Below are 56,837 nucleotides of genomic sequence, written 5' to 3' on the forward strand. Positions count from 1 at the left end.
TATAAACATGATTAACTGACTGTAATATTCTTGAAATTGAAAAGTCTAATGAAAGTATCAAAACTGTCAGTAGTATAAAAACTTTAAATCTTAACATAAAATAATAGAGAAATTTATCCTCCTACAAAACAACAGTAACACATTTCCTTTGTTTTCACTGTAATTCATATTTTTCTGTATATGTTTTATACTATATACTGTTACTTCACAGCTGTACAACTGTATCATTTGCTATTGATGTATTTGATTGTAAACCTTTTTATCAGCATGTTTTTTTTTCAGAATATAGCATATATAACCTATATATATATATATAAGTACGTTTAAACAAGTGACAACTCTACAACAGATCCATCCGTTGGATCAATAGTGAAGGTGATACACAGCTGAATTCATAATTACTCTAAATATCAAGACAACAATGTTAAATCTGCAAATCTTTGGAAGCAAATTTGTGTTCTTCCCCTGTTGGGATTCGAACTCGTGCTATTGGGATATCAACACTGCCATCACTGTATCTAACGCTCTAGACTGCTCAGCCATATATATATACATATTATAGACAAACAGCAATCTATGGTGGTATTATATTTTAATCTTGATGATTTGTGCATCCTAGGCGAAATGGATTTAAATCCAAAACATCAGATTGTTTTTGTTCAGTAAAATGAAGATAGAAATTGAAAATAAGAAACAAACCAACTATACCAACAATAAATTCTGTGGCTTTGTGGTGATTACTGATCGTTTTCTCTAGTTTACTTCAGTATCCTCAGACAATACTATTCCAATGTTTATCTTGAACAATAATTTATTGGCATTAAATCTTTTTATTTAAGATTTATATATGCAATATATATATATGCAAAGGAGAAATGGTGGAGCGGTGAATAATTAATTTGAATTTTTATTTTGGATATTGACAATATTCACATTAAAATGTGCTATTACAGGTACAAAGTCCTTTTATACCCAAAGACACCAGACAAAGTATACTATTAAATAATTTTACATATTTTTATTTAATTAGGAACAATTTTGAAAGTTCGACTAATACTTAAAATGTTTCTAACAAGTACAAGAAATTCAGGAAATCAAAATTTAAGGAAGATGTGCCTGTCATGTTATTTATTTAAATTTAGGTGTTTTCACTATTAATACACAAACTTGCTTTCACTAAAAGAAGAATCATGGTTTAGCTAGGTTGAATATACACTTTTACTAGGAAAATAATTATGTTTTTACAATAATTTTGTATTTGATTTCCATATGATTAAATGTATTAACTGTCTTTTACATTTTTGTTATTCATTCATCCTACCAGCATGCTCTTTTGCAAATGGCAAGAACAATTTTTTTGTATGTCCCTGTCATAGCAAAAGGGGCACTAAGTTTTACCCTTGTCTGTCTGCATGTCCGCACATCCCATAATTTGTTTCCGGTCTCTTACTTTAGTTACCTCAAACAAATAATATGAAACTTATACACAATACTTATTACCAGAAAAAACAGATCGAGATTGAATTTTGATGGTGTCACTTTATCCATTCTATGGTTATGCCCCTTTACAAATTGAAAAATTACTAATTTTTTGGATTCCTTTCTTTAACTTTAGTTTGCCATACCAAATGTTATGAAACTTATACACAATGCTTATTATCTTAAAACACAGACCAAGTTTGAAATTTGGTGGCGTCACTTTTATGGTTCTAGAGTCATGCCCATTTACAAATGGAAATATTGCTGAGTTTTTCGTTTAGGTTCTAATAACTTAAGTTTGCCTGAACCAAATGGTATGAAATCCATACACAATGCTTATAACCACAATACACAGATCAATTTTGAATTTTGGTGCGTCATGTTTACCTTTCTAAAGTAATGCAGCTTTACAAATGGAAATATTGCTGAATTATTTGTTTCCCTCAACCAAATGTTATGAAACTTATACACAATGCTAATTACCACCAAAAACAGGTTAAGTTCGAATTTTGGCGTCACTTTCATTGTTCAAGAGTTATGCTCTTTTTCAAATGGAGAAATTGCTAAATTTTTCGTTTCCGTTCTCTAATTTAAGTTTGCCTCAACTAAGTGTTATGAAACGTAAACACAATGCTTATTACCACAAAAATTTGATCAAGTACATATATTGGTATTGTCACTTTTACCGATCTTGAGTTATCTCCCTTTAACAGGGGGCATCATCTGTGTCCCATGAACACATTCCCCATTTATTATTTCATCTTTTGATTCTGTGAATGTTAACATAGCTAGAAATATTTTTACTGTCAATTATGGTTATACCCTTAAGGAAAGGTCAAATATCTTTGGGCTAAATATTACAAAGTTGAGCCTTAATGATCCACCATTTTCCACTTCCAGACTTCTGAAACTATCACAATTTATTATATGATCCAGTCAAAAATTAACATCCTGTATATTTAACTCTAGGTTTTGTCTATCCATTATGATTCAGGTAAATGTTCTTATTTGGGCAGAAAACTAAGCAACAAACTTATAGTCGTAGAATGCATTTAAAAGCTCGCAAACACGCATAAAACCGTTAAAATATGACAAAAAGAACAAATTCGCTTTTTAGGACATGACCTTGACTATTGACCTTGTGACCTTTATAAGGTCATTGGTCCACGATGTCATTATAAAAGATCCCATGGGTCTAGGACCTTTGGTTCAAGAGTTAAAGCTAATTTTGTCTTTTCAGAAACCCTTAACGGGGGTTATGCCCATTAAGGGTATGTCAAAGCTCTTCGGTCAAAATGTAAAAAAGTTGCGCCTTAGTCAACTCAACATTTTCCACTATTTACTATTTCTGTAAGTATAATCGTTTTTAAGATATCCAATAAAAAGTTGAAAGGTCAAATGTCAAGGTCAACCTTAAAAACCTTGAAAACGCACTAAAAATCCTATATATAAGGTTAAAAACACTAAATTCGCCATCTGGGACATGACCTTGACCTTTGACCTTTTGACCTTTGTCAAGGTCATTCGTCCACAATGTCATTGCTGAAGACCCCATGGGTCTAGGACCTTTGGTCATGTAGTAAAAGCTGATTTTCTCTTTTCAGAAACCTAAAACAGGGATTATGCCCCTTACAGAAAGGTCAAATCTCTTCGGTCAAAATGTAACAAAGTTGCGCCGTAATGACCCAAACATTTTCCACTATTTAAAACTTCTGTAAGTATAATGGTTTCTGAGATTATCTCATAACAAGGTGTTAGGTCAAAGGTCAAGGTCAACATACAAACTTGACCTTGAGGTATTTTACAAAGATACATTGAATTGATGATGAATGGTGAAGATCCTAGGTGTCTACGACTTACGGTTTCTGAGTTTTGGTGGTCAACCGACACCGGTTAATTTTCATAGGGGCATAACCCTACCAATGAGTTGTTGAATCTTTTGGATCCAAATGTAACGAAGAACCGGGGTCTGGTCCTGAACAAATTTCACCCTTTGTTTTTTTTCTACCTTTTACGGTTACGGTGTTTGAACGATAACAAGGTTTTTGGGTTTCGGAGGGATAACTCCGAACCGACAAAATATTTCGACTAACAGGGTGAGTTCCAGATAGGTATTCATGACACCGATACAAAGTGTGAACATGAAAGCGACACGTCTTACGGTTAACGCGGCTAAATTTGTCAAAGTTTGGCGGAAAAAGAATAATAATTAAACTGTCAATTGTTCTTGAACAATTGAGAGGTCTTTCCTTTTGTAATGTAAAATACATGTTCAAACAGACGTAAAATGTATTGAAAAGGTCAAAGTCAACCTTAAAAAGCTCGAAAAAACACTAACAATCCTTTATATAAGGTTAAAAACACTAAATTCGCTATCTGGGACATGACCTTGACCTTTGACCTTTTGACCTTTGTCAAGGTCATGAGTCCCCAATGCCATTACTGAAAATCCCAAGGGTCTAGGACCTTTGGTTATATAGTAAAACCTGATTTTGTCTTTTCAGAAACCTAAAACAGGGGTTATGCCCCTTAAAAAAAGGTCAAATCTTTTTAGTCAAAATGTAACAAAGTTGCGCCATAATGACCCAAACATTTTCCACTATTTAAAACTTCTGTAAGTATAATCGTTCCTGAGATTATCCCATAACAAGGTGTTAGGTCAAAGGTCAAGGTCAAGATACAAATATGGCCTTGAGGTATTTTACAAAGATACATGAATTGATGATGATTGGTGAAGATCCTAGGTGTCTACGACTTACGGTTTCTGAGTTTTGGTGGTCAACCGACACCGGTTAATTTTCATAGGGGCATAACCCTACCAATGAGTCGTTGAATCTTTTCGATCCAAATGTAACGAAGAACCGAGGTCTGGTCCTGAACAAATTTCACCCTTTGTTTTTTTTCTACCTATTACGGTTACAGTGTTGGAACGATAACAAGGTTTTTGGGTTTCGGAGGGATTACTCCGAACCGACAAAATATTTCGACTAACAGGGTGAGTTCCAGATAGGTATTCATGACACCGATACAAAGTGTGAACGTGAAAGCGACACGTCTTACGGTTAACGCGGCTAAATTTGTCAAAGTTTGGCGGAAAAAGAATAATAATAATAATAATAATAATAATAATAATAATAATAATTAAACTGTCAATTGTTCTTGAACAATTGAGAGGTCTTTCCTTTTGTAATGTAAAATACATGTTCCAACAGACGTAGAATGTATTGAAAAGGTCAACGTCACCCTTAAAACGCTCGAAAACACACTAAAAATCCTTTATATAAGGTTAAAAACACTAAATTCGCTATCTGGGACATGACCTTGACCTTTGACCTTTTGACCTTTGTCAAGGTCATTAGTCCCCAATGCCATTACAGAAGACCCCAAGGGTCTAGGACCTTTGGTTATATAGTAAAAGCTGATTTTGTCTTTTCAGAAATCTAAAACAGGGGTTATGCCCCTTATAGAAAGGTCAAATCTCTTCGGTCAAAATGTAACAAAGTTGCGCCGTAATGACCCAAACATTTTCCACTATTTAAAACTTCTGTAAGTATAATGGTTTCTGAGATTATCCCATAACAAGGTGTTAGGTCAAAGGTCAAGGTCAACATACAAATTTGACCTTGAGGTATTTTTCAAAGATGCATGAATTGATGATGATTGGTGAAGATCCTAGGTGTCTACGACTTACGGTTTCTGAGTTTTGGTGACCAACCGACATCGGTTAATTTTCATAGGGGCATAACCCTACCAATGAGTCGTTGAATCTTTTCGATCCAAATGTAACGAAGAACCGGGGTCTGGTCCTTAACAGATTTCACCCTTTGTTTTTTTTTCTACCTATTACGGTTACGGTGTTGGAACGATAACAAGGTTTTTGGGTTTCGGAGGAATTACTCCGAACCGACAAAATATTTCGACTCACAGGGTGAGTTCCGGATAGGTATTCATGACACCGATACAAAGTGTGAATATGAAAGCGACACGTCTTACGGTTAACGCGGCTAAATTTGTCAAAGTTTGGCGGAAAAAGAATAATAATAATAATAATAATTAAAATGTCAATTGTTCTTGAACAATTGAGAGGTCTTTCCTTTTGTAATGTAAAATACATGTTCCAATAGACTTAGAATGTATTAAAAAGGTCAAGGTCAACCTTAAAACGCTCGAAAACACACTAAAAATCCTTTATATAAGCTTAAAAACACTAAATTCGCTATCTGAGACATGACCTTGACCTTTGACCTTTTGACCTTTGTCAAGGTCATTAGTCCCCAATGCCATTACAGAAGACCCCAAGGGTCTAGGACCTTTAGTTATATAGTAAAAGCTGATTTTGTCTTTTCAGAAACCTAAAACAGGGGTTATGCCCCTTATAGAAAGGTCAAATCTCTTCGGTCAAAATGTAACAAAGTTGCCCCGTAATGACCCAAACATTTTCCACTATTTAAAACTTCTGTAAGTATAATGGTTTCTGAGATTATCCCATAACAAGGTGTTAGGTCAAAGGTCAAGGTCAACATACAAATTTGACCTTGAGGTATTTTTCAAAGATGCATGAATTGATGATGATTGGTGAAGATCCTAGGTGTCTACGACTTACGGTTTCTGAGTTTTGGTGACCAACCGACATCGGTTAATTTTTATAGGGGCATAACCCTACCAATGAGTCGTTGAATCTTTTCGATCCAAACGTAACGAAGAACCGGGGTCTGGTCCTTAACAGATTTCACCCTTTGTTTTTTTTCTACCTATTACGGTTACGGTGTTGGAACGATAACAAGGTTTTTGGGTTTCGGAGGGATTACTCCGAACCGACAAAATATTTTGACTCACAGGGTGAGTTCCGGATAGGTATTTATGACACCGATACAAAGTGTGAATATGAAAGCGACACGTCTTACGGTTAACGCGGCTAAATTTGTCAAAGTTTGGCGGAAAAAGAATAATAATAATAATAATAATAATAATAATAAACAGAAGAAATACAGTAAGGTCTTTCCCTTTTGTAAAAGGAAAGACCTTAATAAACAGAAGAAATACAGTAAGGTCTTTCCCTTTTGTAAAAGGAAAGACCTTAATAATAATAATAATAATAATAATTAAAATGTCAATTGTTCTTGAACAATTGAGAGGTCTTTCCTTTTCGAAATGTAAAGTACATGTTGCAATAGGCGTAGAATGCATTGAAAAGCTCTCAAACACACATAAAACCGCTATGAAATGACAAAAACAATAAATTCGATAATTTGGACATGACCTTGACTTTTGGCCTTGTGACCTTTGTGAAGGTCATTGGTCCACAATGTCATTGTAAAAGACCCTATGGGTCTAGGACTTTTCGTTCAAGAGTTAAAGCTAATTTTACCTTTTCAGAAACCGTTAACGGCGGTTATGCCCCTTAAGAATATGTCAAATCCTTTCGGTCAAAATGTAAAAAAGTTGTGCCTCAGTCACCTTAACATTTTTCACTGTTTACTATTTCTGTAAGATTAACCGTTTTTGAGATATCGACTAAAAAGTTGAAAGGTCAAAGGTCAAGGTCAACCTTAAAAACACTTAAAACACACTCAAAATGCTTAAAATAAGGTCAAAAACACATAATTCGCTATCTGGGACATGACCTTGACCTTTGACCTTGTGACCTTTGTCAAGGTCATTAGTCCCCAATGTCATTGGTGAAGACCCCACGGGTCTAGGACCTTTGGTTATATAGTAAAAGCTGATTTTGTCTTTTCAGAAACCTAAATCAGGGGTTATGCTCCTTACAGAAAGGTCAAATCTCTTCGGTCAAAATGTAACAAAGCTGCGCCATAATGACCCAAACATTTTCCACTATTTAAAACTTCTGTAAGTATAATGGTTTCTGAGATTATCCCATAACAAGGTGTTAGGTCAAAGGTCAAGGTCAACATACAAATTTGACCTTGAGGTATTTTTCAAAGATACATGAATTGATGATGAATGGTGAAGATCCTAGGTGTCTACGACTTACGGTTTCTGAGTTTTGGTGGCCAACCGACACCGGTTAATTTTCAGAGGGGCATAACCCTACCAATGAGTCGTTGAATCTTTTCGATCCAAATGTAACGAAGAACCGGGGTCTGGTCCTGAACAAATTTCACCCTTTGTTTTTTTTCTACCTATTACGGTTACGGTGTTGGAACGATAACAAGGTTTTTGGGTTTCGGAGGGATAACTCCGAACCGACAAAATATTTCGACTAACAGGGTGAGTTCAAGATAGGTATTCATGACACCGATACAAAGTGTGAACATGAAAGCGACACGTCTGACGGTTAACGCGGCTAAATTTGTCAAAGTTTGGCGGAAAAAGAATAATAATAATTAAACTGTCAATTGTTCTTGAACAATTTAGAGGTCTTTCCTTTTTTAATGTAAAATACATGTTCCAACAGACGTAGAATGTATTGAAAAGGTCAAGGTCAACCTTAAAAAGCTCGAAAACACACTAAAAATCCTTTAAATAAGGTTAAAAACACTAAATTCGCTATCTTGGACATGACCTTGACCTTTGACCTTTTGACCTTTGTCAAGGTCATTGGTCCCCAATGCCATTAATGAAGACCTTAAGGGTCTAGGACCTTTGGTTATATAGTAAAAGCTGATTTTGTCTTTTCAAAAACCTAAAACAGGGGTTATGCCCCTTATAGAAAGGTCAAATCTCTTTGGTCAAAATGTAACAAAGTTGCGCCATAATGACCCAAACATTTTCCACCATTTAAAACTTCTGTAAGTATAATGGTTTCTGAGATTATCCCATAACAAGGTGTTAGGTCAAAGGTCAAGGTCAACATACAAATTTGACCTTGAGGTATTTTTTAAAGATACATGAAATGAAGATGATTGGTGAAGATCCTATGTGTCTACGACTTACGGTTTCTGAGTTTTGGTGGCCAACCGACACCGATTAATTTTCATAGGGGCATAACCCTACCAATGAGTCGTTGAATCTTTTCGATCCAAATGTAACGAAGAACCGGGGTCTGGTCCTGAACAAATTTCACCCTTCATTTTTTTTCTACCTATTACGGTTACGGTGTTGGAACGATAACAAGGTTTTTGGGTTTCGGAGGGATTACTCCGAACCGACAAAATATTTCGACTCACAGGGTGAGTTCCGGATAGGTATTCATGACACCGATACAAAGTGTGAACATGAAAGCGACACGTCTTACGGTTACGGAGGGAAATTTTGTCAAAGTTTGGCGGAACAAGAAGAATAATAATTAAACTGTCAATTGTTCTTGAACAATTGAGAGGTCTTTCCTTTTATAATGTAAAATACATGTTTCAATAGACGTAAAATGTATTGAAAAGCTTTAAAACACACTGAAAATCCTTTAAATAAGGTCAAAAACCCTTAATTTGCTATATGGGACATGACCTTGACCTTTGACCTTTTGACCTTTGTCAAGGTCATCAGTCCCCAATGTCATTGCTGAAGACCCCTTAGGTCTAGGACCTTTGGTTATATAGTAAAAGCTGCTTTTGTCTTTTCAGAAACCTAAAACAGGCTTTATGCCCCTTAAAAAAAGGTCAAATCTCTTCGGTCAAAATGTAACAAAGTTGCGCCGTACTGACCCAAACATTTTCCACTATTTAAAATTTCTGTAAGTATAATGGTTTCTGAGTTGTACTGATAACAAGGTGTTAGGTCAAAGGTCAAGGTCAACATACACATTTGACCTTGAGGTATTTTTGAAAGTCTCATGAATTGTTGATGAATGGTGAAGATCCAAGGTCTCTACGATTTACGGTTTCTGAGTTTTGGTGGTCCACCGACACCGGTTACTTTTCATAGGGGCATAACCCTACCAATGAGTCGTTGAATCTTTTCGATTCAAATGTAACGATGAACCGGGGTCTGGTCTTGAACAAATTTCACCCTTCGGTTTTTTTCTATCTATTACGGTTACGGTGTTGGAACGATAACAAGGTTTTTTGGTTTCGGAGGGATTACTCCGAACCGACAAAATATTTCGACTAACAGGGTGAGTTCCGAATAGGTATTCATGACACCGATACAAAGTGAGAACATGAAAGCGACACGTCTTACGGTTTAGGCTGCTAACTTCGTCAAAGTTTGGCGGAAAAAGAATAATAAACAGAAGAAATACAGTAAGGTCTTTCCCTTTTGTAAAAGGAAAGACCTTAATAATTAAAATGTCAATTGTTCTTGAACAATTGAGAGGTCTTTCCTTTTGTAATGTAAAATACATGTTCCAATAGACGTAAAATGTATTGAAAAGCTTTATTACACACTAAAAAAACCCTTTAAATAAGATCAAAAACACATAATCCGCTATTTGGGACATGATCTTGACCTTTGACCTGTTGACCTTCATCAAGGTCAATAGTTTCCAATGTCCTGAACATTTTGCACTATTTACTATTTCTGTAAGTATAATAGTTTTTGAGATATCCAATAAAAAGTGAAAGGTCAAAGGTCAAGGTCAACCTTAAAAAGCTTGAAAACACACTAAAAATCCTTTATATAAGGTTAAAAACACTAAATTCGCTATCTGGGACATGACCTTGACCTTTGACCTTGTGACCTTTGTCAAGGTCATTAGTCCCCAATGTCATTGCTGAAGACCCCATGGGTCTAGGACCTTTAGTTATATAGAAAAAGCTGATTTTGTCTTTTCAGAAACCTAAAACAGGCTTTATGCCCCTTAAAAAAAGGTCAAATCTCTTCGGTCAAAATATAACAAAGTTGCGCCTTAATGACCCAAACATTTTCCACTATTCAAAACTTCTGTAAGTACAATGGTTTCTGAGATTATCCCATAACAAGGTGTTAGGTCAAAGGTCAAGGTCAACATACACATTTGACCTTGAGGTATTTTTCAAAGATACATGAATTGATGATGATTGGTGAAGATCCTAGGTGTCTACGACTTACGGTTTCTGAGTTTTGGTGGCCAACCGACACCGGTTAATTTTCAAAGGGGCATAACCCTACCAATGAGTCGTTGAATCTTTTCGATCCAAATGTAACGAAGAACCGGGGTCTGGTCCTGAACAAATTTCACCCTTTGTTTTTTTTCTACCTATTACGGTTATGGTGTTGGAACGATAACAAGGTTTTTGGGTTTCGGAGGGATTACTCCGAACCGACAAAATATTTCGACTCACAGGGTGAGTTCCAGATAGGTATTCATGACGTCTATACAAAGTGTGAATATGAAAGCGACACGTCTTACGGTTAACGCGGCTAAATTTGTCAAAGTTTAACGGAAGAATAATAATAATAATAATAATAATAATAATAATAATAAACAGAAGAAATACAGTAAGGTCTTTCCCTTTTGTAAAAGGAAAGACCTTAATAATAATAATAATAATAAACAGAAGAAATACAGTAAGGTCTTTCCCTTTTGTAAAAGGAAAGACCTTAATAAACAGAAGAAATACAGTAAGGTCTTTCCCTTTAGTAAAAGGAAAGACCTTAATAAGAACTGAGCAAAAACAATAAGTCTCCAAACTTTGTTTGGGAGACTTAATAAGAAAAAAAGAACGGAACAATAACAATATGTCACCCCAACTCCGTTGAGGGTGCCATAATAAGAACTGACCAAAAACAATAAGTCTCCAAACTTTGTTTGGGAGACTTAATTATAAGTACCTCTGAACCAGTGACAACTCTACGACATATTTTATCCATCGGATCACCATTGACGAGGGTTGTCCTAATTGATGGTGATACAAGTCTGAAAACCTCTTCTGTATATATAATTCGTCTAAATCACAGCCCAACAATGTAAGATATGCAAATTTGCTGAAACATTTTTTTGTGTGTTCTTCCCTGGCCGGGTTTGAGCTCGTGCTACAGAGATATCGTGGCATCTATGAATATTGTCATCTAATTTGTTTTTAGACACTTTTGTCCATCTGTTTTAAGAACAACATGAAAGTTAACATTTCCATTTCATATAGTTTCCGACATGATGGCATCCGAATTCAAGTGGCGTTTTCATGATTTTCCATCATAAGGACCCGGAAAGAGTTTGTTTTAATCAAAGTGGTGAAAACTTCTCATGGAAAGATTGGAATAGTTGTTTGAATAATTTTTTGGTAGATAAATTAAGCCAACAGTGAATCAAGTTGAATTATAGCGTGTTACTTAACTTCATTTATATTTTGACATGAGCGTCACTGATGAGTCTTTTGTAGACGAAACGCGCGTCTGGCGTACTAAATTATAATCCTGGTACCTTTGATAACTATTTACACCACTGGGTCGATGCCACTGCTGGACGTGTCGTCCCCGAGGGTATCACCAGCCCAGTAGTCAACACTTTGCTGTTGACATGAATATTAATAATGTGGTCATTTTTATAAATTTCCTGTTTACCGAACTTTGAATTTTTCGAAAAACTAAGGATTTTCTTATCCCAAGCATAGATTACCTTAGCCGTATTTGACACAACTTTTTGGAGTTTTGGATCCTCAATGCTCTTCAACTTTGTACTTGTTTGGCTTTATAAATATTTTGATATGAGCGTCACTGATGAGTCTTTTGTAGACGAAACGCGCGTCTGGCGTACTAAATTACAATCCTACTACCTTTGATACCTATTTACACCACTTGGTCGATGCCACTGCTGGTGGACGTTTCGTCCCCGAGGGTATCGCCAGTCCAGTAGTCAACACTTCGCTGTTGACATGAATATCAATAATGTGGTCATTTTTATAAATTGCCTGTTTACCGAACTTTGAATTTTTCGAAAAACTAAGGATTTTCTTATCCCAGGCATAGATTACCTTAGCCGTGCTCTTCAACTTTTTACTTGTTTGGCTTTATAAATATTTTGATATGAGCGTCACTGATGAGTCTTTTGTAGACGAAACGCGCGTTTTGCGTACTAAATTATAATCCTGGTACCTTTGATAACTATTAACTTGCCCAACAATTTCATTTAAATTGCAGTGTACTAGTATGTCTTAACCCCCAAAAAAAAAATGCGTTCTACATGTTTCACCTTTTATCTTTTGAGACAAATGAAATAACCAAACAAAGATTATTGTAATGAAGTGTCTCAATCGTCCTTGTATGACATAGGACCAACAGATAGACTTGAACCTTAGAACTTTATTATGTCAAATATTAAATCTATAAATAGGTTGTTTTTGGGGCATTTTGTAAGTTGAATCATAGGTATACTATTTTTCTCCTTTGAGAATTGCTTATTTCAAATAATTGTTTTTGAAAACAAATTCAATTATCATGATCGTATGACAACACTGAAGATAAAAAGTTGAAGAATGTACCATATATATTTTAATACAATTCTAATATCTAAATTACTAAGATTGTTAACAGACATTTGATGGGAATCAAAATTGGTTTGTTCTAAATTAAGAGTTTTAAAATTTTACTAACTGTTTCAAGCCGATCACTGATACGTGAACTAACCTACATTATTGATAACTACAGATGATTATTGGAGATTTTTCAGTAAATTATAGGTCATACTTGAATACCTTAAACATATTAACCCAGCTGAAGGACGCCTCCAGTTGCGGGAATTTCTCGCTACATTGAAGACCTGTTGGTGACCTTCTGCTGTTGTCTGTTCTATGGTCGGGTTGTTGTCTCTTTGACACATTCCCTCTTTGACATATTCCCCATTTCCATTCTCAATTTCATCATATTTAGATTATATTTTTTTCTTGAAAAAATAATTCATTTCTCCTGAATTAATCATTTTATTTATGTTTATCTTTCAAACAAAATTAACAAACTCACTGTAATGTAGCATAGATCAAAAGTAATAGACAATGAATAAATCGATCATCTCTTACATGTTTTGTAAAAGTTATCATTTTGTACAAAAATTGCTTTCAAAAACTGGTATTCAGGGGTTTCTTTCATGTAAATGCAAAGGGGTGCAGTAAATTTAGTCAAATATTGTACACATTGTAATTGTGCAAGTTACAATTTGTACAAGTCAAAATACAAATTATAATTAACACGTTTAATATTTTGTGCAAATTATAATTTATACAAAATGATAACTTGCATATACTAGGTACTTTTGGTTTTCGTTTAGCAACTGCAAATGAATGTGAATATTTAATGTCATATCGCATTGTATAACATATTGGTGTTGATGACAGATCGTTGTTTTTTTTTTTTTTTCATTTATTCACAACTTTTATAGATTTCCACTCTAAGTGCCATGTTCACTTAAATTTCAGAACCATTGCCACAGATCTTTTATGGTCCCGTAACTGAACTGCTGCAAGGCCAAATTTCTGCTAGTCTAAAAATGCCCTTTTTCCAGTGTGCTAAAAATCTAACCTTAATCTTGATCAAACTATGCAGAACAGATTAGTGTTCCTTTGCTTTCATTCTAAATATGTATGAAATATTTGTCACTGGACATTCAACAATCAATAAAAATATTAAGATCAACATTTTAGGAGAAATACTTCCAAACCAGGTTGTCACGATTTTACTCCAATACAGCTTGTTGTGCTAAACCCTTTTTAAAATTTACACCTTTTGCCTAGCTCCTTTTTAGCTCACCTGGCCCGAAGGGCCAAGTGAGCTTTTCTCATCACTTGGCGTCCGTCGTCGTCGTCCGTCGTCGTTAACTTTTTACATTTTGAACTTCTTCTAGAGAACCACTGAATGGAATGAAACAAATCATGGCATGAATGTTCCTTATGAGGTGCTGACCAAGTGTTGTTACTTTGAAGCCGATCCATCATCCAAGATGGCCGCCAGCGGGGGACTTAGTTTAACATAGGACCCTATGGGAAATGCATACAAATTACTTCTTCTAGAGAACCACTGAATGGAATGAAACCAAACATGGCATGAATGTTACTTATGAGGTGCTGACCAATGGTTGTTACTTTGAAGCCGATCCATCATCCAAGATGGCCGCCAGCGGGGGACTTAGTTTAACATAGGACCCTATGGGAAATACATACAAATGATTTCTTTTAGAGAACCACTGAATGGGATGAAACCAAACATTGCATGAATGTTCCTTATGATGTGCTGACCAAGTGTTGTTACTTTGTAGCCGTTCCATCTTCCAAGATGGCCGCCAGCAGGGGACTTAGTTTAACATAGGACCCTATGGGAAATGCATACAAATGACTTCTTCTAGAGAACCACTGAATGGAATGAAACCAAACATGGCATGAATGTTACTTATGAGGTGCTGACCAAGTGTTGCTACTTTGAAGCCGATCCATCATCCAAGATGGCCGCCAGCGGGGGACTTAGTTTAACATAGGACCCTATGGGAAATTCATACAAATGACTTCTTCTAGAGAACCACTGAATGTAATGAAACCAAACATGGCATGAATGTTCCTTATGAGGTGCTGACCAAGTGTTGTTACTTTGTAGCCGATCTTTCATCCAAGATGGCCGCCAGCGGGGGAATTAGTTTAACATAGGACCCTATGGGAAATGCATACAAAAGACTTCTTCTAGAGAACCGCTGAATGGAATGAAACCAAACATGGCATGAATGTTCCTTATGAGGTGCTGACCAAGTGTTGTTACTTTGTAGCCGATCCATCATCCAAGATGGCCGCCAGCAGGGGACTTAGTTTAACATAGGACCTTATGGGAAATGCATACAAATGACTTCTTCTAGAGAACCACTGAATGGAATGAAACCAAACATAGCATGAATGTTCCTTATGAGGTGCTGACCAAGTGTTGTTACTTTGTAGCCGATCCATAATCCAAGATGGCCGCCAGCGGGGGACTTAGTTTAACATAGGACCATATATGGGAAATTCATACAAATGACTTCTTTTAGAGAACCACTGAATGGAATGAAACCAAATATGGCATGAATGTTACTTATGAGGTGCTGACCAATGGTTGTTACTTTGAAGCCGATCCATCATCCAAGATGGCCGCCAGCGGGGGACTTAGTTTAACATAGGACCCTATGGGAAATACATACAAATGATTTCTTTTAGAGAACCACTGAATGGGATGAAACCAAACATGGCATGAATGTTCCTTATGATGTGCTGACCAAGTGTTGTTACTTTGTAGCCGTTCCATCTTCCAAGATGGCCGCCAGCAGGGGACTTAGTTTAACATAGGACCCTATGGGAAATGCATACAAATGACTTCTTCTAGAGAACCACTGAATGGAATGAAACCAAACATGGCATGAATGTTACTTATGAGGTGCTGACCAAGTGTTGTTACTTTGAAGCCGATCCATCTTCCAAGATGGCCGCCAGCGGGGGACTTAGTTTAACATAGGACCCTATGGGAAATTCATACAAATGACTTCTTCTAGAGAACCACTGAATGTAATGAAACCAAACATGGCATGAATGTTCCTTATGAGGTGCTGACCAAGTGTTGTTACTTTGTAGCCGATCTTTCATCCAAGATGGCCGCCAGCGGGGGAATTATTTTAACATAGGACCCTATGGGAAATGCATACAAAAGACTTCTTCTAGAGAACCGCTGAATGGAATGAAACCAAACATGGCATGAATGTTCCTTATGAGGTGCTGACCAAGTGTTGTTACTTTGTAGCCGATCCATCATCCAAGATGGCCGCCAGCGGGGACTTAGTTTAACATAGGACCCTATGGGAAATGCATACAAATGACTTCTTCTAGAGAACCACTGAATGGAATGAAACCAAACATAGCATGAATGTTCCTTATGAGGTGCTGACCAAGTGTTGTTACTTTGTAGCCGATCCATAATCCAAGATGGCCGCCAGCGGGGGACTTAGTTTAACATAGGACCATATATGGGAAATTCATACAAATGACTTCTTTTAGAGAACCACTGAATGGAATGAAACCAAACATGGCATAAATGTTCCTTATGAGGTGCTGACCAAGTGTTGTTACTTTGTAGCTGATCCATCATCCAAGATGGCCGCCAGTGGCGGGACTTAGTTTAACATAGGACCCTATGGAAAATGCATAAAAATGACATCTTTTAGAGAACCACTGAATGGAATGAAACCAAACATAGCATGAATGTTCCTTATGAGATTCTGACCAAGTGTTGTTACTTTGTCTCCGATCTATCATCCAAGATGGCTGCCAGCGGGGGGCTTAGTTTAACATAGGACCCTATGGGAAATGCATACAAACGTCTTCTTCTAGAGAACCAAGGAATTGAATGAAATCAAACATAGCATGAATAGTCCTTTCCTTATGAGGTGCTGGCCAAGTGTTGTTACTTTGTAGTCAAATTTTATCTGTTTCTATATGATTTCAAAAACCCAAGTAGAGTCAGGTGAGCGATACAGGCTCTTGAGAGCCTCTAGTTTTTATTAGAATAACAGCGAAGAAACAATTGAAGAAGAAATGACTCCAAATCATTTCTAGGTGAACATTGTAACATAGCTCCATAGTCTTTATAATAATAGCTAGCAAGTGGTTTTCCCTAAAATTTCCATGGTGAATAAGACTTGTTGTACAACCATTTTCATCATGTCACTTTCTCTCTAATTTTTTTCTTAGAGATTTGTTTTTCAAAACTATATGTAGTTTGACCTCATTGTTTATTTCAGCCCAGTCATACCTGCCAACAATTCAAAATGATCATGGGGGTTTAATGTGCATGATGGCTTTCATAATCCTACAAAACCTTTAAAGAGACCTTCAAATTTATTCTTATGTTGTTTAATTGCTTCATCATACTTTTAGAATCCTTTAACCATTGACCATGGTCAAATTGATTGTTTTGTTTTAAATTGTTGACAAAAATGCTCTTTCAAAATTTCCATTTTGGAGCACCTATTGGGGAAATCCCTAGCAATTAGTGACAGTTGGCATGGTATGAGCCATACTGGTTATGAAAAACTTATGTAAAGATGGACGAACAAATGCAAAATGATGACAAAAGGTCACATGGCCAAAAAATACATCTATAGAGCAAAAGATTGGACAACAATCCCAAACAGAAAGTGGTACTGAACCAAGGATCTGGTAAAAAAATCAGATAGTCCAGAAAAGAAGAAAATATTTTGGCTCCAAGTCATAATATTGGTCCTGTTAATCCTGCTATGAAAAAGATAAGGTATCAAAATAATCAACCTATAGTGGAAAACATCATGTCTTTATTTATGTAAATATTTAACATGAAAAAAATGATTATGATACCGGTATTACAAGTTATGAGATAAAGATAATAAAAAGTATATAATCAATCATGCTACTGCTGGTTCCTGTGGTGAATACTGTCTTTTACTAACATAAATCTTCTGATTTGATACTGTTATAACATACATATAACTTTCCCAAACAACTGTAAAAAAAAATTACATTCTTACTAAATAGATTATGCAGCAAACATAAATAAGCATAATTTTGATAGTATTTTAAATTTTAGCTTGACATATTTTGTAAACACTGTAAAATAACACTTTATAAGCTGACCTCTAGAATGTCTCCATTGGTTTTCTTGTGTTGTTGGATTGCTGTTTTTTGTATTCCTATTGCAAAAAATTATATAAAACATATGACAATAAACAGCTGTATCTAACACACTTGCTTCACCATTATTGGGATGATTGAAATTAGATATTTGATTTGATTTTTTTTGTGTTTTTAATGCCACTTTTTAGCAGCTCTTTTAGGGCTATTTCGTGTTGACCAGTTTTAATTGGTGGAGGAAGCCAGAGTGCCTGGAGAAAACCATGACCTTTAATAGAAAACTAAGAATACTAGTAAATTAAGATTGGAGTCATGTGCACCAACACCAGCAGGGTTGAAACTCACAATCTCAGTGTTAGCTATTGAGAAGGCATATAATGATTAATCAGAAGCAAACATAATGGCTTTGTAGAAAAACAAGAGGATACCCTTACACATACAAATATTGTGTTAAAAATGACTGTTTAAGGTAGCACAATACAAAGATTTTTCATCCCCAATCAGACATCTTTAAACTAATGTTATTCCACTCATCTTTCTTTAAATTTTATAAATGAGGTACCAAAAGAAAGATCGAAGAAGGATTAATCTTTCAAATTGTGATAATTTCATCATGACACAATTATTACATAATTAATTGTTATGTAATGAGTTGCCATATTGTGATGTCCATACTTAAATGAATTTAGCTTTTTTGTTATTCATAGCATCCCAAAATATTTTATAGATTCTTGCACAACACAGTTTGACCTCCAAAACTGTGTCTCAGGTTTTACCTATTGTATTTCATTCTCTCATAAATCTTCAATGAATCTTTTTCATTCATTTGACAGACAAAGTTCCCAAACTCAAGAATGACATATGATGTCAAATATCCAGATAAAAAAACAATAATTGAACATTGTGATATATTCACCAATTTCAACAATTCCAAAAAATGTAAAAAGTTTGTAGATAATGGACGACAGATACCAAGTAATGGCAGTATTTTACAGTGGAACTTTATGCCTTCATTACATACATAATACAATAAATTTATTACTGAGTGTATGATAAATCTAAACTAGCTTTTAAGCATTATATACCTGAAATTCTTTTAAAAGTATCTCTCTTGTCTGAAGTAACTTGAATTCTGTTTGCAGTATGAACTAACTTCAAAACTTTTTCAGCTATAGATTCTGCATTTTGTAAGTCTCCTCCTGACTAAAATTGATAAAATAATATTACTTTGAAATGTTAAAATGATTGATTGATTGTTATACATCCACAGGCAAATATTTCAGGCATATTAATGGAAAGTGAATCAACTGTCATCCCCCTCCCAAAACAAAATAATAAAACTAGAGGCTCTAAAGAGCCTGTGTCGCTCACCTTGGTCTATGTGAATATTAAACAAAGGAAGCAGATGGATTCATGACAAAATTGTGTTTTGGTGATGGTGATGTGTTTGTACATCTTACTTTACTAAACAGTCTTGCTGCTTACAATTATCTCTATCTATAATGAACTTGGCCCAGTAGTTTCAGTGGAAAATGTTAATAAAAATTTACAAATTTTATGAAAATTGTTAAAAGTTGACTATAAAGGACAATAACTCCTTAGGGGGTCAATTGACCATTTCAGTCATGTTGACTTATTTGTAAATCTTACTTTGCTGAACAGTATTGCTGTTTACAGTTTATCTCTATCTATGATAATATTCAAGATAATAACCAAAAACAGCAAAATTTCCTTAAAATTATCGATTCAGGGGCAGCAACCCAACAACGAGTTGTCCGATTCATCTGAAAATTTCAGGGCAGATAGATCTTGACCTGATAAACAATTTTATCCATTTTCAGATTTGCTCTAAATGCTTTGGTTTTTGAGTTATAAGCCAAAAACTGCATTTTACCCCCTATGTTCTATTTTTAGCCGTGGCGGCCATCTTGATTTGATGGCCGGGTCACCGGACACATTTTTTAAACTAGATACCCCAAAGATGATTGTGGCCAAGTTTGGATTAATTTGGCCCAGTAGTTTCAGAGAAGAAGATTTTTGTAAAAGATTACTAAGATTTACGAAAAATGGTTAAAAATTGACTATAAAGGGCAATAACTCCTAAAGGGGTCAACTGACCATTTCGGTCATGTTGACTTATTTGTAAATCTTACTTTGCTGAACATTATTGCTGTTTACAGTTTATCTCTATCTATAATAATATTCAAGATAATAACCAAAAACAGTAAAAATTCCTTAAAATTACCAATTCATCTGAAAATTTTAGGGCAGATAGATCTTGACCTGATAAACAATTTTACCCCATGTCAGATTTGCTCTAAATGCTTTGGTTTTTGAGTTATAAGCCAAAAACTGCATTTTACCCCTATGTTCTATTTTTAGCCTTGGCGGCCATCTTGGTTGATTGGCCGGGTCACCGGACACAATTTTTAAATTAGATACCCCAATGATGATTGTGGCCAAGTGTGGTTAAATTTGGCCCTGTAGTTTCAGAGGAGAAGATTTTTGTAAAAGTTAACGACGACAGACGCCAAGTGATGGGAAAAGCTCACATGGCCCTATGGGCCAGGTGAGCTAAAAACTAACAAAAAACAACTAGAATAAAAAACTGGTCAGTCTTAAATGGCCAGGTTGCAATATTAGTGACTAACCAAAGTAGAATATAAACAACTTTTAGGTGTAATACCTGATGGTTGTTAATTTTGATGCAAGTAAGTATGGAAAAATAAGAAAACATTCCTCCCACAATTCCATAATAGCAGGTACACGTCATGTCACTTCAATATACATTTGTATTTAATCTTTGATAAATTTTGCTGAAAAATTACTTAGTTCTAAGTATTAGTTGACAACTTAAATTAAGTACCCACATTTCTTCACCTGACATCCTCATACTTCTGTGGATTCATTAAAATTTGATGGTGTCAATTTTTCGTGGATTGAGGATTACTCACATTTTGATGAATATTAGATTTTGTGGTTTTGTATACAAGCCTATAGAAAATTTATAATTTGTTGAATATTTTAATTTGTGGTTCATCTGCACCAAAAAAATTAACGAAAATTAGTATCCCACAAATAATAATGAATACATAGTCCAACCCAGTCAATAAAGCAAAAACAAACCAACCCTATTCCTAAAGAATTCAGTTGTATACACGACAAATGAGTATTTATGAAAAAGAAGCATTCTATCATTCCTTTTGCAATATTTCATTAAAAATCTATTTAATCATGTTAATCAATAATAAAAATAACATATGCAAAATATCATTTATCTGATTCTTCAGTGCAGTGTCCACTGCTTCTACAAAAATATATATATATATATATATATATATTGAAAAGTTGAAATTAAAATGAGGGAAGATTTTAATTGGTTTACTAACCGAAATGCAATGTATTTTTTATTCTTTTCCTTTATTAGAAGTTTGATTTTTTTCCTACAAAAGCAAAACAAGTATCTATGAATTTGTACCAATATGCAACAAGAAAAACTCACACTTAGAACAGCTCCATCATCAGTCAGCACCAGGTAACCATGAGAGTCTTGAATCTTGTCTATCCCTTGTGCAGTGGTCATTTTCTATTTTGTGATCTGAATTAATATGATGTGATATGATTAATTGTCACTTAAGTAGTGGTCATTATACAAAGAGATCAAAACTATTTAAGGAGGGCCCTGTTTCATGTGCTACTTCTAACCAAGTTGTAGAAAAATATCAGTTACTGATAAGACTGTGTCCTTAATTAAGCTAAAAGTAATAGTTTGTTATCCTAATTTATCACTTATTTGATTGGATTACAACTTTTGGTTCATTTATATGTTTCGGAGATTAGTGTGATGTCCATTGTGTTGAACTAGTATATATGTAGGACTCAGAGATGATGGGGACGCTGAAGTGCGATTGTCCGCGCCGAAGTATGATGGTCCTTTCGCTGAATTGCGATGGTTTGGCATGATGTTTGCATATTGTGACGTTTTCAAATACAACATTAGATCAAATAGAACAGGGATTCACAGGTAGCAGAATAATACTATGTAGATGAAAGTTTCATGCAAACAAAGGAAAGGAAAAAGAAAGGAACGAATGATTCAAGTCCACAGAATTCAAATATTTTTGACTCCACACTATCATGACTATACTGCGTACTAATCAGGGATGGGGTCGATTACTTTAAAATGTAATAGATTAAATTACAATTACTTTGCTTATAAAATGTAATCGATTACATGACAATTACACCTTATTTCAAATGTAATTGATTACATTAGATTACTTTTCTTTAAAGTAATCATGATTAATTGTGATTACTTATGATTACATTGTATATTGCAATATTAAAGAATTTCTATAACTTTTTATATTTAAGAAAAAGCTAACTTTGGTGATTTTTTTTAAACCCATAATTTATTAATCTTATTTAAAAAATTCGTAAGGGTTCCACGGAACCCAGTGTCTCGCCTACTTTTGCTGTTAATCGCAGACTCAACAAAAATGAGGAAAAACATCAATAAAAATTTCCCTCTCGATACTGTCTTTTGATTGAAAGAAGCTTCCAAGTTTGGTAAAAAAAATCCAGGATAGTTTATGAATCTTATAAATGTTTTATAGACTTTAACTGAAGACTGTATGTAATGTTAACTGGAAGAAAAACTAAGTCCATTTATAAGTAAAATATGGAAAAAGTGATTTTTTTTTTTACAAAATTTACTTCTGAATAATATCTTATGATCAGAAACAAGCTTTTGTCTAAGTTTGGTAGAAATCCAGGATAGCTTAAGAACATTATAAAAATTTTAAAAACTTAAACCACAGAGTGAATGTTTTGTTTCTGGCAAAAAAACTAAGTCCATTTAGAAGTAAAATACGGAAAAATGGAAATCTATTTTTACAAAATTTTATTCTTGATACTATCTTATGATCATAAACAAGCTTCTGTCCAAGTTTGGTACAAATCAAGGATAGTTTATGAAAGTTATTAAAATTTTAAAAACTTTAACCACAGAGTGAATGTCATGTTTCCTCACAGAAAAACTAAGTCCATTTATAATTAAAATACGGAAAAAATAGAATTTTATTTTTACAAAATTTACTTCTGGATACTTTCTTATGATCATAAACAAGCTTCTGTCCAAGTTTGGTAGAAATTCAGTAAAGTTTAAGAAAGTTATTAAAATTTCAAAAACTTTAACCACAGAGTGAATATTTGTGGACGCCGCCGCCGACGACGACGACGGAATGTAGGATCGCTTAGTCTCGCTTTTTCGACTAAAGTCGAAGGCTCGACAAAAATCTATACAAGTACAGTGTAACATGTGTAACTTGAGAAAATAGCTATAGACAAGTGTCCTTTCTCTGTGTAAAAGATATACACATGATATAACTTTGTTTTTTCTACACATTTTAACCAACTGCCCAATTCACAAAAAACCTGAACAAGTAATGAAAAATCAATTAAATATACAATGTAGTTTCATTGTCTGTGAGGACATAATTGACACATCCATAAATGTTTTTACAGGTGTTAATCACTACTTCCATTTTTTAACAAACAATAGGTGAGCTTGGGTATTAAAATTTTATTGTCTTAATAACAATATCAATAAAGTTATAAGTGGTTAATTGTTATAATTTGTTTGAAAATTTTGAATGCATATATTTATTTCATAATATTTATGGAAAACAAAATTTATTAAAATTGTCAAAAATGAAATATGATTTTAAATTCCATATTGAATTAAAAGGGCTCATGCAGTTATGTATGTCGACCTCAAAGTCAAATTGGAACTTAATGTTTTCTGCTTTTGAATTTCATTGTAGCTTTATAAAAATGTTGGGCATACTTATATGAAATTGGAGTTAATATTAGAAGTGTTCAATCAATGAACATAAATGCTTTCAAGACATACTCTTATATCATAAGAGCTCAATCTCACAAACACTGGAAAGCAAATTCCTTTAGTAAACTGTTAACAAAATAAAACACTTGGTTATACAAAACTTGTTATATAGATGATACTATTTATCACATTAAACAAAGTCCCATCATAGTGAATACTAGTTTCATGATTTTTTTTATTCATGCTCTACATTTTCATATTGTCTATCAAAAACTATTTTCCTATATACTAGTACCAGTATACACAATTTGTAATCAGTAAGTAATCATATGAATGTAATCTTAAAGTAATCTAAAAGTAATCATGATTACACCTGTTTTTGGCAATGTAATCGATTATTCTGATTACTTGTAATCAGAAATGGCATGATTACTGATTACATAGAATTACACTGCAAAATGTAATCAATTACAGCTGATTATGATTACCGATTACGATTACCCCATGCCTGGTACTAATCTGAAAATTGGCAAATTCAAAATCAGATTAAAATATATTAAAATTTTCAAAGGGGAGGATAGCAGCTACTTTTGTCCAATCTTAATAGCCGTATTTCATTTAAAAAGTGAATGTACATCTTGCTTAATACTCAACATGTTCAATGTCACACACAGATAGACCATTGCACTTCGGCATAACCACCATCGCACTTCGGCACAGTCATCAACAAGAAAGCGTAACAATGTCACCATCACACTTCAGCTTGTTAACCAACGCACTTCAGCTTGACTATCTCAATGTGGAGAACCATCACGGTTCCAAGATAAGTGTGATGTCCTTTGTGTTGAACTAGTTAATACAAAAATGTTTATCATTGTTTAGAGGCCAGCAATGGCCTTTTACAGGCGCAGTATTTTTTTCGCTGCATTGCAATTAGCCATTAAGGGCCCTAGGCTGTTTTCAGCTTGGTTGGGTTAATGTCTATTTATCGCATTTCCTGTTTCCATTCTCAATTCTATTCAATGGGATGTAGAAACATCAGAGTGACCACTAATTTTAATCTGTTATGTAGTTTTCTGATTTAGCCATCCTTACCCTTGCTTTAAACACAGAATCCCAAAATGGATTAAGTGTATTTATAAAGATAGCATTTACTTTGTTTGAAGAAGACATTCATCAGTGGTTCAGCTTTTTATATTTTTTTTCCTTAATAGCAACCACTGTCTAGAGCTTTCCAGGACTTGAGAATTATTTGTTCTAAAAACTCTTTACTTTTAGATTTTCAAAGTGAGACTTTTATGTTGAATATATTGCATTAATTACCATGATTACTGCCAATACTGATGAAGAAAATTATTGATATCATATATCTGCACACCTTAGACTTATGACGTCACTTTATTAACAGATAAATCCAATAATCGGGTAATATTGTGTGAACAAATTTTATATCATACTTTATTTCATAAAATCTTCTGTCATGTCTGTATTGAAGATTTTTTGTAATGTCTGTTGTGTGTCCAAAATTAGGGAAACCCCTGTTATGAGAGTTCTTCCCATGTCCGGTGAGTTCGTGCATGCCTTCTCAAAATGGCTTATTTTAAATACAGGAATGATTTTAAACGATAAAATATAGTTGAATTTGAACCAAACAGACTATAAACATGATAAATAGCAAACAAAAAAATTTATTTCAATCAGATATAATCTGACTAAAATGAAACAAATTTTATTTGATAATGTACTATTTCTATTTGAAATTGGCTAAATATGGTTAATTGTTGGATTACAGTCTGCACGGTTAGCCACTAGTCCAATGCCCAAGACTAGTAAAATTTCATTCGGACTTGTAAGTGTTTGCCAAATTTTGTTTGGCCCAATAAGAAAAATGTCAGAATATTGATAATAAATACTGACATGAACTTATTGATTTTTAATTGGTGATTTGATGTTTTTAAGTTCGAACTGAAGGTGTGCCCATATTGACAGAACATTTACATTTATAAAACATATATATGATCCTCTATAAGTATATGACTATGGTAGTATGGGGGTTCATGACACTAAATAAAATTGGACAAATTTACTACAATTTCAATTACAAATCATATTTTCAAAACTTGAGTTCTTCATCTTTTAAGTTGTACATTACTCAATAGTCAACTGATCGCTGAATAAAAGATATATGACTGTTTCTCATAACAATATATTTACTTTTAAAAAATAATGATGTTATAGTTCATTGTTGTATCAAACAATATAACTTTGGTCAACTTTGGGCACCTGCTGTCTGCTTATTAAATTTCCGGTAGATAATTTATTCGATCACATGATCTGTAGTCTCGTCTTCGGGACCGAAAAGTCTTCAGCTATTTGTATATTTGATTGTTTTGATTTCTTTTCCAATTAAGTAAGACATCAAGGGTTCCTTAACAGTATTATTTGGCCATAAATTTGTACAAGCAATCTTCAATTTAGCGAAATCGATGGGAGAACATTGGGTCACATGATCAAAATCGAGATGTTTAAAATGGTGGACGGAGTGAATTTCCGAAAGCGAAAACTCCCCTAGACTATGACAAATACGTCTTTTAAAACATAAACACAGACGAATACTTTTCAATAATGTAGTTATCATATATTAACATGGAAGACTCTTCTAAAGTAGCCAGAAACTACTTTGAATTATCGTCATACCAGGTAATTTATTGAAAAATAAAACAGACACTGCAAATTAACTATAAAAAATTTGTAAGGGTTCCGCGGAACCCAGTGTCTCGCCTACTTTTGCTGTTAATCACACACTCATCAAAAATGATGAAAAAAATCAATAAAATTATTCCCCTCGATACTATCTTTCGATTGTCAGAAGCTTCTGTCCAAGTTTGGTAAAAATCCAGGCTAGTTTAAGAATCTTAAAAATGTTTTAAATACTTTAACAAAAACGAAATTATTCAAATAAGCACCGACGCCGACGATAGAAACAGTTTGGTTTCCAATTTCGTATGTGACTATTTATATTAATAATTTGACATGGCTAATATAAATGTGCATCTGGTTGTGCAAAGTGTGTGCATAATAATTTAGCTATAAATAGTTCTTTCAGTGATTCTTCATTCCGGTTTATTCAGATAATCAAGATTCAGAACCTTAACTCTGAGCCTGAGGTCTTTCTGAATTGATTTTTTTTAATATATATTGACTATAGGTAAAAAAGTGTCAAAAATAAATATCATATACATGTCATAAGGACCTACATGCAAGATCCATGGTTCTCAGGTTCTGCAGCTCGGTCAATATTTTTAATTGTTTTCCCATAGGTGGTAATGGTAATGTTTTTTTCTGTAGCTCAGTCCATATCGTAAACTTGGATATGTATGATAGCTTGTTTCGAGCTGTGACATTTTCCCATATGTGGTTAAGGTTCATCATAACAAATGGACAAATATGGCCGTATTTTCACCCCAAACACTACTCTGTGTACAGACTTACCTGCGCTGTTTGGAAAATTTTAATGCCTAGCATCAACTAGATATATAAAAGTTAAATGCATTTTGTGTTTAAGAAAGATAAAATCTTTCTTAGTTTTTGATGGGCATTTTTTTTCCTTTCTGCAGAAGGTGTAAAAATAAACAAACACCTGAATAACTTTGATACTGTCCACTCACTCACTCAGATAAACTCTTTAACTCACCTATAGTTGTGAAGATAACTCTTGTCCATGTCAATTAAGGACAATCAAAACAATACAAACCGGTTTTTTAGCTGAGGGAGCATCTCATAGTTGTACCACAACTTAGTTAATTTTCACACCTTTTGCATGAAGGAAAAAAAATGCCCATCAAAATCCAAAAGAGATTTTATCTTTCTGAAACACAAAATGCATGTAACTTTATTATATCTAGTGGATGCCAGGCATTAAAACTTTTCCAACTTCACAGGTAAGTCTGTACTCCGAATAATTTTTAAATACAGCCATATTTGTCCGTTTGTTATGATGAACCTTAAATTTTTCTGGGTACAAAGTGGTATTATTTTTCTGTAAAATTAGCATACCCAAACATCCTTTCATGATGTGGCATTTTTTTACCACATTAAGTTCTTAGAAAATTTTAAACATTGAACATATTTAATAGCTCAATATTTGTTTCACATTTATTCTATGTTCCTCTACTTTCCAAATCACCACAAATGGTTAAGCTCAATCATTGAAATATAGAAACATGTCCAATATCACTACCCAGAGATTTTTTGTTCACACACAACTTTTGAGTTCCTCATTTTTAGGCCCATAAGGGATATTGACCCAGCTATACCATACATCTACTGAGGGTGACTTTTTATTTAAAAAAATAAACATTAAGAATTTTCATATTAGTAAATCAATCAATACATGTAGGTTACAGTTGACATGTACATTGTATCCACAACATCACAGGGAAAAATAAAGCTTTCAATAACTTTATATATAACAAGGTTGGAAAAAACAGTCAATACTAGTACATGGATTAAACAGGCCTTAGTTCATTGTAGTTCAGTTAATACAGGGAAATACTGGTCTATTAAAAAATTGGTTAGGACATTACAAAAAAAATGGTCTTTGCTGGTCAACTACTGGGTGAAAGGAAAGATAGTCACAGGACAGACATGACAGAAAGCTATATGTTTTAATTTCAGATATTTTTATTTTCAGAGAAGACTAAGACATTTAAGATGTCTAGCTTTAAGAAATTTATGTTGGCCAGGACACAAAGGAAAAGACTTGACCAATCTACAGTCCTACTTCACTCTACATACAGACAGAAATGTTCCAGGTACAGTGTTATACCATGGTCTTGGATTCAATACTGTATAGTGTGTTATTTTCGCAGGTTTTTTTTTTTGGCTAATTCGGCATGTCTGTGGAAATCGCGAAAATAAAATCCTCGAAAATTTATGCATACATTATTGTACATAGTAAATGGACTTGTTATATTTATAAAACTTATTGTAACATAGGAGAGGGTTTGGATTGGGAAGTCGTCTTTAATGCATTCATTGAATGATTCGGTCATTTTTCTCTATTCTTTTTTTTAGAAACAGTTTTCTGTAGTCATTCCCCATTATTCTAGATTCTGTACACCCTACCCAGCCCTTCATAGTGTTTATGTGATTAACTACTTATTTTAGTTTCCAATTGGAAAAAAAATGATATAAAACAAAACAAGATGTGGGGTATACATGTATATCAAGTATTAGTAATGCAATGACTGAAAAGAAGAAGTAAAATTAAGTAAAAGAACATTGACTTTCAATACAACAACAACAATTTTTATTTGTCAATCAAGACACCCCGAGGAGCAGTACAATTGGAGTTTAAATTACAGTTAAGTGTACAGATAATTGTGGGTATTTTTTCATTGAACTATTTGAAATTACAATACATGACAAAAGATATATGAGGTAGTCACCATGACCCAATAGCAGTATATGCTCAGTCTATAATACACAAAAAGCAAAGGAACAGGCTTTTATTGCTGTTCCTCATCTTTAAGCCATATAAATGCCTTCAACATGAAGCTTAAAAAAACTGCAAGTGTAAGACTGCCCCTAGCACTGGTTTGATAGGAATTCTTTGCAAAATAATTCTGTAGACTTCTGCTCTTTGTTTGAGTTGTTGTCTTTTTGGCACATGCCCTGTTTCCATTCTAAATTTTATTTGCAACATGTAGCACACTTTCCCATTATTTTATTGTATCCATACAATGATACAGTGAGTATGCATCTCATTTTTGCTAATGGATGGAATGAGACTAGGACAGACAAATCTTAGATTAAATTGAATGATCTGTAGTGTTAAATATCAGTCACATTGTGATACCTTTGTGGGGTTTCTTTTCAATTATATTAGAAAGTATTTTGTTATCTGCTATAAACATGATAAAAGTACAAGGCTGACAAATTGTCAATAGTTGATTTCAGTTATTTAAAATAAATGAAATCAACTTATTTTTTATAGTACATGTACATGTAATTGCATCATAAAATTTTCTTTTTAGCATTTTATACAAGTGAAAAGATACAGGGATCTCTGGTAAGTAACTCGGCAAAATGTTTGTAAGATTATAGTTTATCATTATCAAGAAAACTTGCTGTTGATTTGAAAAAGGACATTGAATTATTATTCATATAAGTACAAATGTATATGACAAAATATGTAGTAATTGCTATAACCTGCAGTTTAATCCTTTTAAGAGTTGTTGCCCCTAAATGATGATTTCCAATGTATTTTTTGCTAATATTCTTAAGTTATAATAGGTATTACAGAGAAACAGATACTCTTATTTTTTTTTTTTCATTTGTAAGTTTCTTTATTTGAATTTTCTAAAGTATATTATACACGTATTTGATAAATTTATTTTATTATTATAATTGTAGAATCCAACATGGCAAAGTTTTGACATCAGTAGATATGAAGACAATATCAGTACCAGAACAAGATGTATCTTTTTCTAGAATTGGTCTAGATTTAGTGTGAAGGAGGCTCGAGAGTACAAAAATTTCAGCAAAAATTTAAACATTTTTTTTCATTACAAATTTAATTTATTACTTTATTAGTTGTTATTTTATTGTATGGTACAAAAATCAACCAAAAAATCAATTCATTTTGGCCCAAGATGACTTTAAAAATGTACATATAATTGAAAAAGCTTCAAATTATCTCCCTTCAAGTCCAAGGACAATAACTCTGTACAATTTCATCAGATTGGAGAAAAGTTCTGACTTGATCTGTGACTTGTCATGATGAATCTATATACCAATTTCCAAATCAATATCTTCAAGAATGACAAAAATAAGTTCAAAAACTGATTATTTTAGTTAATATTTTAAGTCAAAGGACCATATCTCTGCATAAAATCATCAGACCAGAACAAAATTCGAACTTGATCAGTAACTTGTCATGATAAAACAATACACCAAATATCAAATGAATATCTTCAAGCATGAAGAAAAAAGTGGAAAACTGATTTGCTGGACTCACGGATGGACAGACAGACGAACAGAGTGCAAACCTAAGTCCCCTTTGACTTTGTTGTCGATAGGAAACAAAAAAAAGATGATTTATACCCGCGAGCCCCTTTAAGATGGTATGGGAGGGAGTCTAAAATAAAAATGATAGAATTTGTTCATACTTTGCCAAAATGTAGTATCTATTGATATATGTTCAAAAATATAATAAAAATGATAGGTTACTGCGCATTTTCTCAAACTACAGGTTGTGACAAAATGACACATTTTGTCTGGATTATTCAGGAAAAAACACCATTTTGTGATTAGAAACTAAACTAAATGATAGAATTGTATAATAAATTACGAAAAGATAGCTTTCAGACAATGCTTTGAGAATATCAAAAGAAAAGATAGGGTCACCGCACGTTTTTTCCAGCTAAAATACAAAATAGGAAAATCTATGTAGATTCCTTCAGAAAATGCACTGTTTTAGAGTCACCTCCCCTTAAAATGCCAATTAAAAAAACATGTAAAAACAACCAAAAACAATGTACATTTGCAAAAATATTAATATTTATTAGTTATAATCTTATAAACTGGTTCTTTGAAATGAACATTTATATTAAATATCTGTATTCCTGCATCAAATTTTGCTAACTTGATAGTAAATCTGGACCTTAGGTTCTGTTTTTTACAATCCAAGATGGCAAAAGACACCCATACCACCTTAAGCCTTCAGTAAATTATATTTTTCAAATGCAGGTGGTAAAGTTGATTTCCTATATTCTTTACTTCCCTTCACAAAAGATATCATACAAAAAATGCTTTCAAAATTAAACAATAGGTAGGCAGACAGGAAACATATTTTCATTTTTTTTGCCAGAGTGTTTTTGTCCTTTGATTAATCTAATATAATATATTCCTTATCAATGGACCAGTCTTAGTAGTGAAGGTATGGGTTGGTATAAAGGACAACTTTGACCTGTTGATTGATTGGGATGTAAATCTGATGGGACTGGTTTTCATGGCAGACAAGGTATGTTTTTTACTCGATAACTCGAGTACATATAACACATTTATATTTAAAAAAATCTTTCTGTGGGTGCATTTATGACAAATTCTGACAACTTACATTTATTTTTTTGTTTTCAGATTAAAGTTACATTTTCACAATTAAAAACAAGGAATCAGATTCATTTTATGATTTGCATTATATAAATATAAAAAGTGAAGATGTGGTATGATTGCCAATGAGACAACTTGATCTTCACAACGGACCAAAATAACACAGAAATTAACAACTATAGGTCACAGTACGGCCTTCAACAATGATCAAAGCCCATATCGCATAGTCAGCTATAAAAGTCCCTGAAATGACAATGTAAAACAATTCAAACAAGAAAACTAACGGCCTAAATTATTTAGAAATTGAACAAAAAACAAATATGCAACACATAATTTTTTATAGAATGTTGACCGTAAGAGTATTTATTGACTTCCATTTATGGTGAATATGAGAGTGATGTTTCTTACAAAATGAAATAAATTTTGAATTCAAAAGGTGCCATTATCGATTATATATAGACTAAAAGTTTATTGCTTTGACTACGACTCTACAGAAAAGTCAAGGTTAACATTTTTTTTATACGAGTAGATTTTTAACCAAAATTGTTGCTAATTTTATATATTTTGCTTACTATTAATATCCTTTAAAAAGGTTTTTTTTTCCATATTGATTTATTTTTGGGTCTCATTTCAGCTTCAACAAGACACAGTAAAGTATGCTTCTAATTCTCTTATATTTGGAATGTTCGACAAATACTTTGCTGCTCCTGAAGTAGACTTGACAAAGGTAAGTCACAGAAGTACACAGTTTCTTAATATTCCTTAAAGAAAATACTTAGTATCCAAAACTCTTAGAGGTCTTGGTGACCAAGTGGTCTTAGTAGCATATACACACAGTTATCACTAGCCCATTGACACTGAGCTTGTGAACTTAAATCCTGCCCATAGTAGGTATTAATTCACAAAAATTGCCAGTTTTCCTGCCCAAAGATGGTGTTTTTCATCCATGACGCATGAATAAAAGCATGTCTTAACGAAACAAGTATTACAATATAGAAAATCATTCTTGCACAGCTCACAATATAATTGCAGATAAAGATTTTTATACTAAATGTTTATTTACATATAATTCTTATATCATTTGCATATCTATAAATACTTGAATTGGATTGGTCAATTCGAATTTTTCTCTTTGTTTACACTTCGATAAACCATGTTGTTATGATATTGTAATTATTGTATTTATTTATGTTGGCCTGATTTGTATTGTGTGGCCTGATTTGCATTGTGTGGCCTGATAGTTGTTTACAGAATAATTTTAGAATTGTGCAGTTTAGAAATCTCTGGAACAATTACAGAATGATTGGAACTTTCCAGAATGATCCTAATAAAAGATGCATTATATAAACTTCTACATTTTACTAGAAACTTCTGTTGTAACTTTCCAGGATGTTCCATTATAGACTGTTCTAGAATCTTCCATGACAAATATATATATATATATATATATATATATATACAGACACTAAAGTTAAACTGACTCTAGGACTTACTCTTGGATTTGGACTTAGACATCGATAGACATTAATATTCATAGCATTTGGATTAACATTTTTATTCTGCAAACAACATCATACTGGATTGTGACCGTAATATTCAGATTGGATTCCGAAAGATATCCGGATACAGATAAAGATAAAAGATTGGACTCATATTTTGACAGTTAAGTTGACAGTAATATTTGTGTAATACTTCTTGTAAACTTTTGTATAATAAATATTGTTAAATTTTATTATTGATTTGTGTCTTTTGTTGGCTACAATTTAAAGGCGATTTCTGGCCGTAACAGAAATTGGGGGCTCGTCCGGGAACCTGAAAATATCTTATTCAAAATTTGTTTAGTAATTTTTATTATAACTAGCCAACAAAATTCTACAAAATGGCATTTGATGCCAGTAAATTTTTGAAAACGCCAGACCTGGAGGGGTTTGATAATTTAAAGAAAGACGAATTAGTGTTGCTTGCTAAACATCTGAAATTAGATTTTAAAGTATCTATGAGAAAACAAATAATAAAAAATTTGGTTATAGACAAATTAGTTGACGCAGAAATTTTAGGTGAAGAGGCTCTTGAACTTAAGGTCGAAAATGTTGACGCCTTTAAATTAAAACAACTTGAATTAGAACATGAACTTAAATTAAAAGAACTAGAAATGAAGGAAAGATTGGAAATGGATCAAAAAGAAAAAGAAGATGAATTTAAATTGAAACAAGATGAATTTAAATTGAAACAAGATGAACTTAAATTAAAACAAGCAGAACTTGAAATGAGGGAAAGACTAGAGATGGAGAAACTGAAAATTGAAATGGTCAAAGAAGAAAGCAACACTAAAGTCCAGCCGAAATCAGAATATTTTGATGCAGCAAAAAATATACGTTTGGTTCCCAGATTTTGTGAAAAAACAGTCGATAAATATTTTCCACAGTTTGAGAAAATTGCTAATAATTTGAAATGGTCAATGCCGTATTGGACTACGATGCTACAAAGTGTTTTAGAGGGTAAGGCCGCTGAAATATACTCCGCACTTCCATCAGAAAAAAGTTCCGATTATGACACGGTGAAACAGGAAGTTTTGAAAGCTTATGAGCTAGTACCAGAAGCATATAGACAGAAATTTAGATCTTATAAAAAGTTTGATTCGCAAACCTATGTGGAATTTGCTCGGGAAAAAGAAGATCTATTTGATAAATGGCTCACTTCAAAGAAAACAGATAACAATTTTGATAACCTAAGACAATTGATGTTAGAAGAATTCAAACAATGTGTTCATTTAGACTTAAAACACATTTAGACGACAAAACTGTTGGGACAATACATGATGCAGCTGTTATTTCAGATAATTATACTCTTTCACATAAAAGAAGTTTCAAGGGTCAAAATGTTAATACTTCCAGTGGAAATTACAAAAATCAAAGCACTGAGCGTACTGATAGTAAGCCTGTTGCACAGAATAAGAGTTAGTCCAATTATAATATGTCTAGTCCAAAATTTGATACTTTTGAGAAGAAGTCACTGATTTGTGCTTATTGTAAGAAAAATGGTCACCTGATGGCTGATTGTTTTAGACTCCAGAAGAAGAATGAACGAGATAATAAGCCAAAGTCCAGTGCTTGTACGACACCTTATATTACCAGTACGTTGGAATGTCCTGCGAGTCAGGCTTTTAAGTCCAGTTTTTGTGATTACATGGAGGAATATAAACCCTTTATGTCTGATGGGTTTATTTCTATTGTTGATGATACCACTCTTCAGCCTATTAAGATTTTACGAGACACTGGAGCTTCTCAGTCTTTATTGTTAGAAGGTGTGTTGCCTTTGTCCGAGAAGACTTCTGTTGGTGCCTCCGTTTTGTTACAAGGTGTAGAGTTGGGTTGTATAGATGTTCCTCTCCATCGTATTTATCTGAAGTCAGATTTGATAACTGGACCAGTTATTGTGGGTGTTCGTCCGAATCTCCCTGTTGAGGGTGTTACATTATTGCTAGGAAATGATCTAGCTAGGAACAAAGTGGTTGCAGAACCAATTGTTACCAGTGAACCGGTGGTGGATGTTAAATCACCTGAAGATGATGCTGAATTGTATCCAGCTTGTGTTGTTACTAGGGCGATGGCTAGAAAACAACAAGATGAGGATTTGCAAGAAAACCAGTTTGATTACATGGACCTTTCTGACACTTTCCTAACAGACATTGAAGGTCCTGGTAGCTCAGAAAAGGCCATAATAAGACAAACTTATGTTAACAAGAATGTAATTATGCCATGGCCAGACGTAAACAGCCATTCATTAAACAGAAAGAACTTTTTGGAAGAACAAAATAAAGACCCTGAGGTTCTTCAGCTCTGCAAGAGGGCTCAACCACAGGAGGAAGCAGACAAAGTGGCTGAATGCTATTTCCATCAGGACAGCATTTTAATGAGGAAGTGGAGGCCTCCTGATGCTACCCCAGAGGAGGAATGGAGAGTGGTATACCAAGTGGTGGTGCCTAAAGTTTATAGGCAAGAAATTATTGGTCTTGCCCATGACACCCCCTTGGCTGGACACTTAGGTATAAGGAAGACTTGCCTTAAGATCTTGCAGCATTTCTACTGGCCCAGACTTCGAAATGATGTCGCAGAATACTGCAAATCATGCCATATATGCCAGGTTGTTGGTAAGCCTAACCAGAAAATACCACCAGCACCACTTCTGCCTATTCCAGCCTTTGACGAACCTTTCAGCAGAGTTCTAATTGACTGCGTTGGAAATTTACCAAAGACCAAAACTGGAAATGCGTATTTATTGACAATCATGTGTACATCCACACGCTTTCCTGAGGCTATTCTGCTAAGAAATATCAAGACACCTACTATTGTCAAAGCTCTTATCAAATTTTTCACGTTAGTAGGACTTCTTAAGTCTATACAGTCCGACCAGGGATCAAATTTCATGTCAGGTCTATTTCAGCAAGTCGTGTACCAGTTAGGGATTGCTCAGTATAGATCAAGTGCGTACCATCCAGAATCTCAAGGTGCCTTAGAACGTTTTCATCAAACATTGAAGAACATGATTAGAACTTTTTGTCTTCAATTTGACAGAGACTGGGATGATGGAGTTCACTTTCTACTTTTTGCAGTTCGAGAGGCTGTTCAAGAATCCCTTGGATTTAGTCCCTTTGAGTTGGTATTTGGTCATACTGTAAGGGGACCGTTAAAATTGATTAAGGAAAAGTGGCTTACTGAACATACTGACTTGAATCTTTTAGACTATGTATCTAGATTTAAAGAAAAATTGTATACTGCTTGTCAAATTGCTCAGAAAAACTTAAAAAATGTACAGAACAAGATGAAAATATGGTATGATAAAGATGCCAGGGATAGAGTTTTTGAGCCTGGTGATAGGGTACTTGTATTTTTGCCAGTCCCTGGACATCCTTTACAGGCTAAATATTGTGGTCCTTATACAATACAGAGTAAAATCAATGATTTGAATTACTAGTATATTGTAAAAACTCCAGGTCGGCGCAAACAAAATAGAGTGTGTCATATTAATATGTTAAAACCATACTTTGAGCGTACTAATGAATGTGAGAGTAAACCAGTTGCCACTTTAGGCATGATTAAATTTGAGAACAATCATGACAAACCAGATGTAATTGAACCACCTTTTAGTTCTAAAACTATGGAAGAGACGGTTAGATTGAAAAATTCAGAAATTTTGTCAAATTTAGACTCAAAACTTGCACATCTGTCTTTTGATCGTAGAAAAGAAATAAAAACTTTGGTATTTTCTTTTAAAAATCTTTTTCCAGATGTGCCAAACAAAACCACTGCTGTTTGTCATGATGTTGATGTAGGAGATTCTTCTCCAATTAAGCAACATCCTTACCGGCTTAATCCACTCAAACTTGAAGCTATGAGAAAAGAAATAAAATATATGCTTGACAATGATATTATTGAGCCGAGTAACAGTGAATGGAGCTCTCCTTGTCTCCTTGTACCAAAACCAGATAAAACCTTTCGCTTCGTGACTGATTTCAGAAAAGTAAATTCAGTCTCAAAATCTGATTCCTTTCCGATTCCAAGGATAGACGATTGTATTGACAACATTGGTCAAGCAAAATTTGTGAGCAAATTTGATTTGTTGAAAGGTTATTGGCAAGTTCCATTGACACAGAGAGCTCGTGAAATATCAGCTTTTGTTACACCAGATGGCTTATTTCAAAATACTGTAATGCCATTTGGCATGAAAAGTGCACCAGCTACATTTCAAAGAATGATCAATAATGTTATAAAAGATTTAAACTGTTGTTATGCTTATATTGATGATCTAATTGTATGTAGTGATAGCTGGGAACAGCATTTAACACATTTGTATGATACTTTTGATAGATTGTCACAATCAAATTTGACTGTTAATCTTGGTAAAAGTGAATTTTGTCAGGCCACTGTTGATTATTTAGGGCATACAGTTGGCCAAGGTCAAGTGAAACCTATTATGGCTAAAGTGGAAGCTATTTCCAAATTTCCTCCTCCTACAAATAGAAAACAACTTATGAGATATTTAGGCATGATTGGATTTTACAGAAAATTTTGTTCAAATTTTGCTACTGTGGTTCAACCACTTACGAAAAGATTCTAAATTTATCTGGAGTGAAAATTGTCAAAACGCTTTTGAAAATAGCAAATCACTTTTAATTAATAGTCCAGTTCTGATTACTCCAGACTTTGAAAAACAATTTAAACTTGCCGTTGATGCAAGCGATGTAGGAATTGGAGCTGTTTTATACCAAGAGACAGATGATAATGTTGAGAAACCTATATCATATTTTTCCAAGAAATTAGATAAACATCAGAAAAATTATTCAACTATTGAAAAAGAGTGTTTTGCAATGTTGTCAGCACTTCAACATTTTGAGGTATATTTGAATCCCACTGTATATCCTATTCTTGTTTGTACTGATCATAATCCTCTCACCTTCATACATAAAATGAGAAACAAGAATCAGAGGTTGACTAGGTGGAGTTTATTGTTACAGGAAGATGATGTAATTGTAAAACATATTAAGGGTAAAGATAATGTAATAGCAGATGCTTTATCTAGAGCTTATTAAAACACTTTGTATATACTATGTATTTTTGTTCATTTTATTCATGATAAGTTTTTGTTACACTAAAACTTCTTTTAATGGGGGAGGTGTTATGATATTGTAATTATTGTATTTATTTATGTTGGCCTGATTTGTATTGTGTGGCCTGATTTGTATTGTGTGGCCTGATAGTTGTTTACAGAATAATTTTAGAATTGTGCAGTTTAGAAATCTCTGGAACAATTACAGAATGATTGGAACTTTCCAGAATGATCCTAATAAAAGATGCATTATATAAACTTCTACATTTTACTAGAAACTTCTGTTGTAACTTTCTAGGATGTTCCATTATAGACTGTTCTAGAATCTTCCATGACAAATATATATATATATATATATACAGACACTAAAGTTAAACTGACTCTAGGACTTACTCTTGGATTTGGACTTAGACATCGATAGACATTAATATTCATAGCATTTGGATTAACATTTTTATTCTGCAAACAACATCATACTGGATTGTGACCGTAATATTCAGATTGGATTCCGAAAGATATCCGGATACAGATAAAGATAAAAGATTGGACTCATATTTTGACAGTTAAGTTGACAGTAATATTTGTGTAATACTTCTTGTAAACTTTTGTATAATAAATATTGTTAAATTTTATTATTGATTTGTGTCTTTTGTTGGCTACAATTTAAAGGCGATTTCTGGCCGTAACAATGTTTCTGAAACTACTTTCGTAATCTGTTCATGCATGATACACATTCTTGGGGGGATACTGGGGTTTTCAGCAAATTGCGATTATAAAACAATAGCATAACAGTTCTATCTAATGCATATATAACCAAAAAAAAGAAGAAATAAAACAAATGCACTAAAGCTTCGAAAATGTATAAAAATAAAATTTAAATAAAATTCCGCAAAATTTCATGAATGATTTGCCGAATTTACGTCTTGGCATAACACGACGTCATACGGTTGGAAATTTTCAAGGGAAAGATTAATTCGTTACGTGTACGCTTCAAATTCGGATAATATTTAATTAAAATGAAGTTTGTAGGGTAGGTGCTATATTTCATTTTAGATTCTCATGCATTTATCGGACATTTATGGTTTTTAGAATTTAAAGATGGCGGCGTACTCCTTAGTTTCGACATGCCATTGTGCTTTTGATGGCAAATATAGCAACCATCAAACAAATAATGTAAATTAATAATCGTGTATGTTTGGCTGAAGAATTATAAGGATTAAACATTTTTTCTAGAGGTTATTGATGTGTTAACCGGGTCTCTTACTCACAAACTTAACATAAAAGTCCTTTGGACTTTTATTCAGTTTGTGAGTTAATCGCCCCGGTTTACACATCAATAACCTCTAGAAAAAATGTGTTTAATCCTATAATATCTTCATGTAACTTTCTATCAGGATTTTTACAGTGATTTACTTTTAGGGAACAACATGTTGAAACAAAAATTTATTGTTTAATTTTATGAATAAAAAGACATGTTGGGTCAAAGAGGCATTAACATAATGGCTAAAAATTTTAAACATATGAATTTCTAATGATAGTCATATCTGTAATACAGATATCTGACATATCTCTGTATTTTTGAAATATTAATCTGAAATGTCAATTTTTAATGACATTTCAATTTTTTCAGACTGTTTCATTTTTCTTAATGAATGTCAAGTTTTAATCAGAACAAAAATTTAAAAAAATAAAAAAGTTAAAAAAAAACCAGTCACTTTAAAAATGTTGATAGTTCTGATCAGCTATATGAACAATTTTTTGTTTACCATTTTAGAAACCAGAGTTATCTGGAAATATGATGAATATAGATTCGTCTGCAGTCAGAAACTCCTACAGGGCCACTTCTGTTTCCAGGTTTGTACAGTCACGTTTCATATGTCAGATTCCCGATTTGATAATGTTATAGAAAGGCATTTCATTTTGAAGTTGTTTTTCTTTGCATCATTTAGAATGTACTTTCCCGAGCATCAAACAAAGAATTATTGAAAGATTTTGTTTTTGTTTTTATAAAGATTTTTGAATTAATATGAAACAAACCAGATTTGATGTCTGACATTATTTTGAGGTATATCATGAAATTAATAATTTTTGGATTTTTAGATTAAAGATATTATTCTAATATGATTACCCATGTATTGTCAATCAGTATAATTACAGTATACATTGTACTACTTTTAGGGCATAGGCATTAATATCAAAAATTGGCTGTTCTGCCCATCTTATTTATACGACTAGTTAACCCAATATTTATACAGTGAATTCAGTCGATAGTTAATAATGTCATAGCATATTTTGGATGAATAAAATTTATTTATAATCTTTGGAATTAGAATGAATGAAAGGGGAATGACTAATTGTCATTTTTATGTAACAATTGAATGCAGATTCAATTAATTTAATCTCTTTATGAATTTGCATTAAATATTTGTTTCACAGAATTTACACAGTGCTGAGAGCAACAAAACAGACCCAGGCTACTGTAAACAAGTTTCATACTAAAATTGAAGATAAACTGTTGTCATCTCAAGAAAAATCCCAAAAGGTATGAAATTTATATCATCAGAATTTAGTACTGTAAGTGGAAATATATAAATTTCGTATAATTTATTGTACATGTTGTAAAGACACTACGTTTCAGTATTTGACAAGATTTCAATGTGGAAATACTTATTTAGACATTAGAAAAATGGAATTGGGTTTTATAGTTATGATACAAGTAATCCAATTGTTACATGAAAAGGAGATGTTTGGTGTACAATTACAAAAATGAGACAGTAACCTAACAACATAAAAAACAACTATAGATCACCATATGGTCTTCATCAATAGATAGTTCTCTTTACGGTATGTCAAGCTATGCATTCCAGAAAATAAGGGATAAATTTAAAACAGATTATCAAAAAATCCCCAAAATGACAAAAAAACATTGATATTTGATAAAAGATGCAATTAAGTGACTTAGGTCTACGTTTTAAGTTGCACATATTCCATTTTTTTCAACAATGGATAGGTATAATGTTGGTTCATTTAGTTTTGTAAATATTCTCTTAGTTTTCAACTCACACTTAATTTCTGTGAAATGATGAGGTATTTTAACTTGTGATACAAATACAATATTTTTCTGCATAAAAGATTAAGTAACTTATATACTTATAAACTTCATTACTTTTCACCACTTTCCTTGAATAGAATAAAGGTTCTACTAAGTCCAAAAATAGTTATAACCAATGAATAGTACCCTTAAAGTAGATATAATTTTATTTTCAGCTATCAAGTAGAGAAGCTTTAATTATGAAAAGAGAACAGTTGAGAAGTGAGTTAACGTGGCAGATGTCAAGACTACAGCTAGCTAAAGATGATCTGGATAAACAGAAAAACATCAGTCAAAAGAAAGGTAGAGAATATTAAAAATAGGCACAAGGCCATGTTAAATTATTATGTATTACGTTTCTTCTCTGAACAAATCAAGATATGACCAGAAATCAATAAAATGGATTTGATTTGTATACTCTAAAAGCTATTTTTGTCAAAAGTATGTTTATTAAAATTGTAAAAACAAAGTTCAAAATTCAGAATTTAAGTCTAGAGAATTACAAATCCCAGAGGTTCCCAAATGATACACATTAGTTTGATACTAAACTAGTCTGTTTATGCTGTTAAGAAATAAAATATACCAAACATATACTGAAGGACGCCTCGGGTGCGGGAATTGGAGACCTGTTGGTGACCTTCTGCTGTTGTCTGCTCTATGGTCGGGTTGTTGTCTCTTTGACACATTCCCCATTTCCATTCTCAATTCTATGAATGTATCTTCCCATTGTTTGTTTATGCTGTTTAGAAATAAAATATACCAAACATGAATGTATCTGCCTATAGTTTGAGAGGTCAACTCTTAGGATGATGCCTTCTTTTCAGAATGACTTTGTTAATTTGGTGAATATTATAATGAAGTAGAACAAAACTCCTACATTTCAGGCCTGCATTTGTGTTAGCTTGTATATCTTTAATAAATGATCATTATTTAAAGAAGTATAAAAACTAAAATTAAATAAAATCCTAGAGCAGAGCTTTAGCCTGTCAGAGATGACTTGTACAAGTATACACATTTGAATAGTTTCCATGGTAGTAACATTTTATTGAATATTAATTTGTTCTTTTCAGAAGAAGAAATAAATGAAAGATTCCTTCAGTTAAAGAAAAAGAGGGAAGATTTGAGTGAGAGCAAGAAAAGTTATAATCAAACAAGGTTGGTGTATGAAGGCAAAAAGTATATCAATTAACGTAATATTCAGTGGAGATGGGGCTTAAATTTTATTTTCTTAACTTAATTTTTGTTGAAAGTCGGAACTTTAATGCCAATCAGTTATCTAAATTTCTGATTTTCCATGAATCACTTACATTTAATTTTGGTCAGACTTTCCATTATGATTATTTATTAATAACTTAATTTTGGATGTAACACGTCTTCTGATTGGCTGACATTATTTTGTTATCAGCCCATAGACATAATTTAGTCATGTGACCGTGACCTCATCAACGTTTTTTTTATACGACCGCAAATTTTGAAAAAATTTTCGTCGTATATTGCTATCACGTTGGCGTCTGCGTCGTCGTCATCGTCGTCCGGCGTCCGAATACTTTTAGTTTTCGCACTCTAACTTTAGTAAAAGTGAATAGAAATCTATGAAATTTTAACACAAGGTTTATGACCATAAAAGGAAGGTTGGTATTGATTTTGGGAGTTTTGGTCCCAACATTTTAGGAATAAGGGGCCAAAAAGGGCCCAAATAAGCATTTTCTTGGTTTTCGCACCATAACTTTAGTTTAAGTTAATAGAAATCTATGAAATTTTGACGCAAGGTTTATGACCACAAAAGAAAGATTGGGATTGATTTTGGGAGTTTTGGTTTCAATAGTTTAGGAATAAGGGGCCAATAAAGGGCCCAAATAAGCATTTTTCTTGGTTTTTGCACAATAACCTTAGGTTAAGTAAATGGAAATCTTTGAAATTTAAACACAATGTTTATGACCACAAAAGGAAGGTTGGTATTTATTTTGGGAGTTTAGGACCCAACAGATTAGGAATTAGGGGCCAAAAAGGGACCCAAATAAGCATTTTTCTTGGTTTTCGCACTATAATGTTAGTATAAGTAAATACAAATCTATGAAATTTAAACACAAGGCTTATGACCATAAAAGGAAGGTTGGTATTGATTTTGGGAGTTTTGGTCCCAACAGTTTAGGAAAAAGGGGCCCAAAGGGTCCAAAATTAAACTTTGTTTGATTTCATCAAAATTGAATAATTGGGGTTCTTTGATATGCCGAATCTAACTGTATATGTAGATTCTCAACTTTTGGTCCCGTTTTCAAATTGGTCTACATTAAGGTCCAAAGGGTCCAAAATTAAACTTAGTTTGATTTTGACAAAAAATGAATCGGTTGGGTTCTTTGATATGTTGAATCTAAAAATGTACTTAGATTCTTGATTATTGAAGTTTTTTTGGTCCAGTTTTCAAATTGGTCTACATTAAGGTCCAAAGGGTCCAAAATTAAACTTTGTTTGATTTCATCAAAAATTGAATCCTTGGGGTTCTTTGATATGCCAAATCTAACTGTGTATGTAGATTCTTCATTTTTGGTCCTGTTTTCAAATTTCAAATTCTACATTAAAGTCCAAAGGGTCCAAAATTAAACTAAGTTTGATTTTAACAAAAATTGAATTCTTGGGCCTCTTTGATATGCTGAATCTAAACATGTACTTAGATTTTTGATTATGGGCCCAGTTTTCAAGTTGGTCCAAATCAGGATCTAAAATTATTATATTAAGTATTGTGCAATAGCAAGTCTTTTCAATTGCACAGTATTGTGCAATGGCAAGAAATATCTAATTGCACAATATTGTGAAATAGCAAATTTTTTTTTAATTAGAGTTATCTTTCTTTGTCCAGAATAGTAAGCAAGAAATATCCTATTTGTGCAATAGCAAGAATTTTTTTTAATTGGAGTTATCTTTCTTTGTCCAGAATCAACTTAAATCTTTGTTATATACAATATACAATGTATATACACTTTTTACTACCAACTGATAAATTTAAATAATCTTTACCATTCAGTGATAACAAGCAGTTTTTTTACATCTTAATATTTTATGATGTATTTAAATGAGTAGTTATTGTTGCAAACTCCATTAGAAATTTGAATTGATATCAGTTTTGAAAAAGGGAAACGGGGATGTGAAAAAAAAGGGGGGGGGGGTTAAATTTTTCTCATTTCAGATTTCATAAATAAAAAGAAAATTTCTTCAAACATTTTTTTGAGAGGATTAATATTCAACAGCATAGTGATTTGCTCAAAGGCAAAAAAAACCTTTTAAGTTCATTAGACCACATTCATTCTGTGTCAGAAACCTATGCTGTGTCAACTATTTAATTTTAGATTTAAAAAGTTTGAAGAAGAAATCTTTAATTGATTTGTAAAATCTTGGCATTTGTTTTGTGTAAAAAAAAACCATGTAATGTCAAAAATTTGATCACAATCCAAATTCAGAGCTGTATCATGCTTGAATGTTTTGTCCATACTTGCCCCAACTGTTCAGGGTTCGACCTCTGCGGTCGTATAAAGCTGCGCCCTGCGGAGCACCTGGTTATGGTTTTCTACGGTTTAAAATGGAATTTTGAATTAAATTATAAGAAATGACTGTAATATTTTGTCTGTCTATTTGAAATAACATAAAAAATGTGCTGCACACTGTTAAATAACCCGCTACGCGCGTTATTCAGTGTGCACTAAATTTTTTATGTTATTTCTTCATAGACAGAAAAAATATTAAAGTCATTCCTTAAATAACTTAAATTTAGTACACATGAAGGAGGGGGAAGTGAATGAAATTATTTTTGATATATACATGTATTTTTAAGATATATTATGAAGCAAACATAGTGCAGTGAGATATATGTGCAACTTGTCAAGATTTCAACTCTTTTAGTAGATATGTATGTACTTGTAATTGTGTGAAATAATTGAATATTTTCAGAGAAAATTTTATCAAAGAAGAAGCCCAGTGGAAGATAAGAAGAAAACAGTTAATTAGCGAGTTAGAAACCTATGTTTATCCTATTACAGAGGTATGCTTAAATATGTAAATTGCTATTGAATTATATCAGAAATCATTACGTTATGGACTTTGGACGTTTTTGACCACTGTACTAATGAGTTACTTCGCTCAAATATGTCAGCAAATTATGGAAAGAGCAGAAATATAAAGCATGTTATACTTTAGAAATGTGGATATTTTCAATTGGTGAGGGAAAGAAGGCTTATATATCAAAAGAAGATGAGACAACTCTGCACAATAGATGAAATGACACAGAAAATGTTCATGTCTTCACGACACAAAATCTACCAGTCATCACTTCATAAAACCCAAAAGCATATATATAGGAACACGTGTTTACCTGTATTCTTTAAATTAGTTTTGATTTCTCTTTTATAAGTTCATTTAATTGTTTATGGGCTTTATTTGTTTTTGCATTTAATAAATGAAATGCTTTCCTTTTAGAAAAATTACTTTTTGTACATATATAAAGAATTTGTATTCAACAATTTTTCATTCAATTTGTAAGGAATTAAGTTGTCAAGAGTTGCTTTATCAGACAAAAAGAAAAAGAATTACTGTAAATTCAGAAATTATTGTGTGCATTTATGATTGCAATTATTGAAGAATGGACAACAATACTAGATTTATTATTGCGATTTTCAAGATCATCTGCATTGTTACATATGTATTATATATCAAAATGAGAGTTTTTATTATTGCCATCCTCACCCAGTAGCATTATTTGCAATAATAAAAACCTCACAATAATTTCTGAATTTACCGTAATTGTGAACTTGGAAACAACAACAAAAAAAAGATTTGGCTAAAACTAATGACTTATCAATTTTATAAACAAACTTAATTTGGAAGGATATTTGCTAATAAAGAAAATGATTATTCCTGTTATTTTGTAGAACAAAAAGAAGGACTTGCTTATTTGTCATGTCAAGTTACCAGATTCTGAGAATTTTCACGGTACATATATTTATGATACTTATTTTAGTTTGTCAATATTTTTTATGAACTGGAGAATAATAGTTATTTGAAGTAGGAACTGTTAAAGAGTACAAATTTGGTTTTAAAGCAAGTTCATTTGATCACCTCATTCGAAAATCTTTGTGAATGCAATGTTCAACAAAAAATATACAGATATTCAAAGAAAAAAAAATAAACTTGATACTTTTATGCATTACTCTTGCTTAATCATGAGTTCTTACTCATGGAATGAGTACATCCAAATACATAGTAAATATGAGTTGTTCCATTTAAACATACAGGGTACTGTACCAAGGGAAGATACTTCCACAATTGTTAAACACCTATAGTAGAGACAGATTCTCAATTACAAAGAACTTTCATTGTGTCCTATTTATGTTTGGTTTTTTTTTAACAGCCCATGGTATTAAACAATGTTAAAAAGCAAAAATGACCCAAAATAATAATTTGTAATTTGTAGGTTGTGATGACACACAGGTGGCTGTTGCCCTTGGTTACACAGCTCACATGGTAACAATGATGTCACACATTCTTGATGTACCATTGAGATATCCTATAGTACATAGGAGTTCAAGGTCACAAATCATGGACCATATACACCACAAGCTAACAGATAAAGATAATACGTAGGTTTTTGCAGACGTGTTAGATATGACTTAAAAGCACTTTTCATATTTATATATTCACTTTTACAAAATTCTATTCATTTAATTCTAAAATTCTGCATTAACACAATGAAGACTTCCTCCATAACAGTGTATTACTTAAAATATCAGCTCAATGATGACCATAGTGATCATGTGTGTATGAGAATCAACACACCTAAAATAGAAATGTTAATGAAGGCATTTGGAAAAACAGAAAACATTTTCTACTTTTACATTTTTAGCAGAGCAGTATTGTCCTGTTACAAAATTGGCTAGTACAGCTCTTTACTGCAAAATAAAAAACTGATTTAAATTTTTCTAGTTGAATCTCATTTTAAAAATCTTAAAAAAAGACTTATGTATAAGGCTAATATACAAGTTGGTCATGCAGTAAAAGTCTTCAAAATATTTATTATTGAAGAAAGATTGAAGGCATATTTTTTTCAGCGTTTACAATGTACAAATCATTATTTAAAGATGGAACCCTGGAACCACACCAGGAACTGAAATTGTTTAATGTTTTCCTATGCTATTGTATTAGGCCGAGGGTTTTTCCTTTTGAATGGTTTTACACTAGTAATTTTGGGGCACTTTATAGCTTATTGTTTGTTGTGAGCTAATGCTACGTGTTGAAGGCTGTACATTGACCTATAATGGTTTACTTTTATAAATTGTTATTTGGATGGAGAGTTGTCTCATTGGCACTTACACCACATCTTCCTATATCTATTAAATTGAAATTTATATATCTTCTGTAGAATTGTAATGTTTAAAACACCCATTGTCAGAAAAAATGATTTTTATACTGTTTTGTAGATTCCCACTTTACTCAAAAGGCAAAGAAAAGTTTTACTTTAACTATGGTGTATATTTGCTGAACAAAGATATTGGTCAGGTAATGTCAAGTAATAATGGTATTTTTAGCTAGAGCTGTTCCGTAAAACACACATATGACTCAGAGAAGGCACTTTGTAATCACAACTAGTGATGGATGTCAACTGTCAAATTCTTTTCTATGTATGTAGAAAGGACAAGGTACGATAAGCATCAGAGAACGGCCCCCTAATTTCGTTCAAATTAAAAGTGACCTGCCATTAATTATAATACATTATTTTTAAAGTTTAAAACCTATATTTTTGTAAACATCAATATATTTTTCAACTCCCGCTGATATTATTCATGCTCTGTTGCTGTAAAGACCTCAAGATTCGCGAAAAGGCCAGAAAAATGGCAGTTTCTAAACCTTTTTCTGCATTTTAAACTATGAGCGTACCTACGACCCACGATCATATTTATACCAGACATTCCTTGAACATAAATGTTGATGCAGTTCAAATATTTTAGTGGGTCGTAAGTACGCTCATAGTTAAAAATTCAAAAAAGTGACAAAAATCGTCGGTAGTTTTCATTGAATCATCGAAATTTTTAACCGAACTGCGGACCGGAGATGATATCCGGTATTTACTGGATCCGACGGAAATGTATTCATGGTACGCTATAATAATGACTAGTTTCTTCAGGACGAAAAATAAACATATTTGAGACAGGAAAACAGGCTATTCCTGTATAATTCATTATTCTTGAATTTAAAGTGACATTTTAGCAGACCGTCGAAATTTGACCCAAAATTAGATGGAACTGTGACAAACTTCAGAGAAATTCTGGGAACGTAATTGTGAATGAATATAATAACTGGTTCATACTCAAACAGTGCATATACTTATTTTGTTTCATAATTGACGAAATCGTCGCCCTGGAATGTTTTAATCTCCGATGATACTTTTGTGAGAAGTGCTTTCTTTCACGTCCGCATTTCTACCAAGTATGGCATGCCATTTAACATTTTAGACAATCATTTAATATAGTTCTATACAGATGGCGATGGCGAAATAAACTACAGAACTGTGAATAATTAACATACATTGTAATTCATATGACATAAGAAGACACCATGTGACAATTTTAATAAGTTAATTGTGTAAGTATAACAATAATCAAGATTAAACAAAACTATCCAACACTTTTTTGATCTAAATTATGTATCTTGAGTTATGTTTTGATCATGGTGTTGAATTTATTGGACTTATTATTTGTAATTGTCACCCGCCTTCCCGTTGTTCTATCTTGACGACAACGCGTGCTACTTCGTATTTCTTGTTTGCAAATAATTCTCTACATATCTTTCCATTAAAATTTGCATGCATAAAGTATTTGTCACTGGACGGTCAGGAAACAACATTCAATCAATCATATATCTTCTTAAATAACAGCACTACATGTAGAATGAATTTAAACATATTCAAAAGAATAAAAATAAGTATTGAATATGAAAGGAATAAAACGCATCATAATTAAAGATATCTTGATTGTAAGACGTGTGTTTCGCATACAAAAGACTCATCAGTGACGGTCGAATAAAAAAATGTCAAAAGACCATAAAAGGCTCAATATTCCGATTTTTTTTTTGCGATATACAGCTAATAAAGGTTATTTATTCCTGAATATATTATCCGTAGTTTTTGCAAACAATATAAAGTTTTGTAAACAGTTAATTCATATAATTGACTATTTCAATAATAATTCATGTTTACACAAAGTGCTAACTTTTGGACATCGTGTTGCTGCATGGGTTGTTTGTTTCATTAATTTTTATTGTGCTATAGCTAAAAAGGTTACAGTCCACAGTAAGACATATTACCCTAACTTGACACTCCGATCCAACTAGTCTTTGTTCTTACCCCTTAATGCCAATTGATTAACGGAAATCAGCAAATACCAATTTTTGAGTCTTAGGTTTGACCAGGCCGGTGTCAGAACCCACGATATCAGGCGTTTTAATTCATTTATTATATTTATTTAATTGTACAATGAATTAATAAAAGCGTGCATACTGTAAGAATCCATCTTATATAAATCCGCCCTTAAACATACACATCCATCCAAAAGAAATAACTTTTGCAACATATATAGAAATAGAAAGATGTGGTATGAGTGCCAATGATACTACTCTCCTTCCAGGACACAACATGTAAAAAGTAAACAATTATAGGTCAAAGTACGACCTTTAACACAGAGCTTTGGCTTACACCGACCAGCAAGCTATCAAGGACACACAAGTGACTAATGTAGCAATTCAAACAGGAAAACCAACGGTTTAATCTTTTTATAAAAAAAAAAAAACAAACTAGAAACGAGGAACACGTATGAACCACAACAACCACCGAACAGGTTCCTTACTAGTTGCAAACAAACACAGCATGTGAAAACGTTTAAACAGGCGACAACCTTTACCCTAATCCGAACTTATATACTTTTATTAGTAACTTGCATGTCCAATTATAACTGTAGTTCATTTTGATAAACAAATTACAAAAACACAAAAACAAAACGAAACAATACAAAATGCAACTTAATCACATACATGCATTTTACATGATATTTCACAAATCATTTGACACAGACAGGAAAGTGAAAAAATTTTTCGTCATTGCCAGTATCCACATCATAATTACAGATAACAAAAATGTTCCATAGATATAGGAAGATGTGGTGTGAGTGCCAATGATACAACTCTCCGTCCAAATAACAATTTATAAAAGTAAACCATAATAGGTCAATGTACGGCCTTTAACACGGGGCCTTGGCTCACACCGAACAACAAGCTATAAAGGGCCCCAAAATTACTACTGTAAAACCATTCAAACCATAGTCCATTTCATCGTGAAAGAAACATCAGTTTATTCTGTACTCAGTTTTCACTTGTCTTTGTCAATTTTCCCTGGCTTCCAAGATGAAATGAATGGATACATTATGTTAAACATAACTATTCTTCTTCTTTTTTGGAATTTTATTCTCATACACACTTGTCCGGGTCTACACTTATTTAGTTTTTATACATTGACTTATGATATTTGGCATACAGTGTATAGCCATGACTCAGATATCATAACAGTCTAATATCAGTATGACATTTACCGTTGATCTCAAGGTACAATTAATTGACCTTTAACTTTCATGGTTAAATGATTGTCCAACCTTAAACCATATATATATATATTCTTACAGGCTATGCCATTTTTTTTACTGCACAATAGGATTAATTTCTTAGGTCAATTAATGCCTCGTTAATAACTTCAAAAATGATTTAAATCCCCCCCTTTTGCCTTGATAAGTCGTTTCTAATTCACTATAAGTTTTGGACCCATCCAGAGGACACATTCCCATTCCAACCCCTACATCATATTAATTCGTAATTGCCTGGATTAGACATTTTATTCCACACAATGTCTGTATATGGTACAAGTCACGTCTCTTTCATTCCATTAACTGTTAAGTATCTTTGAAAGCTGTTCAAACTCATCTCAAATTATTAAATCCTATATATTCTTGTTTTCATGAAAAAACTTTCACATTGAAAGTCAAACAAAGGTGTTGTAGTGGTCTACAATTTAAAAAAAAATGTTTGCTGTTGCTAAGCAAGATGTGGGATTCTATACTCGATATAGAATTCGTCCAAAAAATAATGATAATCTAGATGTTTATATTATAGTGTAACACCGTATTAGGAAGTATATTACTAAAAAATAACTAAGTTCATACTTCAAAAAATATAAAGAACCTATTATTGCATGGTTGATATGCACTTGTTATGTATCTTAGTTGGTGATCAGCGTGTAGTGACCTACAATTGAACTAAGTGTTCATTTCTAACTAAACATGTTCACAAACAGACAATCTGCATTGCATTCAATTTAATTTGTTCAATATAATGACTAATTGATTTGTAGTTGGCTTTAATTCAAACATGTTTTGCTGTTGCTAAGCAACACTTGTCTTGCTATGCTCAATACGAAATTTGTAAAGAATAAAAAAAGATGTATATGAAAAAATATTGGAAGGAAACTTCAAATGGAAAGAAATATCTTCAAACAACTGCTTAATTCATACTTAAGAGTGGCAAGCACCAATTTTTTAACCGTTGCTAGGCAACATTTCTGTTGCCAAGGTTGTTTTAAGCATATAATAAACAAATTCAAAGGGTATTTTCATTTGTGACTTCAAGTTCTTCTTGGACAAACAATATTATTTGCAAATATTTAAATTTTTACTGATAAAGCAATTATTATGTGATAATTTTCATTCTTAATAAAAACCGTTGCTAGGCAACCTTCCTTTCACAGGAACACAATAAAATCATTATTTTTTCAAATGTCTACACTAAGACCATCATTGATATCAATATAAACTTATTTGGAGAGGGGGCCAAAAATAGCCCTTATCATACCTTGTCCTTTGTAAGTGATATTCAAAAATTTCCTCTGTTGGAGATTATCCCATTTTCAAAATGCCTTCTCTGGTATCGGAACCTTTTATCTTTTGCCATTTAAATAAGAATAGAATAAAACTAAATACACTAAAGTTGTTTAGAAGACAGCAGTTGGCACTTTTCATATTGCAAGAACTGATTCAAAGGACATTCAATTACAGTATGCAAATATATTTAAATAGAATTTTAATATAATAAAAGTCTGTAGATATAAAAATACATCAACTGTATTGATGAAACAATAACTGTATAAAAATAAAGCTATCTAGCAGGATTGCAATGAAACAACTATCAAGCAAAGATCAAAGGACTTGGATGTAAGCACTCATGGTCATCATACAGTCCTCAAAAATCAGTCTTCATACCATATTATTTGCTATAAAAGGCCACTGGATTACAAAATGTGACACAATTCAAACAAGAACCAGAGTATGAATTAAAAAAATAATAATCATGCATACCGGTAAATAGTTGTCATACGTCCTGCCCATAATATATTTCCTGAATTGGAAAAAAATATATAGATATATCATTATTATTTTCAGCTAAGATTTTATTGTGGAATGGGGACAGCTGATTTACGGACCACTTTACAAAATATCAAAACATTATTAGAACTTCGACTTGGAACTAAAGTGTAAGTTATGGTTATTCATTGGGATACACTTATTATTCATTCCATATTATATGTAATAAGTTTTTGTCTACTTATCTTTTTTGTCAGTATCTTATATTAAGTCAGAACAGTTTTCTTTCAAAAATTTAATTTCTTTCATGTTATAAGAATAGCAGAAAGGTCCCATTTATTATGCTCTGAATTCTTCAAAATGTCAGTAAAGATGTATTGCTATGTAAACTTGTAGAAGTTATACTCCATGTAAATTAGTTTACAATTGCAATTTGTTAACCATTTGAATATGCAAGGCAACTCTCATTTTGAAAAGCATCTTATGTCTATTAAAATTCAAATATGCAACTCCTATATATTTAATTAAATATACCCCCAGTTGCTGATTCAGAGTTCGGAACACCATCTTTTTTTGGACAATCAATGCATTTGAATGGGGACATATGGCTGGATACACCCCTGACCCAGGTTCTTTACCACTTCTTTAAGCAGGCCTGCTCTAATTTAGACTATTAACTGTCGAGAACTCCTATAAACTATTTCTAGAAAACCTCAATATAAAGAAAGCATATAAGATATTAATAATAGTTTATAGTAAAAACTCATTTATAAATGATATGGTCTTTAACAGTGAAGACTAAAAGGTAAGTATTATAAACATCATTCACTGCTGAATTAACATATAACATAAATAAACTTGTAACAGCTGTCTACTATGTCTTTTTTAATTTATGCTATTCATGTAGTAACTGAAATCATGTCCAAATTGCTTCAAAAAGCTTGCATTTTTTTCTAAGTTTACAAAAGGGAACATGAAGTTATTGTTATGAAAATTCTCACTGTTCAAATAATGCAAATCTTATCTATTTAAATCATACAACTTATCCAACCTATTTTCATCACTTCATTGTTGTATCCATCATCTATTGTAAATATTTCCTTGTAAAATTACAAGTTGAAGTTGTCTGATAGTGTCTTCTTTCTAAAAAGCATAGTGCATGTTCTCTTGAAAAGTTGACAACTTGAAGGTAATTGTGCACGATTAGAATGTGAAAAAAAAAAAAAAATTTAGTCTAAATGTAGCATAAATTGATTCAATGTTTATAAATCAAAGTTTTTCTATATACATTGTACAGTCTCATCAACATGTAATCAAATCTTACATTATATTCATAATAAAAATGTATAAATAGAATATTTTAATACATAGATATGGATATTAGAATAGAAGTAACGGATTATTTTTTTTCATTTTTTCAGTGAAAACCAGAATAGAGTCCACAAACCAAATAGTGATATTAAAGATAAAAACTACAGTGATATTGACACTCATAGCTCTCTAGCTTCGGGAGGTAGATTAAGTGCACCAGACAGTACTGATATGGTCACAATAGAAAACGTTTTGGTGGGAACCAAAACCGATAGGTTGAAAAGAGAAAATGATAGCTTTTCAAATCTTAGTTCTGCAAATTCGAATGCCAACAGACAAATTCTGGAGGATCACGATTCAGAAGAGATTCATTTTCATCCGTCACCAGACGACAACTTTTTCAAAATATCAAATCCGGTGTCAGATAAATCTGACCTTTTCAATGACATTGATGCTATAGATAGTAGCTTGAAGGTCACAGAACTTGTTGATTTTAGTGAATTTGGAATAAACCGTGGCCAATATGATAGAACTGATTCGTTAGATGTCAAAGCGAGGACTGATTCCAATTTGACCAATAACAGTGGAGAGGGTTTTGGGGGGAAAAATTTGATATTAGAAAGTCAAATGTCAACACTTTCAACTACAGAATATCACCAAAACCATTCAGATTTTAAGACATTTTTAAGTATAGGGGCAAGTAGCATAAACTCTGTGGACGAGTCTCAAAATCAGAATGCCTCAAAAGATTCTAGTCAAAAAACATTTACTGAACCCTTAGAAGATGGATCATATGAGGCAGACCATAATTTGGAGGATTCGTATATTGACAAAAAATTAAATGCAGATACAAATCACACTGATTCTTCTGTTCAAAGGGGAAATTGCAATAAGACTGTTTTGCTTAATACTGAACCAAATGATATTTCTAGCAAAACCTGTGATGATTTCGTTTCTGTGGTTTCCAATGAGGATGAGGAATTCCTAGAAATACAAAGAACTTTTAAGACATTGTCATTTAGACAGACAACTGAGAAACCTGAAGATATAGAATCTTCATGTGTATCAGAAAATATTCCGGATAGCTTGTGATATCCAATAATTTTAGCTTTATAAATATATTGAGAATAACGTTTTGTTTTGATATTTTCAAGATAAGAGTTTTGGGTAGAATGGTTTTATATAGCATATTTATGGTTGACTTTTCCCCTTAAAATCAGAGAGCAACGAGATTTCATTTTGGCATTGAATTATAGTCAAAATGTAGACAGATCATTTGTATTTGGTTGCAATCATTTTCCAGTCTTCTTATTCTGTTAGAAAATCTAACATACAAATTTTGGTTTAGTGATCTGGTGGAGTTGTTGGCCTGTACAATCTTCTTAAAAGCTCAATATTTCAGAAGGTAAAAGACCTAGATCTTGCATACTTTGTATTCAGATATGTTATGAAGTTCAAGTCTGTCATATCACCCATGTCCTTGACCTCATTTTCATGGTTAGTGACTACTTAAAATAGTAGTCTTATTTTCTCTCTTTTATATTTGGTATGTGCGTACGTTGTAAGGTCATCATGCCTATTAGATAGTTTTCAATTTCAACTGACCTCGACCTCATTTCATGGATCACGGAACAAGGTTGTCTGGCAATTATCTGACCATGACCTCATTTTCATGCTTCATTGGTTAATTTTCCAAGTTTTCCTGGTTAAGTTTGTTTCTTAGATTCTATATGCAATATGTCATGTACGTCAACTATATATTTAAAGCAATACACGATTTTAAGGTGTATATGTCAAGGTGGCAGGGTTCATCTGACCTTGACCTCATATTCATGGTTCATTGATCAATGTACATGTTAAGTTTATTTCTTAGATGTGCAATAGGTCACCTATATCTAAATCAGATTTGGTGTTTGGAATGATTGTTAGGTGTACATGTATTCCCAGTTTGGTTCATCTGACCTTGACCTAATTTTCTTGGATCATGATAAATTTATGTGATAATTGTAGTAAAGCTTCATATTTAGGACTATCAACATAAAATCAATGGTTGGTAAAGAAGGTGAGACATTTCAGTGTGTGCACTTATTACCCTATTGTTTTGCCAATAAAGCTTGTGCCTTGGTAAAGATCACTTTTTTGGTGCATCAAGGTTACTTGAGGATTCCTTAGGATGTGTGCAACATTTTGATTTTCCAAGGTTAGAAAGATCTAGTGGTAAATGATTTAAAACATATAAGAGAACATTAAATATAAAGGTTAATATGTTTATTGTATTAGAAAACTGACATTTTTCCTTTTAATCTTTTTCAAAAAGAAGATGGACTTGCACTGATTTAAAACTAGTTTTCTATTTTAAAGATTAAGGTGATTTTTTTCTTCATAGGTGTGCAAATCTGTTGAAAATACCACCAAACCCTACAAGTTAGTGTATAAGTATATGAATCTCTCTGAAATTATACCACAAGTTTCCATATAACAAAGGGATAGTTATAATTGACTTAGGGGTGTTATGACTCAAACCGTTT

General features: G+C 32.7%; 2 protein-coding genes across 2 annotated transcripts; one reads left to right on the forward strand and one right to left on the reverse strand.

The window, feature by feature from the left end:
• Positions 1-17,564: 17,564 nt before the first annotated feature.
• Positions 17,565-26,084, reverse strand: LOC143068628 (ragulator complex protein LAMTOR4-like). Its single transcript, XM_076242841.1, has 4 exons — positions 25,960-26,084; positions 21,403-21,498; positions 18,986-19,103; positions 17,565-17,772 (listed from the first exon to the last, which is right to left on the reverse strand). The coding sequence occupies exons 2-4, from the start codon at positions 21,481-21,483 to the stop codon at positions 17,675-17,677; spliced, it is 297 nt and encodes a 98-aa protein (XP_076098956.1). The 5' UTR covers positions 21,484-21,498; positions 25,960-26,084; the 3' UTR covers positions 17,565-17,674.
• Positions 26,085-26,224: 140 nt separating this feature from the next.
• On the forward strand, positions 26,225-55,440 carry LOC143068627 (UV radiation resistance-associated gene protein-like). Its single transcript, XM_076242840.1, has 16 exons — positions 26,225-26,445; positions 28,439-28,559; positions 29,784-29,818; positions 30,163-30,226; positions 31,674-31,771; positions 32,495-32,587; positions 40,241-40,320; positions 40,903-41,008; positions 41,734-41,860; positions 42,628-42,712; positions 45,500-45,590; positions 46,477-46,537; positions 47,019-47,184; positions 48,022-48,100; positions 53,077-53,168; positions 54,420-55,440. The coding sequence occupies exons 1-16, from the start codon at positions 26,392-26,394 to the stop codon at positions 55,399-55,401; spliced, it is 2,334 nt and encodes a 777-aa protein (XP_076098955.1). The 5' UTR covers positions 26,225-26,391; the 3' UTR covers positions 55,402-55,440.
• The last annotated feature ends 1,397 nt before the right edge of the window (positions 55,441-56,837 follow it).

The sequence above is a fragment of the Mytilus galloprovincialis genome, chromosome 3, assembly GCF_965363235.1.
Source record: "Mytilus galloprovincialis chromosome 3, xbMytGall1.hap1.1, whole genome shotgun sequence".
Lineage (NCBI taxonomy): Eukaryota > Metazoa > Mollusca > Bivalvia > Mytilida > Mytilidae > Mytilus > Mytilus galloprovincialis.

Bases quoted from the DNA above. Each gene is read 5' to 3' on its own strand.
- LOC143068628 (XM_076242841.1), bottom strand. From the start codon at position 21,483: ATGACCACTGCACAAGGGATAGACAAGATTCAAGACTCTCATGGTTAC. The intron at 19,104-21,402 runs GTGAGTTTTTCT...TATCAATTTTAG, and splicing joins ATGATGGAGCTGTTCTAAGT to TCAGGAGGAGACTTACAAAA. The intron at 17,773-18,985 runs GTATATAATGCT...TTTTTTTTACAG, and splicing joins TACTTTTAAAAGAATTTCAG to TTGTTTGGGAAAGTTATATG.
- LOC143068627 (XM_076242840.1), top strand. From the start codon at position 26,392: ATGGAAGACTCTTCTAAAGTAGCCAGAAACTACTTTGAATTATCGTCA. The intron at 30,227-31,673 runs GTATCTTTTTCT...TCAATGGACCAG, and splicing joins TATCAGTACCAGAACAAGAT to TCTTAGTAGTGAAGGTATGG. The intron at 41,009-41,733 runs GTATGAAATTTA...TTTTATTTTCAG, and splicing joins CTCAAGAAAAATCCCAAAAG to CTATCAAGTAGAGAAGCTTT.